Here is a 72,089-nt window from a genome sequence, read left to right on the forward strand (position 1 = left end):
CATTCATGATTGTTGAGGCCTTCTCGCAAGAGCTGCTTATCATTTCATTCTCAATTTTAGAGATAAAACATGAATACTCTCAGTAAAAAAATTTGGAGGCGTAAAATATATATATATTTTTATAAAATATTTTTCATTTTAAGGTAAAAAATATATATTTTTATTTCTCTGTGTTTGCCAAATGTTTAGGTTGAAGTTGAGGTTGAGTCCATCATGTGGGGGCGTGTATAACAATTTGTCAAAAATTAATAGGTAAATTATTTTTGGTAGGTATTAATAAAATATTTTACTTAAATTTTTAACAACCAACCACCAAACAATAAAAAATATACTTTACATTCAAGCCAACGGATTAATTTTAAATTTTATTACTTTCGATTTCCCCATTTTGAATTCAATAAGTTAAATAGTGAATTCCATCACAGAATTTCAACATCATAAGCTTCATCACTTTAAAATTTCAAAAATTTAGATGATGAATTTTACTATTTTTATTGTCGAGTACACATTGATGAAATTTCACTATTATAGTGGTAAAATTTTACATGGAGAACCGGGGAGAAAAGTTACAAGAGAAAATTTTGATTCATAAGAGACCACATACATGAACAAGTTGTGTGTTGTATTAAAAATATATATATATACAAGTCGTGTGTTGTATTAAATATATATATATATATATATAACCAAGGCATCTGACTTAGTGGTATCTTTTAGCATTATAGGAGTTCTTTGCCTCAACAAAAATATATATAAATGAATAATAAAAAGATAGAATAAAAATCATAAAAAGTCGCAAATTCATCATAAATCAATGGAGAAATTATTGCATAGGCCTGAGCCAATCACTAATTGACATAAAAGGAAAAAAAACGCTGAATAAAGCTGATAAATTTGCTAGCATATTAACTAGTAATTGACCCGAAACCAATAATCACGAGATCTATGCAAGGTGAAATATACACTCCATAAAATGAAATGGTTCAAGATTGGAGTAATTTACAATTTATTGGCAAGTTTCTATGCATACAACTCCAATGGGCCAAACTTAGAAACTGGTCATGTTTGTAAATTAATTTTCAAAATCCTCAGCAAAATTTGCTGGCCAAACTTAGAAACTGGTCCTTTGTTGGTCCCATTTGTTTTCAGATTCAAACATTTGGACTAAACATGATTTGGCTCCTAATGAAATTTGGGTAACATCATAGTTGAATTTTCAATGAGGTGTGATTGTTAGAAGCTTCCAAGCCCACTGATTTGTATTCCTTATTCCTTTTGACATTTCTGACTCCAAATCAATGGACTTTATCTTTCTGCGCATCCAAACAGAAACCTCGTCAACAGGTGTCAGATCTTATGGGAGCACCAAGAAAAAGAACTAAATGGAATAATTTAAAAGAAAATTAAATAACAATAGGTTCTAGAAAAAGCTTATATTAAAACATTAGATATTTAAATGTACTTAATGTCAAGGTTCATGAAAAATTAATCAAACAAATTCATGTGAAAAGCTGACCTAAAAAGAGTGGAATTAAAAAGAAATAAATAACATAAGTTCTAGAAAAAAGTTTATATTCAAACGTTGAACATTTAAATGCACTTCATGTCATCTTCAAGTGCACTTAATATCACGGCTCTATGAGTGAGACTAATTCTAAAATATGTGTACTACTATTTAACACAGATGCATAATCAATTAAATAAATTCTTATGAAGAGCTCACCTATAAAAAGTGGAATTAGAAAAGAAATAAATAAGTTGTAGGAAAAGCTTTATATTAAGACATTAGATACTTAAACTTGCTTCATGTCATTGTCAATGCACTTAATGTCACCGCCCTATCTGTGAGGCTAATCCTTAAAAGTATGTTGCGTACAAGAAAAAATTGATCAAACAAATTCCCATCAAGAGCTCACCCATAAAAAGTGGATTTTATACAATGGCTTCTCTGCATGTGGCTAGGTGTTAGGAGTGGACCTGTTTCACGTCGAATTTGTATAGTGGTTAAAATATATATAAATAGGTGGATATATAATACTATTCAACGGTTTAAGTTTTTGGATAAATGGGTAAGCATTCACTTTTTACAATTGGTATCAGAGTCAGAGTCAGACTCAATTCTTAATTTGGTGTCACGTTAAGCGTCCAGCCCGAAGGGCGTCAGGGTCTGATTCCGGATAGGTCGGCTAGCCCGACCCCAACGAGGGCGTTGCGTGGATTCAGGTGAGGGAGAATGTTACAAGTGAGACACATTAGATTTGTATAGGGGTTAAAGTGTGTATAAATTGATGGTGGGTATGGAGTACTACCCAACAATTTGAGTTTTTGGTAAATGGACAAGGGTCCACCAATTACACTAGGGATGGCAAAAATTCCCATCTAGTAGGGCCCACTTTGCCCCACCCTGTTTGGAGTGATTTCGAAGAACCGATTATGTAAATGGGGACGGGAATGGGAGTTTCTTTCGGAGGAGGGTTGTTCTGCCCCAAATATACTATAAATTTATTAAATTACCTTTACATACTAATATTATGATATATTACTAAAATAGGTTAAATATATATACACACACAGCAGGAGGGAAACTCTATCCCTCATTTTGTTTCATCTCTTAAGTTTAGCTACAAAAAGAGAGCCGCGAGTAGGGATGGCAAAAATCCTCACCAAGGCGGGGCCCTTCCCGTTTAGGACAGTTTTGGGGAACCAATTATTTAAATGGGGATGAGGGTTGCTTTGAAAAATCGAATTTTGGGACAGAAAAAATTTAAACGGGGATGGGGAATGATCCTCGCCCCATTGCCATAGCTCATTCTATCTTGATAGTTTAAATTCATAAATAAAGATACAAATAAAAATGGAGTTTCTGAAATGGACAATGTATCACGATTCAATCCATGAATATTAAAAATACAATATATTGTCATTCATTCTATCCTTAAGATTGATTTGTATTACGACTCAAATCAATCAACGTTACAAATATAATTTACGGTAAAAAAAACTATGCTATAAAATATCCCTACTATTTAGTTTGTGCATATAAATTCTCAACATTTGAAAATATGTGCGAATTGTCCCTTAATATCAGTTGATCGTTAATTTTGACTAATTTCATTTTTAAAAAAAAAACTCAAAATAGCCTTAAAAATTGAAATCAATTTATTATTATCTTAAGAACATTTTATGTATTTCCGCCTTCAAATTAACAAAATGTCTTCACTTACTCCTACAAATTTTTTTGAGCACCTAAAGTTTGTGTGAGTGTGTGTGTTCTTTTTTTTTTTTTTTTTTTTTTTTTTTGGTGCACATTACCCTATTTTATATTATAATATATTATCATGATCACCTGCAAAGTACAAACCACCTATACACAAATTTCCTTGTAAAGTAATCTAAAAAAAGGACTAGTATTTTGACCCACAAAACCAATCAAGGCAAGCATGTGCAGTGAATAGTGTAGAAAGCACATGGAAAAAGGTGAGTGATCAACAACCCAAAATAACATCATCATCCAACTAACATTTGAAAGCTCAACAAACTCATTCCCATCAATGAAATCCAGGGTGTAATGAAGCCCTAACACAAGCATTGAGTAGTTATTACCCAAGAACAAACATGTGGAAGAGAGAGACATTGTGTGTGACACCTAAAAAAGCAATAATCAAAAAGCATATTTGTTAAGACCCCAAATGCAAACATTAATGTTCTTGAGGTGTGACCTAAAAATCCTAGATTTCAAATGGTTTCAAGTTGTTTTCAAACTACATGTGCCCACTAAATCATCACATTGAGAAAGTAATCGAGTGTTTAATATTCACTCAAAAGGAAATCATTAACTACACCAAAGTAGAGAATTATGCAATTAGTTGAACCTACTACCCAAAATTTAAATTCTTAGGTTGTCATATTCAAGTAAGTTATGAGGGATAGGAATTGGTAGGGATGTTTAATTAAACCAGTTCGTCTGAAAAAGAAAGTTTAAGACTCGTCAAGTACCAAACCCTCCCGATTAATAACTATATAACTATATATATATATATATAAATTCATATTCTTTTATTAACTATAGTCATTTCATTTTCCTTCATTCTTTATGATAATTTTTAATTTGACCATACTTCAATTTTTTTACAAAATTTACCTTGAAATTTTCAAACTTAAATTGGTTTTCTTCAAAAAAATATGTAAGTCCCAACTCCGATTGGAAAGGGTTTGGAAAAAAAAAATTATTTATGGGATGAGTTTCATTGACATTCCTATGAATTGAAATTAGAAGAAAGTTTAATTCGGAGCTCCCAAAATATTGATTTATTGTATATACTGCTGGCGCTCTCTCTTTCTAACATTTAATTTGTTAAAGAGAATAGAAAAAAAAAAAAAAAAAAATTCATGTGGTCCATCCACATGGAATTAAGGAAGAATGATGATGCAATGGAAACAAAATGCTAATCTAACGCAAAGACTTGTATCAAAGTACTTGATAGCTTACACACACACACACAAACACACATATATATACACACACAATACTTCTACACCGAGCACAAAACAAGTGAAATCAAATCATAGAACTAAAGTCGCAAATAGTGAAAAATTAAGATAATAGGTTCAACAGACAGAATCAGTATTTTTCTGCACTTGTTTGGCAGAAAAACACTCATTAAAAAGAGGGATGATGTGTAAAGTAAAAGCATTAATAGGCAAACAAGGTTGTCTGAGGAAAGCCGGGTTGGTTCCTTGGCAAGGTTACTTGTCCTCGCTGCCTCATGAAATATCATATTATGAAATTCGACTCCTAGTAAGTGTAAACAATTTTTTTGAATTCAAACCTCTGCGACTTACCTAATCCGGTATAATGAAACGTCCTTCCTAAATCCTTGGGTATATATCCTCCCAAGGACAATCGGGAAAAAAAAAAAAAAGTTACAGTCTCAAAGCCAGACTATTTACTATGCAACACTTGACCTTGGGGGGTGACGAGACATCCTTCCTAGGTCCTTGGGGATATATCCATTGCAAGTTCACTTGACCTTAGTGTCTCGTTAAATATCAGGTCAGAAGTTTAACTCTTATTAGGTGTAAACAATTTCCTTGGATCAACGCCTCCGCAACTACCTGACCCAGGTGGGTGACGAGACGTTCTTCCTACATCCTTGGGGATATATCCTCCCAAAGGAGGACCGGGGCAAAAAAATTTAGTCTCTCAAAAATTTAGGGTCTCAAAACAGACTATTCATCATGCAGTGAATATCATCCAGTCTAAAAAACAGACTATTTGTTATGCACTGAATATCATCCATGGAGTTGAGAAACCAGTATTCATTGACAGAACACATAAATGTAAAACAATTGTTTGGAGAAGCGTGTCCTGGTTAGCACAAAAACTGGTAGTTTAGCACCTAAAATCGGAAAACGAAATATAAATGTCCTGAACCTGAGAGCACAAATGCACTATAAGTAGTAGTTTCAGAAACTCTAAAGATGGCTCTAAGATATGATGCCTATTGATTGCATACATGCATGATGAATAAAATTGTAACCTGAGTCAGATTCAATTGATTATCAACTACCCAATGGACCTACAAATAAATACACACACATATACTATATCAGAGACCTATCATGGTGTGTGCCAGATGCATATAAGTACTGACAAATGTTGTGGTGATGCAAATCATGTTGAATCATCTCACAATAGCAAACCATGTTGAGCCATCTCACACTCGAATGGCCAACATAGAGGCCGGATATGGGGGAAATCAAGATGGGGGAGATCATGGAGTTCGGAAATGGGTCGAGCAATGATGTCGAACCTTTTGTGCACGTATTGAATTCCCGCTAGTGTAAATTATACATGGTGCAGCATGAACTACGTAACAAAATTCTTCAATGTCTATAAAAAAAGATGGCCTTCAAATGTAGCTACTAGATAGAAGTTAACTACCTTAATTAAATAAAAATTGACAACAAAATACCAAAAATTAATCTTTCAATCAAACTGAAGCGGATAGAGATCACAATATGATTCAGAACATGCTCAATACCAAATTATTACATTCATCTTAAGCAAAAAATATATGCCAAATTGAAGGTTAAGACTTGTATGGTCTAATAGGGCATATATATGCATAACAAAACAACTAGTATACAATCATTATAATACAATGTGTGTTAGTTCCAATAAATAGACATACAACAACAGGAAATATACAAAATAGAAAACCAAATGCAGAAGCGAACACAAGTTTTACAGGCACATTTTTCTTAACATATGTATGGCTTGCCCTCAAAATTCATCCATAGTTAGCCCGCATGATTCACATTTCTTCCAAGTCTCACAAACTATCGAATTGAAAATCATGTACTAAAACCACCACGAGCCTCACTGTCATCTAAATGAGCACAAAGGATGACCCAAGAACTAGGGAGTAAAATACATAGGATCCCCCAAATAAAGAAAAAGACCACGATCAAAGGGATGTGAAACACCCACCTACTAACCGAAAAAAAAGAACTTCAACCATAATGATAATGATGAGTAAATCGCATCATGTCAAATCCAAAGTAACTCAGATAATTTGGGATCTTCAATCACACAAGGGTTTCACATTGAACCTGTAGATGAGCTTCTTCTTTTTCGAGGTAGGGTTGTCAATAGTGAGTATTATTTTACCAACTTGGGCTATTTTGAAGCTGTGATGCAGCACTGGTTCATCAGTGGGAGCCATCTTAGTTGCTTTCTGAATAACCACGGTATACGCACCTTCAGCAACAGGCACGTATTCAGCACTGTAGCTCACTTCCCACCCCACTACCCTCAGCTCCCAGACAATAGTACATATCTGCAGTTATTTTATCACCAATTACTGAAAGCAACAATAATTCTTCCGATCATAAAAGATAAAAGTATTATAAGATATATGCGTGTATCAATTAAAAGTACAACACTGAAGACTACAAATCAATTATGAGAGAGATTAACAGCAATTGCACCTCATTTACTAGGATTTCCACAGTTTGCTTGGTTGCAGGTTTTACAGTAATCTCCGTGGCTGGATCATCAATGCTGAATTCAGGGTTGCAGTCACAGAAATCGACACTCAAACCACCATACTGAATCGGCACTTGCTCTGGAGGTATGTATCTGGTTCACCAATTGAATATAAGACAATTTAGTTCCGCCCCAAAACAGCTGACAGAAATAGAGAACCACTTAAAAACGAATAGCTCTTTCAGAGACTGAAATTAAGAACTTCACATACTTGAAAAGGGTTTCTGCAGTTTTCGCAGGGCCGGCAAATACAAACTTGCTTTTGGTCCTCTGGGTCAAGAACGGACTGATCATAGTATAGAAAGCCAGGTACCACCAAGGAACATTTATGAACACCTTAAAAAACGAAAAACGAATAAAAAAACAATAATACATATTGTATTAAAACAAAAATGTAATTAGATTTGATCCAATGAACATAATACGAAAATAAGATTATTTTTTTTGGGCACCAAAATAAGATGAAAGTGGGCTCATCAAACATTCAATCATTCACAGTTACAACAACAATATTAAAATATACCCATCCATCAGCAAGAAGTGAACTATATTCCATTATTACCACCAAGGAACATTTTTGAACACCTTAAGAAACTAAAAAACAATAATAAATCTTGTATCAAAACAAGCAATTAGATTTGATCCAATGAATTTAATATCATAATAAGATGAAATTGGAGTCACCAAACATTCAATTCACATTTCAACATCAATATTAAAATATACCCATCCATCAGCAAGAAGTGAACTATATTCCATTATTACCTGTTTGACAACAAACTCCGGATAGTTGTCCTGAAGCAATTGCAGAGCCTGCCTAGTGGCTTGCCGGAGCTCGCGCTTTCCCGGACCCGGAGAATTCTTCAGATCACTGACCTGAAAGATAGTACACACACCACCAGAACTGAAATCAAGCTTCCTTATACTCCTCTCCAAGAACTGAATCCGCCAACGCAAGAACTTGGTTCTCTTCTCTTCATCAGCAAACGTTTTCTGATACAACTCCTTGTTCTGAAACTCTCCATACACATTGTAACACACAGGGTGTCCGTCCTTGTCCAAACCATGCATGAACACAACCTTTTCGAGATCATCTCCGAGGTCTTCGTCGATGAGGGTGTCAATTCCAAACTGTTTCCTCCAAAAAAATGTGTTCTTAAGCATTACAAATGCGTCCTTGACTTTGAAGTCTCTGGCTCTCAGAAACTTCAGAAGAATCACATCACTCCGATCGTCCTTGAGAAGTGGCACACCCCAGATTGAAACTTCCACAGGAGAAGAAGTAATTTCAGTATTGGCACTATTATCATTTTTGGTGACTGCTTCAGATGGTTTGTGCTCGTCTTTTGGTTCATGGGTTGGTGCTGATTCTGTGATGGGGGTTTCAGTTTCTGGAGGCGGTGGTGGAGAATCTGAAGTGGGTACAGTGGAAACAGGTTGTGGCGGCGGCGGCGGCGGCGGCGGTGTTCTCTCTTCAACCGCAGCTGATTTTGGTTCCTCTACTTTCTCCGCCGCCACTGGCGGTGTCGGCGGCGGCGGCGGGTAGTTGAATTCATGGTTGTTGAGGGCTTCTCGTACCCGCTGCTTCAAATCTTCAAGAGCCCTTTTCTCAAAATTCGAGAGATCGGCCACTCTATTGCTCTCTTCTTTGAAAGAAATCAGCGATTCAGGGACCTTCGATGAATCTAACGGCTTCCGTTTCTCCGATTCAACCAGCTCTCCCACCGTAGTCACAGCTTTCACAGGTGGGTCAGATTCCAACTCCGCCGCCACGGGTGGGGGTGGCGGTGGCGGAAGCGCTTCTTGGGATGTCTCGGCCGCCTCTGTCGGAACTGACTTGGGACTTTCATCAGACATCTTGTGGGCGAATTTGATTCAAAGCAAACTGGATGACAACTGGATGACAGTGTTGGATTCAAGAGAAGTTGAATTGATGAAACAATGAAAAGATTCAGAAAAAAAGGCGTAATTTTTGAGAGAGAGAATGGGGGTTTGTTTTTAGTGAGAGAGAGATACTGAGGAGATAAAACTATAAAGAAACGGTGTTTTTTCTTTGTAGAGAGAGAGAGAGAGGGTTTGTTTTTAGTAAGAGAGAGATACTGAGGAGATAAAGTATGAAGAAACGGGGATTTTTTTGTCGAAGTATCCGTTGGATTTGTCGGTACGAAAAATGGTGGGGTCCTTTTGGTGTAGATGTTGAAACTTGTAGAATTCTGTGGAATCCTATGAAGTATGAACCCAATGTGTAAAGGCCGTTACTGGTTGATCTAACGGGTTGGGCTTGTCTTGGGCTTTTCTGTTTTATAAGTCCAAATAATATGGATCCAATTTGGCCTAAAGTTGAATTTTAGCCTGACCCAGCAAAGAATTTGGTTATTTGATTGTTCAAATAAATTTGGTTATTTGAATTTTACTTTGCTATGTTTTGGTACCACCCAATTGATAATTTGAATTTAAAATTTGAATAAATTAATTTATACTATGTTCGGTAGAAAATAAGTATGAGGTGTGAAGAAAAAATGGGAAGGAAATAACAAATTTTGTTTAGTAAAGAGGAGTGATAATAGGAGGGATGAGTCATTATTTTTCTTTTCTCCAAATATGGGCAGAGAGGAGGGAAGACAATTGAAGCTATCATAAAAGTTTAAACTACTATTATCTTAAATTAAACAAGTTTTAAATTTCAATATTATAGATAGTGATGAATATTATAGTAAAAATAATTTAAAAATTCTCCTCTTTTTTTTTTCCTCTTAACAAACACATTAAATTGTGACTTAACTCTCTTCTCTTCCATCTAACCTTAACAAAAAGAGGGAATGACAAAATTAATCTTTTTTCTAGAGATGTCTTATTCATCCCTTCTCTCCCTTCCATTTATTTCCTATCAAACCAAAGATTGGTTAAAATTTTGAACTAAATTTCTTTTAATCCCAAATCCAAAATATCAATTCATTGACACCCAATTGCAACATTAATCATATTCGAGTCGCATTGAATCTAACTTTTGTTATGAAATTTGGTAACCCACATTAATCATATTCCAGTAGCATTGAATCTAACTTTTGTTATGAAATTTGCTAACCCTAAATCCCAACAATTCCCAAACCTTAATATGAATGTCAATTCCACCAAAATCAAATCAGTTGTGTTCTGGTTGTATTGAATCTAATTTTTTTTTTTTTTTTTTTATGAAATTTGCTACCTAACAACCCTAAAACCTTAACATGAATGTTATTTGGACGAAAATCTTACCATAATTTAGTCCTTTCTAGTACTCACATGAGGAGTTGAAACCTCTGCCACTTTAGAATGTGGGTGAGAAGAAAAGGACCCCTCATGCCAATTTCACCATATTAGTTATATACAGGGAGACAATATTCGCACTTTATTTTTTTTTAATTATATTTTATTTATTTTTTATTTTTAAAAAAATGACAAAAAGGTCCTTAAATTCATTAATTCATCATCTCTTAATTTTTAATGTCATAACCAACCTTTATACAACTTTAACTTTTTTGTGCCTTATTTACTTTCTTTATTATTATTTTTCCTTTCTTTTTGTTTTTTCCGGAAATTCTCTCAAAGAAAATAATTTATTCCTTATATATAATTTTATTCAACAAAGTTTAACTTTTTTCAATCCTGTCAAAAAGCTAACTTTTTTTTTGGTAATTTTTTATGGGTCCTGTCAATATATATATATATATATATATGTGTGTGTGTGTGTGTGTGTGTGTGTGTTGAGTCTTATTAAAAGAAATAATTTATTCAATAGAGATAAAAAAAATTTAATCTTCTCCTTTTCATATCCAATTTTTTTTTTTTTTTGGGATATTGACAAAAGAAATAATTTATTCATTAAATATATTTTTGGGGAAGGGGACGTTTTCATGTCAAAAGAGATAATTTTTAATGGTTACTTTTTATTTTTTTGGTTCGGTCAAAAGAGACAATTTATAACATAATAATAATTATTAAAGATTAGAGATAAAAACAGTAAATCGAAAAGGATCAGTTGTGTCATTTAAAAAGTAATAAATATTTACACGTTAGAATTGCCATTTCATTTAAAATTGTAGTGCAAATGTTGAATGCGAATATCGCTTATATATATATATATATAGGGTGCGAATATCCCTTATATATATATATAGGGGAGCCACTGTATGTCCCTAGTCTGGCCTCACTTACTATAATATATTATAAATTTATACATTTTTAATATGAAAAAAATTCATATAATGCCCCTCTAAAATTTTTATTTTCTAAAATTATCTCCTCTTTTTTACTCTTTAAATTCGTTTAATTTCCTTTAAAAAAAAGTCAAAATTTTCTTTTTGAATCAAACTCCAATTTTTTTTCTAGAATAGACAATTAAGATATTTCCTAAAGCCCCCAACAGGAGAAGAGACCCGTTATCTAATTATACTAATTAATTTTTTTTTTAATGAATTAGAAATACAACTGCTCTCTTAAAATTACCAAATGAATATTACTGTTTACAATTTTCTCCTTCTACATTAATTATAAAGTAATGATATTGAGAGGGCACATATCATATGGGCTTGACAGTCACAAGCCCAGACAAAAAGGTTGAGGCCCAAATTGCCCCAAACTGGAATCGGGTCAGTCCACTCTTCAATCCACCGAATCGGGAAAGAGACAACAACGAAACCCTCGCTGCTTCACCAGCAAGTCAGAGAGAGAGAGAGTAAAAAGAAAACCGGAGGAGGAGGAGGAAGAAGAAGACCAGAGAAAGAGAGAGGCACAAAAACAAAGAAAGGGTTTGTGTTTTTTTCAATCTGAGAAAAAATGTCTGAGAACAAACCAATCCCTCCAGAGTTCGATCTCAATGCCAAGTGGGACGCATGCCTCGATCTGAGCATCCGTAAAATCGCTTACTCCTCCTTGGCCGGAGCTTTTGGCGGTCTCCTTCTCTTGAGTGAGTTCTCTTTCCTCTTCGTTTACATTCCCCGTATTCATTGTCTTATCCCCTGTTTGGTTACCGAGAAAGTTGCGAAAAAAGGGGTATGGGGAAAGTTGTAGGTATTATAAGAAATGGGTTATTATTATATCTTCTTGGGTGTTTCTTATTTTGATATATTATAGTGGTTTAAGAATTGGGTATTGGTTTAATTTTTGTGGGTTGAATTGTTTGAGAGTGAAAGAACCCTAGATTTACGACAATAGCCAATTATTGGAGCATCACATGCTTGAAAACCCCTCGTTCTATGGTGTTGGTCAGTGAATATTGCAGTCCTTTTAGCTTATCATTTTACAAGATGAAATACCTCCTCCTTCCATTGTGATTGTCTGAGTTTGGTTTTGGCCCTGGGAAATAAACCATGTTAGCGTGTTCTCTCTACAGTCCGTTGATGGAAATTTTGAACAGAAAATAAACACCATATAGTGTTTACAACGTAGAAGAAGAATATGACCATATGGTGTTATCAACCTTAAATTAGCACATAATAGAATAAGTTGTCCAGAACATTATTCAAGTTATTTCAAGGTGATAATGGGCGAGGCCAAGCAATAACTAGTGTCAGAATACTTGGATGAGGGCAAATAAGTTTTCAAGTATTATAAGGTTGCTTTACTTAACAAAATATGTGTGTGTATTTATTTATTAAAATAGTGCTTTAGGTTTAAATATGCTCTTATATGTTTGCATTTTTAATAAATAAAATTACTTGATATGTTGTGTTGAATTATAATTTTAGTTATTGAAGCTAGAGTACTTTGTATTTGTAATCATGGAGAGATACTAGAGAATTATAGCCTGCTTGGTTCGTAACTTTGAGAACACTTTTCTGTTTTCAAAAAATGAAAACAGAAAGCTGTAAAAAAATTCTGCTTTGTTCAATTTTCTGAAAACGATTTTCTGAAAACTCAGTTATAAAAAGGTCTGTTTTTAGAGAACTACTTTTATTGTTCTCTGTTTTTTGTTATCTGAATTGTTAAGAACTGTTTTCAGAGTTACAAACCAAGCATGCCCTATAATTTTTAGACGAAACAGAAATGAGATATATTTTTTATCTATTTATGTTTAATGGGTAACAGTAATATAATAGAACAGTAAGCGCCAGAGGGAATGCAACCCATGTATGTCAATCCTGTGTTAGATAGAATGTTAACACAAAGTTGATTGACAAATTCATTTCAGAATTTGTTATGAGATGTGTTGCTTGGATAGATTGCTTGAAGCTAATTGTTTCCTCTTAGCTTATGAAGCCTGACATTTCTAAAGAGGACAGCCTATAAGGTATCAACATTTCTCGGTTATTCACAGACACATTTCTATTACCTGCATTGTTGCCTAGATCATAAGATGCCAATTCAATGTTAACTAGAAAGTATTATTAATGAATTCTGTATAGAATGGAATATAGCAATGCTGTTTCGGCCTTTCTGATGCTTTCTAATGGTAAATTCCCAGTTGGGCATGTCATTTAGTTTTCTTCTTTTTTTCATACTGCCATATATTTGCCAGTTTCATGGTTCATCTTATCTTTGGCAAAGATATTCTCTGAGTGCCAAAATCATTTAGGTTTTCTACTTGAGATTTGGTAGAGGAATGAAGCTGTGACTGTTCCTTGACACCTTAAAAGAGGCGTTAATTTATGTGTTTTTTAGGCTGTGTTCTGTTTTACTTGCCTTATTAATCTGCATATATGGAAAACAAATTTGCTAATCCCGTGGCTCAGGTAAACGGTACATATCATAAGATCACCTCTGCATTATAAAGTCACTCGGACTCTTTAACACTTGCTGTCCCGGACAGGTTACTGTTTTTATAATAATCAATCTATTCTGATTTGTCATGGCAGGGAGTCCTGTGACACGCTGGGCGGCAGTAGCTTTTGGTGCTGGAGTGGGAGTTGGAGCTGCATACACGGAGTGTAATTACAAATATTATGGTGTTCCTGTGCATTCATCACCTACTAACGTTTCTGAGTCTTCTCCTTCTCCGGTAGGTTTCATGATTATTGTTAGCATGACATGTTATATCATTATTTTTTTAACAAGTGAAAGGAAAACTTTTGTTTGTTCAGCCTCTTTGTAGTATATCATTGTTGTTGTTAATATTTATGGAAACGAGTAAGACATGTTATGGAAGTGTGGGCATGATTTTTTTTTTTTTTAAAAAAAAAGAAGAAGAAAGAATTGGAACAGTTAGCATATGATGATAAAATATATATTTTTTAATATATAGAATCACGTTGTATATGATAAGTATATTACATGACTAAATTGAATTTCTTACTTTTAAAAAATATAATCATAATCATTCGTGTCTGCAAAGAAAATCTAATATTTCTGTATGTTTAGTCAAACACAAAAACACAAAAACACGAAAATCTAATCATTCGTGTTTTTGTGTTTGGCTAATTCAATGTCTTCTTTGTTGTCTCCCACTCTTATGCTCACTTCTTTGATAAAGTCTTTATACGTCTTTGTTTTTTATATTTGGTCAATTTTTAAATTTTTTTTTTTTATATAAACCTTTAATTTGATATATATATATATATATATATATATATATATATATATTTATATTTACATATATTCATTTTTTTTTTGTTTTCCAAACTAAAGCAAAGTCTTATCTAATTTACAAGGTTCATTAGTCATATTCTGGTTGTGAAGAAGTGTTGGCCATGTATCTGAATTTAAAAAAATCATTTTAAATATAGACATATCCAGAATGTGTTGTACATGTGTCGGAAAGTGTCTAAGTGTCAGTGTCCAACACGTGTTAAAAAAAAACAGGTACAATTCCACTTTAGAAAGTGTTGTCTTATTTTCTTGCATAAGAGCATCCCCAGTGCAACATCCACACTTAATTCTACACCTTTAAGAGAGTGTTGTGCCACATCATCAATTGTGTTGACATGGCTTACACTTGTTTTAGAGACTCCAACTTCTTTTTGTGCACTCTTTTTTTGACTCTCCTCTTTATTATTTTATTATTTTTTAAAATTTATTTATTAAAAAATGAAATGAATTTTTTACAATTGTTTGTTTTTTTATTTTTCCAACAGCTTTATTCCAAACAACTATATTGCTAACGGCTATAATTGTTTGCTTCGATTATTTGTTTTGAGAAATTAAAAAAAAAAAATGATATTTACATAAATAAAGAAAAAATACATTACATAGCTTCCTACAAATAAAATAAAACAATACACTATAGAAAAACATATACAATAAAGCTTAAATAAATACATACAATAATTATTTTATACCGCCACCACACTATCAATTTTCTTTTATATTATTCATTGGACACAAGGCCCACATTTTCAATTCTGTCAGGCGCCATTTGATTCTACAAATGTGTAGCATCAATTGTAAATTTTTTGGTGGGGGCCACAAGTGTGGAATCCCCACACCAAAGCCATTCCATCGCCACAGTGTCAGATAATATACAAATAGGAGACGCGCTGGAGATGCTCTAATGGATGCTATTTTTAAATTTATGGTGTCTGTGCTACTATACTATGTTCATTTCAAAATGGATGTTATTTAAAATTATAATGTACTTATGGTGGAAAACCAACTCGGTTAAAGGTGGCAACCAACTTTCAGCTCTGCTTTAGAAGTATCCGCTCCTTGATAACTGTTAACATGTGGGCAGTACCCGAGGACACTCACTTGCAACTTTTGAGGAGACCACCCTCCAATTTTAGCAGTCAACTGCCTAAATCACTTATTTGGGTTACAGACGATAGCCAAGAGCTATCGTTGTTGTGCTGTTGCAACATGATTTATTTGGGTGACCCTTTTCCATGCTGTACAGAAGAGGACATAAGAGTGCTGAGCACGTGATGAATTTCTTGCCCATCTTGAGATTGTCTATAGGGAGGTTGTATCAAGGTTCTTTAGGTGCAGATCAAGAATGAGGTGCAGAAGTTACATAGTGCTGGGTTTATTAAGTAAATAAAATAACGATCTAAGGTATGCAAAGCTGCTCAGGCTGTTTACTTTTGTTGGTGTGAGTGAGTGGGAGGGGGAAGAAGATGAGCGGCTCAAACTAGCTTGTATTCTCCCTTCGTGAGCCTAAGATTTGCAAAGGGATATATAATTTGGTTAAATGGTGGCCTTCACAATGGCCCACTAGGAGAGGACATCAAAGAAAATATATGTTGTTCCTTTAGCATAGGCTGTGCATTTGAGTGCTTGGATCAAATGTAAGAAAGTGAACTTAGCAATATAATCCGATGTAATTGAAAGTTTGTCAACTCCAAACTGCTCTAGATTTGCTTTGGATTCTAAATGAGGTACATGATACTCTCTCATTAAAAGCCAAATTGGTGAGTCTGTGGGGATTGTGTACCATGGAGCACATGCCATGCTTGTTTTAATGGTGGCAAGTTGGCCTCGACCATGCAGACTAGGGATTCAATTCATCAAAAATCTTAATGGAATTAATAGAATGGCAGAATAGTGATTTTGATAATCTTCGGCTCCAATTTTAGAAGGAAAGCATCTTGAGGAGGCTGGCTGTATAAGAAAAATCCTTGAACCTTATTCCAAAAGTGGTTCTGATAACCGCTGATCTCAATTCTAATTTTCTGTGATCTCAAGAAAAACTCCATTGTTTTGAGCTAGGAATTTATAGATATGATTGGGAAATAGGAGGTGGTAAAGAAATGTAAAAGAAGAAGATCAGAAAAATACAAAATGAAGTGAAACAACAGCAAAGAAAGATGAAAAACTGAAAATTTGAGGAGTGCTCTCTCTCATAGGATTGTGTAAATCATTGCTTATAAATCTTTTTTATACATATATCCTTTAACTAAATCAAATACCATTACAAATGTGCAACAATTTATGTAGATTTTAAACATATGTTATATTATCATAAGACACAATTAATGTAAGTAGTCAACGACTAGCGCACGAGTTCCTTTAAATATATGATAAGATTAAACAATGTGATCCATCGAATATAACAATGATGTGATGTGTATGCAAATTAATGGCCATTTTAGAAATGGAACTATATAAATGGGTAATACAAACTAGGAGGCGTGTTTTTTTTCCCTGGAACCTGGATTCATTAAAAGTTGGCTGGTAATTTTATAGTTTAGCTTTTGAGTATGTAAATGAATGTTCTAGTACTAGTAATCACATAGATGTCTTTTTATATACTATCAATTAGCATATTGAGATTCTTGTATGTTTTCATTCATAGTTTTTAAAATATTATTCATTAGTATTGTTATTATTTTAGGTGACAAGTAAGAGTTCCTTTTGTATATTTAAAGAGTATTACTCATAAATTTGGAACTAAGTTGTTTCCTTGAAATATTTTATGTATTAGAGATTCTTTGTTTGTTACATCACATTTACTCTATCTTGTGATATTGGCAATATCTTTTAATTGTTATTTGGACCACCACGTGAATACGGGAAGAAAAAAAAAAAGAAAAAAGGCAAACCCCGCTCCAAGAACGACAATTACGTTTGGCTCTGATATAGCAATTGGCCATGCTTTAATTCTTGCCACCATATCACGGGCTTTTGGAAGCTTATCCGGAAGGGGTGGGATGAGTTTTCTAAACGTATCCGATTCAGGTTCGTAGCGGGAGTCACGTCAGGTTTTGGGAGGATTGGTGGTTTGGGAATTACTTTCTGGCTCGTAGGTTCCCTCGGCTGTTCAGGATCTCTTCGACTAGATATACCCTGGTTGGCCACCGTTATCGCCTTGATGACGGGAGATTAACATGGGCTGTGCAGTTTCGTAGAGGGTTTCATGATTGGAGCTTGCAGAGGTTGCTGAGTTCTTGGCCTTGCTCTACAGTCAGGTGGTTGAGGGCATGGGGATGGACGAGATGGTGTGGGTGGGCTCACCCAGAGGGGTGTTTGAGGTTAGGGCGTTCTACGGTTCTACCATAGTCTGTTGGTGATCCTGGGTCCTTTCCCTTGGAAGGTTGGTTTGGAGGTCGAAAGCCCCATTGAAAGTGGCTTTCTTTGCTTAGTGTGTTTGATAAGTTGATAGGAATCTCCAAGATTCTGGTACTTGTCTTTGAAAAGACAATAGAAAAGCCCTTATATATAGAAGCTTTAATTTTTGTGCTTATCTTAATTGTTGGTTCAATTTATGCGTGGCCATGATATTCCATCCTTCACTTCATGAGATAGCATTTTGACCAATCTACCACATGCTGAGAGTGTGCTCACAGAGGCCCATTTTGACTCCTGAGATCTTGGATTCGGCAATGACTGTCGGTCATGTGATTGATGTTTCACTTGGTCCAGAAGAAGACCTGAAAGCTATGGAAGTACAGCCCTTGACCAATGTACATAGTTTTTCCAAATGCCAAGATGAAGGAATAGGTTACAGATTGTGGCCAACTGGTGTTGTATGTGCAAGGAGATGGAGGAAAAAGTTAATCACCTCCTTCTCCACTGCCCTGTGGTGAGGGATGTTTAGTCTAAGATTTTGGACACTTTTGGCATGACTTGGGTGTTCCCAAGAACCACTTTGGATTTGATTGAGGCTTGGAAAGGGTGTCTTGTGGAGAGCCGAGCCAGGGTTGTTTGGAGGGCCACTCCCGTTTGTTTATGGTGGAGTTTGTGGTGTGAGAGAGATAGGAGATCGTTTGAGGGAGAGGAGACTCCTATCTGGTCTCCCAAATATAGCATACTGCATACGTTATTTTTTGGGGGGTTAACGAGCGTAATTGTAAATCTAAGGGGGATCTTTTGGATTTTGTGGATAGCTTAAAGCTTTAGTTGTTGCCTTTGGTGTTTTGTGTGTTCTTCTGGAGCGCTCCACTTTTGAGCGCTTTTATGAAATCTTACTTATCAAAAAAATATACACACACGTGCGTATTTCCAATGCATATGTATTTATTCCTTTTTTGAAAAATCAAAGCCACGATATTGACTGTTTCATCTAGGTGACCCCCTTCGTAAATTTGATGTCAGCATGATGTATCTCAGCATGCGTTCAGGAAATTTGCTTTCCATACTTAGGTAAACTTCTTAGAGAATTCGGGAAAAACACGTTAGTAGTGTCCCATATTTTAAAAAATGCTGCAGTATGTTTTAAGGAATTTATATTTTTTCGATAAGTGTTTGAATGGAAATGTTAAAATTTAGATCTTAATTTCTTATGTTCCTTCAATTTATCGAGCCTTCAGTTGAATCATGGTCTTTATGCTATTTATTTGATATTTTTAGTTGTTGCAAACTTGCAACACATTGATGTGGTGTTGATAACACAGGACACTTCAAATTCAAAATTTTGTTATAAAAAATTCTCAATTCATAATTAGCACTCAAAATTTTAGCACTTAAAATAATAAAATTCAGTTCTGAAAATTTTCAGTACTTTAATTTTTCAGTTTTATCAAGCAACACCTAGTTTAGGTTTCTGTTTGGTCTTTCGGTCAGGTCCAAACTATTCGATGGGAGTTCTCTTTTTCTTTTTTACTTTTCTCTCAATTGAGTCATGATTTCCACTGTTGTTTTCCATGTCATCTCTCCATTGTGCTTCCTGTACTGGTATGTTTTGGTTAATAAAGTGGTGCAATTTACAGTGTTGTTTTTGTTGCCGTCAGATATAATTAAGCTGATTGCTGCACGATGATTAAAATCTGTTGAAATTCCTTTTTTTCTTTTTACTTTGCATTTCTCTTACATATATTTTTTATTTGTTATTTTCATGTGTGTACACTGTTGTTTTCAGGATGCACAGGACTGAGATCAAAGATTATTGAAGTAACCCTGAAGTTGTTTGCCTTTTTTGTTCCCTGTTGGCTTTTTACCATTTAGTATCAAGATTGTTGGGATGTTTAATCCTTAAGCTCAAAAATATACTGCAAGGTTCTGATGAACCCTTTTGCCATTTGCTCTGTGTCTCTATTTTACAAGAGAAGGAAAGAGAAATAATTTCTTTTTATTGCAGCATTACTCTAAATGCTTGCTTGTTATGAGAACTTAGTAGGGTGTGTGTGCAGATTTTGAATTTTGTTGGCTTTTCTAGTATGAACCCTTCTCCTGAGACCGTGTGTGTCTGAAAGATCATTGTATGGTTCGAATTAATTATTGTTGCATCATGTGTGGTTCAAGTTTGATGGGGTTTCAGGTGGATGGTGAGATCAAGTTCTGTAAAAGCAATTTGGTCCACAAAGAGTACTTGAGCAACAGTGATCTTTGTCCAATTGACAAAGGCTTATGCTGTGGTTCTCCTGCAAAGAGTGTTCAAACAGTAGGCTATGATGGTAGCAACAAGCATCATCTTCTTCATGCAAAAGCAGATGGCTTCATATTGGAATCATGGTTTGCTATATCGGCCGATACCGGATCCTTTTTTAAGGGTTCCATTCCAGCCGGTTCGGCCAGTTTATATCTAAAACAAAAAATAACTTTGTTCACAAAGTAATCCACCATCTGTTTCACTATAATGAACAGAAGGGAGCTAACCTTGGATCTATAATGAATAGACGGGAGCTAACCTTGGATCTATTTTGGCTAAACTTCGATATCTTTTTGCTGTTGGCACGAGATTCACAACCCCATTTGTCATTCAGGGACTTGAATCCTTACTTTCTACGTTAGGAGGCAGATAAGATACTACTAGATTACTGTCTGTTTTCTGAATTCAAATTTAAATGAAGGAGATTAAGCTTATGTGCAGTTGAAGATAGAAGTGGTGTGGCAAGTTGAGCTTAATGACACTAGGTTGAATATTTAACCACTGGAACAATAGGCATCAATCTGTGGATTAAAACTTTATAACAAAAAGAAATATAAGCCGCATAAACTTCATCTATTCATATGCTATAGCTTAAAAGAAAACATGGAAAGCCATCATTTCTGGAAATAATACATAGATGGGAGAATATAAACAAATAAACAGCCATTTAGGTGTCTGCAACCAAGCTATTGTACAGCCAATTTCTCAAGATATTGAAAGCTTGCTCAGCATCTGCATCTTCCTCGGGAGACTCAGGCCGGTGAGCGAATCCATGACCTCTTCCATTGTAAATCACCACCCTAGACCCCTTGCCAATGCTCTTCTCAATATCTTTCAAGCCACTGACTGGACAAAGTGGATCATCGTCGCCTGCTATAAACAACACAGGTACGTTTACATTAGCAGCAATGGATCGATCAAACCTTGTGCCGTAGAATGAGACACCAGTGCCAAAACAGGCATCCTCGTCTTGGGCTAACACGTCTATTAGTCGTCCGCCTCCATAGCAAAAGCCAATTATACCAAGCTTCTTTGAAATTCCTGCGGCTACAAATTCATCAGTCATCCATTTTGCACAGGTGTCAATGTCTTCTAAAACCCTTTGCAGGTTGTGTCCAGCAATCCATTGTTCAAGTAAATCCCTGGACCTGTCCTTAGTCCATGGATTCCCGCGAAACAAGTCCGGCACTAGAACACTGCAAGATTGTTTAACAAACACCAGAAAGATTAAGGTAGCGTTTGGGGGAGCTTTTTAAAACCGAAAGGCCTTTGCACGACTGAGGTAGTAGGAAGGCTTTTTAACATAGAAAATAATGATGTTAACCCATCTTGATGCTTCAAATGAACAACAATAATAATAAGAGCAAACAATGCTCAAAACTGTACGTCGGAGGAAAGTGCTGCAAAATACAAGTGTATATGCAGTAGAGTTACTCTTAAGATCAAGAAACATACTTGTATCCATTGCAGGCAACGCGATAAGCAAAATCTCTAGTAGACGAGTCTTCAAACCCGAATATGTCAGACAAGAGCAGTATGCCAGTTCCATTGTTGTTCTTCACTGCCTTGAGAAGGTAACCACGGACGCTATCAGCTCCCTCTCCTATGAAAAGCTCCATTCCATTGACCAACTCACAGGCCTCGTCATTTGTACTATCTTCAACTTCTGCTTGGCCGTATGAAACTTTAGATGCTGAATCTTTTACAAATGATAAGGAGGATCTCCGACGATATAAAGTGCAGAATCTCTGGACAACTTTAGTTACACAGTCAATTGTAGTTCCGTTTTCTCGTGTTTACACAAGCTGAGAAATGATTTCAATTTTATATGGCTACATTGTAGTACATTAATATATGAAAGATGACACAAAGCCTTCTGATTGTTTGGAAGTTAAAACTCCAAGTACTTAACTAAAAAATGTACCAAACCCTATCTCTAATTAATCTAGATATGCATATTAAATTGCGCAATTAAAAACCAGACCAACAAGCACTTTCCCCTTTAAAACTGACCTTAATCTTAGATTACTTGCATATGGAATGACATAGAGAGTGGTGGGCACAAAGAAAGGAGCCCCTCTAGAGTCCAGATTATATTTCAGCAAAATTGTGTAAATTTGGTTCTTCATTAGATTAGTAGGTACAAAATTGCATTGCAAAATCAAGAACATTGAATAAATTGGCGAACCTAGAAATATAATCTGGGGGGCTAATATATTCTGGGGTGAACTAGTACTACTAATTTTTTTATGGGGGGCTAACTGCTTGCCACTTCCCGCCAATTTGCAGGGAGGTTTTGCCAACACAGGCTTTGAGTAGGACTCTGCATGGCTTATGTGGAGTGATGGGTTCTAGAGTTTCACATTTGTATAGAGAAATGTGGAATGTTGTAGATAGGGATGGATAGTAGAAATTTGTAGATTGGAGATAATCTAGAAGTGTAGAGAGTTTTAGAGAATAGATATTAGCAATACATCCTAGCCATCCATCAGGAGGATCTCTCTATATATAGAATAGATATTAGCAATACATCCTAGCCATCCATCAGGAGGATCTCTTTATATATAGAATGAGTGTTACATGCGAGTAACAAGTTAGAAGACTGAGGATCAGATGCATGGCTGAGGGGTGTAAAGGAAATTATAAAAGGGCATTGTTCATTTGCCAACAAAGTGGTTAAGCGTGTTTACCTTAGTGTGCAATCCTCAAAAGTTACAATGGCGTCACATATGTGTGTAAAAGTAGAGGCGTGTGTACGTTAGTTTGCAAGACACAAAAGTTACCATTGCGCCAAATAGCAGAAGCAGAGTTATCTACAATTCCCGCAGAAGCATAGTTATCTACAATTCCTATTGGGAGGGTAATAAAAATATATAAATTGATTTGGTGTTACAGTTATAATGTATATTTTCCAACCAAAACAGTTTTTTTTTTTTAATGCAATTTCCTTTAATGTTATGGTAATAAAGTCTCTTTGAAAGGAATTTTAGAAGGTGTATCCAAATTAATTTAATCCTGATTCACAACTTGAGAAAACAATAATAGTCAAATCAGAACCAGCATGTTATAATCAACCATCCAATTCTTCAGAACTCTTATCCACTAGAACCATAGGAACCAAAATTGCATATTGGGCAAGAATATTTAATTAAAAAAAAAAAAAATTTTAAACAGACGGAACTAACATACAGAGATGGGAAGCTGAGGAGAAGCAAATGTTGACTGCAAGTGGTGGTGGTGGTGGAGGTGGTGGAGCTGCCTTCTGAGGAAGAGGCTGCTGCTTATAGTTGTTGAAGCAGAAAACAAGGGAGCTGACACTAACACCATCTCTCTCTCTAAAAAAACCTTACTGTAATAGGCAAATTAACAAGCACACTTTGTCATCACCAAAAAGAAAAAAAATAAATGCAAATATTCGCATCCATGAAAAATATCCGTAGGAAATCTGGTTTTGAAGTTGAAAACAAACTTGGGCCTCAAATCCCAATTCAGAGTTTTAGAGTCATTGTGGGCCCCAACATAGGGTCCACTGCATTTGGACTTGATCTGACCACACCCTTTTTCACTATATATATATATATAGATATTGGTTAAGTAATTATACCATGGTCCACATACGGGGTTGTTTTCTGGTGGGCCCAAAAGAAGCTTGTCAAGTTAGGGGTGAGACAGATTGGGCCTGCCAAGACATCATCCCGACCTAAATTTAAGGTTTGAACAAATCATTGCATCTCAAAGCATGGGTTTCACAAAATTTTCGAATTGTTAAAAAATTTTCATAGTCGATACTCGCACAAACCCTTTATTAAAGAATTACTTGTATGATGTTCGAACCTAAAATTTGATGCAATTACAACAACTTTGTCATTAATAGCTGCTCTCAATGATATTATGTCATTTGAGAATAAATCATTCAACCTTAACTTTATTTTTAGGGTAAAGTACACTGACACCCCCTGAGGTTTGGGATAAGGACAGCCAGATGAAACTTAGCCTATTTTGGGACAAAGATACCCCCTCAAGTTTGATATAATAACCAAAGACACCCCAATGGTAATGAGTTGACATTTCTGTCCTTTGACTTTTATATTGACCATGAAATGACAATTCTATCCTCAGATACCCGTTCCAATTTCTCTCTCTCTCCTCTGTTCTCTCTTCCGCCGCCCCAACACCAACGCACACACATACATATATACACAGACACATACACATATATATATGTATATACAAATACATATATATATATACACACACATATATGTATGTATAGACAGGTGGCGATGGTGAATGGATGCGGGCCTTTATCCTTCGATTCCATCGGTGAGCTTACCCAACGCCGGAGTACGCAAGTCATGAGTTGGGCTTAATGGCAGCGGTGGCAATAGTTGTTCGACGAGGGCGACGGTGAGTGCTCTCGCTTGGTTGATTCTCTCTGTCAGGTCTTGATATATCCCACGGCAGCGCACAAAATTGGAGCCATCAGTCTGACGAAGCTTCAAACTACAAGACCCGATTCTGTCCAGCGAGCCCCAAATCCGGTGAAGCCTAGTTCAGATCGACGAACCCAAGCACGAACAGTTCCCGCGACCCAGAAGAAGAGAATGAGGTTTCAACAGATTGAGAGGGATCGCAGAGAATTGGGTGGTTGCGCCGCCTTGCGTAATCGGAGGGTATGCTGAGAAGGGTACGCAGATCTGACTCTACTTTCTGGATGATTGAGACGAACTCTTTCCCTCTGTGGCTCATTTCCATCACGCTCATTCTGGTTCCACGCCAATTTTAGAGCTCAGATTTGGCCATCTTGGGCACGTTTTCAGGTAGAGTGGCTGGACTGGCGGCGAAATTGAAGACCTGATCTTGGGATTGGGAGGTGGAGGTTGGGCGATCTTGGACTTGGGTTGTTGAATAGGTGATCGATATGGGTTTGTTGAGGCACGAAGATAGGTTGAGGGGGAAGCCATTGAAGTGGGTGGTGGTGATTGTGTTGGGGCTTTTGAGAAGGTGAAGGTTAGGGTTTTTCAGGAAGAGAGGATGAGGTGAAGTTGTTGACGTTGCTATGGTGTTTTTGAAGTTGTTCACATTGCCATGGTGATAGACCAAAAGCTTGATCCTTCCCTTCCATTGGAGAGCTTGAACGCACGGTGGTTTGGGGGTGGGTGTTGGTGGTTGTGGAGTTTTGGTGTGGTTGCTGCAGAATCCGGTTGTAGGATTGATGGGGTGTTGAGGGTAATTTGGTCATTTAATTATTTTAATATTTTATAATTAAAATTAATAAAATAGTGAAGGGTAATGTTGACTTTTCATATGTTTTAAGGCTCTGTTTGGCTTGTAAATATTATGAGGGGGTGTCATTGTCCCAAAACAGAGCAAGTTTCATCTGGCTGTCCTTTTGACAAACCTCAGGGGGTGTTAGTGTACTTTACCCTTATTTTTATATAGATAACATATAGTTATAAAAATATAAAAATTATAAACTTTTTTTGTATTCTAGGTTACTCGAGTTGCTCAAATTAGTAAAATTTTGCTCAAAATAAATTCAAACTTTAAGATTTAAACTCAATCTCAGTCTCATGATCTTAAATACTTTGCTCACAATAGTAAAATTTTCGAACGTAACTCGAATTGCTCTTATAAGTTTGAGTGCACAAGTTGTGAACGTTGTGGAAACATTAAACTAACTATCACGTATTCTCATCCCGACACCAAACTCAAATCAATATTGAGTATTTTATTTATATTTATTTATTATTGAAAATGAAATAAAGAACTATTCAGATTTATACTTAAATACTAGCTATTTTTTTATTTATTTTTATTTTTTTATTTTTATTTTTATAGAAATGAAATAAAGAAATAGTCAGATTTAAATGGCGAATGGTTTCTTTTATTGAAAATGAAACAAAGACGTTAGATTTATACTCAACTAGCCCTAAAAATTGTGAATGCATATATGTATAGGTGCTCAAACAATCAATTTCTTATTTTTACCAACTTTGTAACTAATAGTACTTTAACAAACCCTTTATCAAAAAATTATTTTGAATAAGGATTTAATCATCGAATTGGATAGTTATTGAATTCAATTTATATGAATACAATGGTACATTCATAATATGATGTCATCATTACATGTGATCTACCACCCTCATTTAAATTGAATTGGTAGATTCCTAAATCAACGTTTATAATTTAATTTAATTTCATTAATTAATTAATTAATTAATTTATTTTTGGGGAAAAGTCAAATTGTCAGTTTCTGTTACTTTCTTGGTAAAATTGGTAAAATCAACTTTGGTAGTATTTAAAAGGGTGAGAGAAGGTGGTGTGATGCCTTCATTCAAGGCATATTCACAAAATCTTTTATCCTTTTGTGGCTTCAGTTACATTATTATTATAATCTTGACTAAAATTATGGTAATTTGGACCATGCCAAAGTTTGTAGCACTATTCAATGAACACACACACACACACACATATTTGTTGATAAAGGCATAGATATTGACAAAATCTTCAATAGCTTCAGTATTGTTATAATCTTGACTAATGGAAAGGAAGGATTATGGTAATTTGGACCATAAAGTTTTGGCACCATTCAATGAACTTTTTGTTTCGAGTTTTGAGTGAAGGCAAAAACATGTGTGGGAGTGGATTTCTTGTTAATAAAATAAAATAATAAATAAATAAATTACTCAAAAGTGTTGGTGAAAATATAATTAGTGCGGGAAAGTAAAGATTCGCATTCGATCATATAAAGTGGAATATAATATCATTATAACGAGTCATTTTTCTTCACTCAATACTGACAAAGTGACTATGGCTGATTTTTGGGTTTGGGACCAAAGCCAAATGCAGTTGGAAGGAGGCCACAAAAAACACAAACATATGCATACTTAGGGTTTGTTTGGCGTGCGATATGTTTTAGGCATAATGTTTTTGGTCAATATCAAAACAATCGTTTTGCTGTATTTGATAGAAATAGAAACTATGTTTGGGAAAGAAATTTTATTTTGGGAAATTCGAAAATTTGTTTTAGTTCTTCCGTTATAATATCAAAACACACAATATCAACAATTTTGTGATATTGATTTTGACCAAAAAATGTGATATGTTATGAACTATTCCAAATCAATATCAATCATTCCCAACATGACATGAACCTAAATTTAGATACTATCAGAAAAACAATATCATAACACTTCCCAAACAGACCCTTATATATTTTTTTGAAGGTTCAAGATAATGTGGGCTCACACATAATATTACCCCTAATGAGACTTGAACACTCAGAGAGGAGATATCATACCCTTCTTGTAGCTAATTTTTTATTTGCCTTTCTTATTGGGTGACATATAATGTGCTTCTGTTGTGATGAATTAGTAATAATATAATCAATTCTACCTGTCTCTTCTTCATACTTCATAGAGAAAATGATTCATTTAAGGTACAAACTGGACTGCAGAATTTATCAAAGCACTTATACCACATGATCACACAAAAGAACTCAAATAATTTTGATTTGTTACACTTGTTTATCCATGTGAAAATGGAATTCTAACCATTCCTACAGAATACTAGAGGACATGGTTGAGCATGAATTTGAATGATGCTATGATCTTCTCTATTAGGGTTTTCGACACCAGAAGGCCGGCTTCAGAATTTCACTGCTCATTGTGTCCCTAACGATTGAATAGCGAGCTTGGCTGCAACCATGGAAATATTCTTCTTTACAAATTATGTCAAAATATCTAGCTGTTCTAACGTGTTTTTGACATCCATTGCTCTTAACTTCTCTTTTCACAACGTGAGCAATTCTGATTGAGTTGATCCTGTCAAGAGTAGCAAATTTAATTAATATTTCACAGACAAGTCAATTTTCTTCAAACAGAAAGCTTCATAAGATGTGGAGCAATGTATGAACACGAGTTAATACTAGAAGTTCCCAAACACTTGCAACTATGGAAACAATTATTTGCTTCACATCCAGGGTAGATCTAGCGGAAAGTGCACTTGCAAAAATGGTTCTTTTGACTATATATATATATATATATATATATATATATATATATATATATATATATAACTCAAGGACATGCAAGTGCTCCAACCATAATTAACACAAGACATGATTGGAATAGATACCATTTCACAAGGAGTTGTCATCATGATGCCTCAACTTCTGGCAGGGCCAACAGCAACCAATGGTTCATTGACTGTGGGAACTCCACACTTCAACCAATGATTGTAAAATGACAATCAGTGTCGTAAGCATGACAGAGGAACTGCATTCTCCAAGAATTAACACCCGTATGTAAAATAAACATAAACGTGATCTACCAGTACCGTGAAAGATTCATCAGCTTTCTTTATCACCGTATAAAAAATTGAAGTGATTGACACCATTTGAAATGTTTTCTAACTCATCTTTATAGTTGTGTATTTAATATTTTGTTGGTATAAATATTGTTTTGGGGTTTTCCAGCACTAATGTCTTCTCCCTTGTTTATTAGGCGAGTCGGGGCACTTTGTCCATCTATTTTGATTGTTGAAGTTTGTATCTTGGAGTAGACACCTAAGAGACAAGGCTTGTATACACTCCTTATCTCACTGTATGCTAAGTTATATCTTCTCCTCCAGGAGACTCGAGTCCTAATCCTAATCAGAAGTTGAGTTCACCCTGAGAGAGTGGGACTTGCTGCTGAACTGAACTTCATTACCTTACTTCTCTTTCATCTCCATTTCTTTCATCCTCTTATCTCTCTATCTATTTATATTCCCTTTACATTTTATCTGCTCGAATTAGAGATGGAAACTATGCATCCTGTACGCCTTCGTGTTCATGATTCGTGGAAGTCTGTGTTTCATCCTTCCCCTAGGTAAGATCACCCTCCTACTTCTTTCCTCTAAATTTTCCAAAAATATTTATAACCACCATCCCATTCGTAATCTCACCTAATCGCTAGCTTACAGCCACTAACCTGGGTTGTCCTTCCCAATTTCTCCAATATATTGCAAAATCTCCATCCAACATTTTGCTAACTCAAAGATCATCAGATTAATGGAGTGGCCCTAAATGTATATTTGAAGTCTAATTTATCTTCAGAACAATTATATATTGATTTTTGTGCTCGCTACTAGGATTTTCATGTATTTAGTAGGTTTTCTTGCTACCTGAAACTTTCAGCATTGTATCCTTGCTTGTGTTGCAGACTTGCAGTATATTCATTTATCTATTGTGTGTAAAACAATCTCATACTAGGATGTTAAGAAACTGATTTGCAGACCAGAAAAGCTTCTAAAATCCTCAATGAAGTCTACATTGCAGCAATTTGGTATCACAGCCATCGTTCTGTGCCCGTCCACACATATGCTTTACTTGCTACGGAAATAATTCATTTAGCAACAAAGACTAATTTAATCAGAAATAACAAAAACAAAGAAAATATGAGGGATAAGAGTTGCTTACCCTTAAACCGGTCGAAATGCTGCATACAAGTTAGTTATAAGTAGTCATAGAATTAAGCCTGAATTATTCACTCAAAGCAATAAGAGAACCTAAAAGTTAAAAACTGGAACCCAAGGCTCTTAGAAAATAGCACAAGGCCCGTGATCTAGACCTAGTGGAGGGGTGAATAAGTCTTATAGATTGGATTACCGAATTTTAACTGCTTTTTGAATTTAACTAACTTAACATAAAAATAAATTCAATTTATAATAGAAAATAAAAAATCATCCATGCATGCAATCAACAGAAAGTAAGAAAATGATGGACACAGATTGTTTATGTGAACAACCCGACCGAAAAAAATCATGGAACCAGGCAAACTGAATCCACTATGAGAAAGGACTGCAACCTAGGTTAATAGTTTTACAAAACCCTGAACACACTTAGTTATCACCTTGATAGAGATCGATCCACCAAACTCTTCTCGAGTTTCCATGCACACGATCCGTTCGTCAACAAACTTCGCTCTTCAAGAATTTGCTTCTCCACCAGCGATCCAGTCTCAGCCACTAGTCCTCTTGTTCAATCTCTGATGATGGATTGATTATTGTGTTGAAATCTTTAGCTCTAATCCGCAGCAATAGATGACAATACACAGTGAAGTACACTCACTAGTACTAATTATAATGAATGCAAAACGAAAATATTAAGCAGTCTAGAACTCACAATAATGCTCTCTCTCTATATATACTACACATATATGAGTTGTATGTATTCAGCTAGAAATTATTGGGTACCCTGAAGGTGTTGACAATGTACTGCCCCCGACCAATGGCAAGTTATTACTTGTATTTCCTATCATCAAGGAAAATAATGAGTCTTTATTGGCTGGGGGTACTACATAGTCTGTACCCCCGGGGTACCCAACAACTTTTCGTATTCTGCTGTAGCATGGTATATTATAGGCAATATAAATTACACTTATATTTAGAGTTCGATTTTTTGCTTTTTTTTTTTTAAAAAAAAAAATTTGAATTTCTGCAGGGGGTCGACCAACCAGAGAGTTTCTCAATCAATTCACACAACTCCAGTGGCCCTTGATCAATCGAAGTCTACTACAATATTTATAGTTGGAAAATTTAGAACACGAAGTTTCCAAAAACACTTTTATGCATATTTAAGAAGGTTCATGGAATCAAATCAAAACAAAACATTAAAAACCCTAATCATGTATGCATGAACCCTAATTTTGGTAAGTCCATCAATGTGTCAATTTACCTTTCTACCCATGTGGAAGAAGATTACTCATATACCCTTGAGGGTAGCTTCAATTTAATTCTTCACCCATGACACTAGTTTTGTTTGACGAAATTTTGTCAACCTAAGTCCTATTGACCTAACAGAACCAATGGGCTGGTGCTCTCTTGGTTAGTGGTGTCAAGATGAAGGAAATCCATAATTAAACTTCATGCATGGAATTCTTTTATGTACCAAAGGACCAGACAAGAAATGCAGTTCAGAAAAACAAAAAATGAAAAGGATAAGAGAAATATTACCTGAAACAGGTTGGAGTGCTGCAAAGCATACACGCTCGGCAAAGAATTGGAATGAAAAATACATCACAATCTAGGGAGGGATCCTTCTTAGCCCACATTAGAGCATCTGCAATTTGAGTCTGCAACAATACCTCCTTGGGTGCCTATTAACAAAAGATAAGAAAAAATTTACCATACACCAAGAATATTCAAGTCAAAAAAGCCCGATTCCAATAACAGAGCACCTGTTAGATCTTTTCTCTGTCATGCAGCTCCATCTAAGTAAATCACTCCATCTAAAACTTGGCATTTATGTCTATGAAATGGTAAAATTTATTAAAAAGGGCATAACAAAATACTAAATCCACTAATACTAGAACAAGAACAATTGTGGTATATTTGGATTCAAGAAGATGGATGATGGAACATAGATTTAAAATCTAGACAAAAACAATCCCAAAAAGCCTGTAATGATTATGTTCCGAGGTGGGTGCCATGCTCATCCTCTAATGACCAAGGGGCTTTAAACTCTTTCTTTTTATTTTTATTTTTTTTTATTTTATTATTATTATTATTATTTTTTACGATAGAACTGTCGGTCTTGAGAAAATAATGTCCTATCATTCCGCATTTAGAATCTCAGAATATAATAAACATAGGAAATCCAGGCATCCATATGGTAGATGTGTATGGTCACCTATGCTTTCACAAAAACATAGTTTTAGTCAATGAAACTGCAATTGGAATATATTATACACCAATGGGCCAGTGGCCTAGCGGTATCAGCCTCTTACTTCCCAAAAGGGAGGTCAAGGGTTCATTTCTCCAAAGAGACATGTGTTTGTGAGTACCAACTAGGAAAAAAAAAAAAAAAAAAAAAAACAATTTTACGAAAAATATTGTGATCAAAGATCAAGACAATTGGCAGAAGCCAATTAAACGATTTCACATAAATTCATGCCTTCTTTATAGAACTAATCAACTTTAATTCTTGAATAATCCACATTACAACTGCATTTACTTCCAAAAACGATTCAAGTTACTATGTGGAAAAGCCTGCATCAATAATAGCGATGTTATGGACAATTCCTCAATAAAAAAGGGCTAGGCCGATGCTCAAGGCTCCAGCCATTGCAGGGTATAGGGAGGGTTAGATGTACACAGCCTTATCTCCGCATGTGGAGAGGTTATTTCTTGATTTGAACTCGTGACCTCCAGGTCACAATGGAGCAACCTTATCGTTGTGTTAAGGCCCACCCTCATAGACAATTCCTCAATATCTTGTTCATTTGTAACCAAATATTTTCATTGTGTCCTGGTAAAAAATAAGTAAAAGTGCGTTTTGGGGGAGAGAGATTATTCACCGATGAGTCACGTGTTTCTAATGTATTAATACTTAACAAAATTTCCACAAAAAGTTGCGGTGAAACATATAACTTGAACAAATCTTTCCATTTTCCCACTTGATACGATCCATTTGTTCATAGAGCTATTTACTCAATTGTAGACACCTCTTAGACTCCTAATATAAACAAATTTAAAATAATGTGTCGACATATGAACATAGTGATAATGAATCTAAAAGTAGAAAATGGGGAATCTTTAAAAATTGATGGTCAAAATAATAGGTGCTTCTAAGTGTTGTGTTATCATAATTCACCCGTCAAGTTAAAGGAATAATTGTTGGATATAGGTTGCTATAATAAAAGGAGAACATATGGATGCTCTAGAAATAACATGTATTAAAACAAGGATGTGTAACTAGGAAAAAAAAAACAAGGATGTATAGAGTCTTAAGATCAATTTTGTGAGCAGGTAAAGGTGGCAGCAATTGATGAAAAGATGACAATGATTAATTTGAAGAGGAAGGGTAACAAGCATGTGTACCACAGAGGTGAAACAAAGAATTGATGGCTTATGTGATAAAGCTAAATGGCACGCGAGAGAAAAAGAGAGAGAGAGAGAGAAGTGAAAGTCCAGACCGGAACCAAGGTTCTGATGGAGAAACACGCAAGGCCCGTGATCTAGACCTAAAAGGGAGGGGAGACGAATAGGCCTTACAGATTGGATTACCGAATTTTGATGTCTGTTTGAATTTTAACTAATTTAAGAGAAATTAAATCCACTCAAGCCATTATCCAAGCATGCAATCAAGTAATCAACAGATAAAGCAATAAATATAATGGACACGAACACCTTGCCATGGAAAACACAAGGCAAACCAAATCCACTATGAGAAAGAAGGTTAACAACCTAGGTTACAGTTTCTCAAAACCCTAAGAACCATAGTTACCTCCTTGACATAGATTGGCCCACCAAATCTACTTTAACTCTCCAGACACATGATCCACTTGTCAACAGACTTCGCTTCTCACAAATTTGCTTCTCTACCAATGATTCAGTCTCAACCACAAGTAGTCCCACTTCAATCTTTGAGTTGTGGATTGTTGAACTCTTCAGTAGTAGTCCGCAGCGAAGATGTCAACACACAATTGAAAAAAACTCCCCAAAAGTAAGTATAATGAAAGAAAAACAAAAATATTGATGCAACTCTGGAACTCACAATATAGCTCTGTGTATATGAACTGATATGTATTCTGCCCTAACCTGGTATATAAATGGGCAAAACAGAAGTATAGATAGAATAGAGTGGGAAGTGTTTTAGACCAGAATGGAAATTGATTTTCCGCATGGTTTGATCGATCAAAATACACGCCGATCAATTGACATGACTCTAGTGACCCTTGATAGAAAACTCGATCAATCGAAGTCTACTGACTGTTTTATATATATTTTTTTAAAATAAAAACTGAAAGGAAATTTTCAAAAACACTTTTATCATGTTTTCAATGATTTAGGGAATCAAATAAAAGCAAGTCATGTAAAACTTTGAAACCCTAATTATGTATGCATGAACCATAATTTGGTGAGTACATCAAAGTGTTAAAATAAACTTTTACCCTTGGGAAAGAAGATTATGTTTGTACCCTTGAATGTAGTTTGAAATTCCTTCTTCAACCAAGTGCACCAACTAACTTTTGAAATTTCTAATCCATGCTAGAAATTATAGTCGCAAACTTCAGTTTGTTTCTACGAAATTTGTAAGCCCAAGTCCTATTGACCTAACAAAAAACAAACAAAGAAAGAAAGAACACGAGAGAATCCAAATGTGTAGAATCAAGGATTGTTGAGTTGAATGGCATATTTTACCAGAAAACAGACATACAAACAAAAGAAGAAGCATATGCATACATGGTCAGATAGAGAGAGACAACACCTTTAACTTTATTTCCAAGCTGTTCAAACTGTAAAGAGCTTCCTTTAGTTCCATAGCTTTAGACCTTATTTTGCTTTCATGCTAAGGAACATTGTCCTGCAGTGGTATTAAGAAACCTTTCAGGTAATGATCTGCCTGCAAAACATCTCAAGGAAGCATTTACAGCAAACTATGGATTTAAGAGAGACAATTTAATACATAACTAACAAATTCAGCAATGAAATTTTAAATTTTAACAAACAAATTCATCCAAATGATTGCTTCACAGTTTGGTTTTTACTTCCAACAGGCTATAATATTTTCTTCCATTAGCCTGGAGCAAAAACCCTTTATAAAGAAGAAAAAATAATGAATAATAAATAAACACTTGCAATTTGTTTTCTGATGTTAGAACTTACACTAAATTTTCTTGAGCCGTGCTTAGACCTAAAGTCAAATAGTGGGTCCCAAGGTTGGGAAATGAAGGGGATTGAGTTAAGCAGATGGCTTTCATACGGAAAATTGAGGACAGAGTGTCCCGTGTATACAACTCCAAGTAGTTGGAATTAAAGCTTGATGAAGTAACCTTCCACTCTCTCCCAATATATATAAGGATTTTATCTTCTCCTTTGAAGTGTTCTTCTTCAAGACTACATTTCAGAATGTTTTAAAGTTCGTGCCTTCCTTTTGGAATCTCAATATATCTACTTGCTGTTTATATAAGAGTGTGTTTAAGTTCTTGCAAACTTTAACAGAATAGTCAAGGCGAGTTTCATTAACTAGTAAAAGTCAATTAAAATGGTGTCCTGAGTTCCATTTATGACAAAGAAGATTATAAAACCCAAATAACATGACATCTTCTTCATAAAGCATCTTCAAACTTGGTAAAACAAATAATTTAGATATAAAAGACAAAAGTAAGCCTATGAATAAATTCTGTAGCAGTGTGCACGATATTGCTACAGTACTTTACCATCAAATTTTTTTTTTCTTTTTAAAATAAATAAAAATTTATTTTCTACATGGATTCGCTGTCTTCAGTCTACTCTATATGAATCCATATCACTAATTAAAGTTTCTATTCATAAGAAGGGGCAAGAAGAGCATAACTCTGTGTTGCACCGCTACACCAACTTCAGCAAGAATCCTCACTAGTATATCATGTTTTCCAGTAAATTTCAACTAATGACACAAATTCAGCAGTCTGTTCCGACATTGCCATCAGAATCCAGTCTGAGATGCCAAACATTATGGCAAAGTTCATCAAAATCAGATCACAAGGAAACTTGATGTGTTTGCCACATTGTTCTAGGCCATCAGCGGGACTGGGTGCTACTATCAGTTTGGTGATACTGACTGCGAGACCCCGGTGGCAAGGTGGAAGAGGTAGAGGATATGATAAGAATTTTTTTTTTTTGCAAGTTTATGTCAAGTATTATAAACAAATAAATTTTTTTTTTAGTAACTTCAATTTAAAGTGAAATTGAATTTAATTAAAAAATGTGAAATAAAACTGAAAGTTAATGAAACTACAGGAGTGTTTGATCACGAAATTGAAAGATGTTGCATTATTGACTAACCAACCAATGAGGACCCATCAAATGGTGTGTCCTAACTTTTGTTTATAGAGGAGATAACTTGAAGATTATAAAGTTCAAAAAGAGTAATAATCATCTAAAACTTTGTAAGGTTTAAAAATGGAGAAAGTGTTTGACCAAGGAAATTAAACAGTCACATGAACAAGGCATGCACATCTTTCTTTCTCTTTTTTTTTTGGGTTACAAATGACAGATGGTCTTTGATTGCAGGTTATTAACACCATTTTTTTTTTTTTCATGCCCAATATATTACTTACCACCAAAATGAATAGGAAAAACAAACAGAGAAAAGGCACTAGTGCCTTCGGTTTAACTTAAAGTAAAATTTTGATGAATTCCAAAGTTTGAGGGTGTGAGTTGGAATACAATCACTATTCTTTTGGAATTACTCTTGCACCTTCCATACTACAGTATGGTGGCATTCTACCTGAAATAGCAATGATCTAAAATATGTAAAGTGATCGAATTACCATATATGAGAAATAAAATGCAAAGAAATTAAGAAGATTACTGCAAATGTATAACAACTTAAAATTCTCGAAACGGAAATGCATTTATTCTGGTAACATAAAGAAGGTAACATTCATTCAAGGAACACTAAAATTAGCACACTTAGAATTTCCATGACCAATATGTCCTATATGGATCGATCCTCATTCCTCAATGCCTATCTTTAAAGGAATTTTTTCTCCTTGCTGAACCCAGATCCAGTTTCGATAAAAACTAGGGTAGAATTAGCACGGTTGATGTCTTCAATCCTAGCATCAACCAACTTAATCTTCTCATCCAAGAGACGGTCTAAATCTTTCAGATCCTGCACATTGCTCACATTATGTAAATTCTTTTCAACCAAGCATTTCTTCATAAGTTCCATCTGAAGAATCTTGTTCTTCCTCTTTTCCTTCTCCAAATTTCTATTCAACCTCGACACATTTTGCATAAGAAATGTTTCCTGGTTCAGCATATTGCCTGTTTGCTTCATTGTAGGCAAGCTATTGAACCTTTGAAGCAAATCTTGTGCTTCAACTGGGGAGGGCCAAACATCTGGCTGATCACCATATTTGTTGTAAATAATAGCACAAGCATCAACACTACATAAGGTCTTAAGTTCACTCACCTTCTTCAATAATCCAGCCTTCCTTTTCCGAAATGTCTGCCTCCGTGCACGTTCATCAGCAATCAATTCATACTTAACCTTCGTGCAAACCATGGTCAAGGATACCAAGAAGGAACAATGTGCCCTTTAGGAAAACTGGTGGGTGTATGAGGTTCCCTGACATGGCAATATATAGAGGGAGTTGGTAAGACTAGGAGATATGGAAAGTGAACCACCAGAAAACAACGTGGTCATTAATGACAAAATTTCCAGATAAGGACCAAGAAAAGATAATAAATAGGATATATGTACCAAATGTAACGCTTTTATATTACACTTGCATAATTTCCTGGTCTATATACACGTGTAGTAAAAAACTAAATTTCTGTGACCAAAAATTAAAGAGTTGTTCACAAAATAAATTTTTTATGAGTAAATATTAAATAATATATTTGAGGACATATTTTCTGCCTTTATTACATTAAAAGTTTTATTAACTAGTTAGACAATGCACACTGTATGTTAAATGAGTTAGGATTTGCTATTACACCACAATAAGGAAACTCATTTCATTAGCTGCAACAGCAGCTACCAAGTGCAACTACATACTCACCTCATTACATTGCCATGTGCATCGTCCCAACTATAATCCCCTGATTATGTGAGGAAAGGTAAGCATGGTGATTCTTAATTGAGGAGTACATATACTTGTAGCAATGTTAGATGTTCTGCCCTTTAAATATCACAACCTATTATTACGTAAAGGTAGTTTTCTACATGACAAGTAATTAATGATGACAGATAAGAGGGAGAAAAAGCAGTGGGCTTGCTAATTAACCTAATACCGCGTTGGGAAAATGATCCCAGGTTGAGCCTCCTTAGAGGTGCCCCAGAAAAGTTAAATCAAAACCCTCCAAGTCCAGATGTTATTTTGTATTATGTGGTTTAACATATGGCTATAAGTCTGAAATTAAACTAATTTGTTTTAGTAGAAAATTGAACTCATCATTTTAAATCAAATATAACCAATGTAGTAAATAAATAACCCAAACGAGCAGCTCTCTTAAAATCAATAATACCTCACATCCTGTTATATCAAATGTAAATGCTCCTAGGTGCTCATGAATTTTAATACTAAGAATCCTCTTATGCAAACAATTATATGGCCATGAATCTAAATTTGATTTCTTAGATTTGTCCCTTAAAATGCTACAATAGGGATTATTGCACTTGGCAGCAAGGAAAGTGAAAGACGATCGGAGATGAGAAAGGACAGTATGATGGCTTGGCCATGTAGAATGAGACCAACTGCAACAACGAGAATGAGTGACATGATAAGCATTGATGATAATGTTAGAGAAAAGGAAAGACCAAAATTGACATTGGTTGGGATACAAGAAATTAAAAGTGTGATTTAACTTCAGTTCTGGCGGTAGATAGAGAAGAAAGGCAAACATAATTCACAACATCAGCCCCAGATAGACAAGAAGTTAATTGTCATCCGTTTAGTTACGAATAATGAGTAATGGCAGGTTGATGTGGAGGAAAGCACACGAGAAAGTAGAGATCTAACTTTTGTTGCAAATCAGAGACTGATGAATAGTGAGATGGAAAGGCATCACGCGGAAGGTTATAGATTAATTGATGTTCAAAGAAAAAGGAAGAAAAAGATACCATATGGATTATGGAAAAAACATAGAAGGTCATGGGAAGTAAAGGACCGTAACCCAAGGCTTGGAAGTAGAATTCGCACAAGGACCATGATCTACAACTACAAGAGGGGGAGGGAGATGGGGGATAGGTCTAGAAAGCTAAAATGAGAAACTTTATCTAATTTTTAACCTTTAATCAGATTATCAATAATTTTAAACTTAAATTAATGCAACACATCTGAATCCACTTAATCCTTCATGCAATTCACACATTATCATTAATCAATTAAGTAAACAATATAAAAGCGATAAATAAAAAGAGCACAATGGACACAGATTTTTTGTGTGGAAAAATCAAGGGGAAAAACCATGGGACCTAGTCCAGACTGGTCAAATCCACCATAAGAAAGAGAATTACAATATCTTAACAGTTCATAACTCCAGAACCCCTAGTTACCTCTTGACAAGGCAGACATTTTCCCATTAGTACATTGATCTCTAGGCTAGTAGTCCACTCAATCTCTGTAGAGTGATTCAATTGTGTTGCAGCAGCAAAAGTTGATCCAACGCATGTAAATTCTCACTCACCAATTTAGGATGAATGATAATTGATGAATAAAAACAAAACCTAAATTCATGCACTCTCCATATAAGCCTATCTGTATATTGTTCTCTATATCTCTTAGGTTTTTCAGAACTTCAAAGTAAATATAAAAAAATAGAGAGTTGAAATAATTAGGGTATTAAAGTTCAAACTGAAAAGGAAACTTGATTTCTGCATTGTTTGATGGACCGATACTAGTCCACAAGCCTTTAACTGATACTTCGATCGGTATAAAACCCCTGCAATTTAGCTAATATTGTTTTGCACTTTAGAAATGTGAAGTTTCCAAAAAACTCATCAAGTTTATTAAAAAAGATTTTTAAGAATTAAAAATAGAATTTATAAAATACTAGATGATAAATGAGTGAACTCTAATTTGGCGAGTGCATACAAGAGTGTCAAATTACCTTTATACCACCAGCCTTGAAGATTACGTTTTTGTCCTTGATTGTAGCTTCGACACCATATATGCCCTTGGACAAGAGGTAACTAACTAACTTTCAAAAGATTAAAAAAAAAAAAAAAAATTCTAGTTATGGACACGAAATATGCCAACAGGTCAGATATCTTGATCGTCGGGGGGGGAGATGGGGATATCTGTGATGTTGTGGCCCAAATTGTGTTTCGGACCGAGTCGCTTTGCAACCTGAAAAATAAACTTTTTGACTTTTTTTGCTTGTGGGTCGTGGACCCTGTTTAGTACTCTCTTGTAGCCCGATATATAAGGGCGTATAGGGTTTGGGTGGGACAACATGAGACATTGAAAATCGCAGGAAAGAGTGTGAGAGAGCGAGAACTAGGTTTTGGGGACTGAAACTTGGAATCCCTCGATTTTCGCATAGTGAAAACTTTCACTGGATCTTCACTGTAGATGTAGGCACAACTTGTGTCAAACCACACAAATCTTTGTGTTCTTTGTATGTGGCGTGTTTACTTTGCTGTCGTGATTTGTTCTTGGTAGAGTGATCAATATATTCAGAACAAATAAAAATTGAAGAAAATAGAACACTTGAAAACATTTTGGAGCTGCAAGTGGCAATTGATAGGGGTTTTGACAATTACAGTGGTACATATCGCAATGCCGCACTTCAACCTAACAGCTACGGAGAATCTATAAACAGATCTCAAGGCCACTAGTCTTAGCCTATTAGGATTGACAAATAGTCATCATAAACCACTTATTAACAGGCTTCCCACCAATTCTATCTTCGCTTAGCTTAGATAACTTGGTTATAATCATACAGCTTCAGAGATTCGGAGTTTATAAATTAGACATATAATTGAAGTCCAGTAGCAATCTTCTGTACTATATCAAAGTTAGAGGTTATATTGCTCCTTATAACCAAGACTGTTACACCAACTTCTATCCATGGATTTCCATACAACGTAATGAAATTGTTTTCCTCATTTGTTTTTGACTAAGGGAAAATTAAGTCCCCATTGTTAAGATAATTCATCCAAAAGGAAAAATTAGTCTTCCCATATCACCAAATTCAAACTGACTGCCTCCAGGCTAGGCAATCGATCCTCTATAAATTGTCTCTCGATATAGTTTGGACCATTGGTCACATAATATTTGGTCATTGAGTCTTAGGACAGCTATGTGCCCATGCACCTGGTTGAGTATATTTTTAATCAAACAACTTTATATATTAAAGGTTGACCCCCTATCTTTAACATTGAAGAACAATAAACTCTCCTTGTTAGCAAGGCGACTCTCGATCTTGCTCCAGCATTAACTAAATTGGTAAGTTTTTAACATCCTTTACAAGAACTTGTGAACAGTTAATACTAGAATTAAAGATTTATTTGAAAATATGGTTATTGCAAGTGATAGAGATGCATATACTGTAAATCTTAAGAAGAAAAAGAGGAGTATACGTAAAAAATAAGTATCATGGTAGCAATTTATCGAGTTGATGATCATTTAAAATGTACATCCAACATTTAAATCAATCAACAATGACTTTTTAATAGACATTCATGATTTGTAAAACTTAACAAGAATAAGAGCACAAATGTGAAAGACAAGCAACATAGTTAGATTTATGAAAGAAAAGGAAAAAAAAAAAAAAAAAAAGCAACATGGTTAGCAATTTATCATGCCATGAGCATCGTAAATGTGCATCCAACATTTAAATCAATTGAAAACAGCTTTGAGCATGCTAAATACACAGATAATGGGTGTAGGGGACAACTCTGAAATTGTAAAGAAATAAAATAGTGGCAATTCAAGAATTAAGAGCATCTATGCAGTGTTAAAAATGAAAACTTGCATACCATGCATGTATGGCACAGGTAAAGTCCCTTGGACACACAAGTAACACAGTTGACACACCATTTACGAATATAGGGATAGCCCAAACATATACAGCTAATATAATCTATTTTGAGCTTCGCACATGCTATAATTGCTAGACCTTAATTATTTTTATACACAAGGCTCAGAATTGGATCTGTCAAGTGGTCTCAGCACTCTGCACATCAAAGAAATGTGCACTACAATAATTTACCCAAACTTAAGAATGTGCATGTTTTGAACATGTGCAACCACCTCCAATTTGACTGTTGCCCTTTTTCAATCACCATTTCACCATTGAATTGCCATTAAAGTACTTCAAATATGTATTCCTTTTTTGAAACTTCCTAAACGTATCCATAAAATTGAACTGGTTGGAAAAACTGAAATGGCCGGAAAAGAGGATGAAAAAATGGCTGGGTTGCTTCAGTTGGATTCAGGTCTGGTTAAACTGGTCGGGTTGAGTCTGGTTGAACTACTCATTTCGGATCAGCAGGTAAAGGTTGGGTTGGTCAGAGCTCCTCTCTTTCTTTCTCTACTCTGTTATCTAATGATAACCCTAGCCACTGCAACTCTTCCCAATGATGACAACAATAACAACCAACCTATGGCTCCACAATGACAAACACACAATGAACACTATTCGATCACCACCACCACATGACTGCAACAACACATGCTGCCAACAATGGCAATATAAAATGACGTTCTACAGTGACCACTACACAACGATTATGATCGGCATCAAACCCGCTCCGATACCATGATGAAATTCGGGTTTGAAGAATATAATAAGATTACGACACTGATTTGGGAAATTTTGTGGGAGAGAATATTCACCATTTTTCTTCTATCACATAGATATATATATATATATATATATATATATATATATATATATAACCATTTGGGATTATAGTGAAAAGAATATTTTGCCTTGGAAGAAATACAAATTACACATATACATTCTTAAAGTTCTGAAATTAATCAATTATTACATCCATTTTATAGTCAAGAAATTTATGCAAAATAGGACTAGTTGTATATACTTCTATAACTCGCTAATCGAAAATTCAGTAATTACAATTAACTGATGTGACTTTCTCGTGATAGAAACCAATACTCAAGTCTACAAGCTTCCAACTGAAGATCATGAATTCGGATGCATTACATGATAAATCATGTTATCAACTGCGGCTATTATAAATAAACTATAAGTATACCATAATGAAATCAGAAAACAGAAGTATGAGTATGTACCTGCACAAATTTCACAATTGTGACACGACCTACACCTCTGATAGAGAGTAAGGCTCCGACATCTAATCGCTCAACCTACATCATAGTGAAGGAGAATTGGGGCCATAAAAAATTTTCAGTGTTTATGATATTAATTTGCAGAAGCATAAACAGCTTACTTTTTCTATGACAACCAAACAACAATATCTAGCAGCAAAGGATGATTTTGCCGATGCATTGGTAATAACAATAGGATCCAACACAAAAATACACAAAAAGAGAGGAGAGCACCCAAAGAACAACCACACAGAAGACCAAAAGAGGCCAGCTTGACTCTCAAGCTATCTACAAAATCCACAAAATCCCCCAAAGACTTACAATTTCACCCATTTACCCAAAAGAATAGAGAACCCAATATAGAATGTACGAGAGACCAAACATCACTTGTTTGACAAATTGTCCACAACTTTCCCAATTTGAGACAGAAACCATGCCAAAACTAAACATATTAGCAAAACTGGTTTCTTTCCAATGTATCAATCAAAATAAATAAATACATAAAAAGAAAAATAACAATCTGAATCAAACTATCAGATTGACCCTATAGATGAACTCATTCAAAAATGAAATCTTGGTCAACTTTATTCTTCTTTTTTGTAGATAAAATATTGCTCATTTCCTTCATAGCCTTTAAAGTGTTCACTAAAAACATGCAGAATTTTAACCACACGAAATGTAAGAAATTTTTGCATATGTAATTGAGAATTGGTCTTCTCAATCCATGAATAAAATTTACAAAAACAAGTGGAATCATTCATACTATAATCTCAAAAGTAGAATACCTTCATTAACATATGCAAGACCCTTCAAGAATACATAAAGATGCAGGATAATATCTAGTACCTCCTCCAGCAATGTTAGATATCTTGCTTCATAAAACAACCTGTTCATATACATAGTCAGTAGTTTTTTATTCATTAATTTAGTAAAATTAATATTAAGCACAAGCTGCACAAGAAATAAAATTATGATATAAACAGAAAATGCAGATAAATTGATTGAACCTAAAATGCTGTTGAACTTGTTATATAGGTTGAGTTAACCATAAAGAGGATGTTAAAGGAGACATTGATTCGGAATCTAAAATTTAATGATTGTATATAATTTACATCCTTAAAGCAAAGCCAACTATGCAATGTGCAAAAAAATTCAAAAAAGAGCATTCAAACATGCCCTTGTAACAAAAGATGTGCAAAAAATTGCTTATAGAAGAAGAATTCACCTGGCCCATAGGGAGGGAGCTCCGCCGCTGAAGCGAACACATGTGGGTTGGAACGGCGTCGTTGAAGGGTGCTAAGCTCACGATTGCTAACAAGCTTCAATTGGGTTGGAGAATCGGAAAGTATAAACCCAAAAGGGGGTTTTGATTGGTCTTCTTCTAGTAAGATGAGTGGAGTCTCTCTATGGCCCGGTTTTGATTCTGCGAAATTTTTGTAATTTATTTAATATTATTTATTTATTTATTTCCGATAAAGTGAAAAAAAAAAAAAATATATTCCTTGTCAAATAAATCCCTTAACTAAAAATTGCCCCAATTATTGATTGTTATAATTAAGGACAAATACATTATACAAGATTATTTTTACCCTTTCTCATTAAATTTTTTATTTCATATTAAATTTTTTCTTATCTAAATAGTAATTATACTATTTATCTTAATTTTATTTGAGTATCAATTTATCACAATGAAAAAATAAAAGAGAAATAGATTTGGAACTACAATTTTCTAGACTGATTAGCTTATTTTTAAAATTTATTATAGCCAGTTTAAACTTTTTATCGTAGAAAAATATCTCTTTTTGATGCAATATATTGATGAATTTTTAAAAAATTACTTAAAAAATACTTATTTTCATGTAATATATTCATTAAAAATAAAAAAATAATTATTTTTTTTTCAAATTTTCTACTATTTTTATTTAAATAAATAATTAAAAAATTAAAGGTAAATTTATGCAAATTTTAATGGACAATATGTCATCAATTTAGTATAAATTTTTTCATAATTTATTTAAATAAAAAAATAGTTGAAGTGTAATTTAATAAGAAGGGCCATCATGGTCATTTAATTAAATATAGTATAGGCAGTGAGGTATTTTGTAACAAAATGAGATAATTTAAGAGGTATTATACACAAAATATAGTTCAGGAGGTTATTTGCAAATTTAAACATAGTTGAAGAGATTTTTTTTGCACTTCACCCATTTATTTATTTTTTATTAGTAGCAAATATAAGAACAAGGAAAAAGGAGAAGTGGGGGGCGTGTGTGTGTGTGTGTGGTCTTGACCTTTTTCTTATTTTTTTGGCATTTTTCTTTATTTTTTCGTATTTATATTTTTTGCATGGGGATACATACCACGTGGGGTCCTATGATTCATTTAGAGAATTTTTTCAAGTTTAAGAATTCTTATAAATGTATTTTTTTTGTCTTTTTGCTCATTTTTTGTTTTCTAGGAGGTTCCATGTGGGCCGGGGTCGGGTTTACGTGTTCGAGAATTTTTTTGACTTAATCTTATGGTCTTAGGGTTAAGTGCAAAAAAAACCCCTGAACTATGGAGAAACCTGCAACTAATTACCAAAAATGCAAAAAAAAAAAAAAAAAAAAAAAAAACCCTGAACTATGCAAAAATGTTGCAAATCACCCCATCCACCCAAGGTTTGGTGAGAACTAGCCGTTAAATTTGGTTGAATTTTTTTAAAAGACCATACTGCCCTTAGAAGCATGAAAGGACAAGAGTACTCTTAATTTCCAACCTTTGACTCCAATATCCAAACATGGCTTTAACCAGGGACTACAGTGATGGCGAGAATGTCGGTGAGCTTGTGAAGATGCCTAATAAGGCAGTTGTTGCCTAAGTATAGACTCTAGAACGGGGGGGGAGGGGGGGTGAATAGTGTCTAAGCAAACTAAGGTCAATTTTTCAATATTGATTTACCAACTAGAGTTAAACTCAACTTCTTTGACAAATATTAAATGATGCAATCTGAATTTTAAGCTTTAATTGTCAATATTTATGAAGAGGCATATCAAGACATACATGAAGCAATAAATATGAGAGAAAAAGATAGAAGTTGCAAACATGTACTGAGTGATTTTAGTAAGGTTCAGAAACTCCTACTCCTCGGCTCAAGACCCCTCTTGAGACTTCCCAATTCACTATGGCTTCTCCTTGCGGGTGGAGAGCAAACCTTTTACAAGAAGCTCTCCCTTGCTTCTAAGTACTAAGAGAAACACATTCTCTTAGACTTTCTTGGGCCACACCAGCCCTTACAAGATTTGAACAAGATTGATGAAGTACAAAGTGATCTCTTTTAGATCTAAAGTACAAGATTCAGCTCACTCTAGAGTATGTATGAATAACTTGAAGCTTAACTCTCTTTTATGATATATGATGTGTGTAAATGATGATGAAAAACTTTTTGATTGCTAGAAGATCTTTCTCAATAAATGCAACAAGCTTTTATGAAGACTACCAGTCATTATATAGACTTTCAGAACTGTCTGATAAGAGTTATAGCTGTTAGACACGCACTTCAAGAAAAAATGCCCGTTTGAATTTTGAAAACGCAGCTTCGGTCGACCGAAATGAAACACCCTTGTGTTTCGGTCGTCTGAAATGGTTTGAAGCTTGGACATCATCCTCTCAGTACTCTTGGTTCGGTAGACCGAAGTAAAGCTCTTTTCTGTTTCGGTCGACCGAAATGATTTCATCATTCTCAGTACTTTTATTTCGGTAGACCGAACTGAAACTCAAAGTTGTTTCGGTCGTCCAAAATGATTTTAAAATTTGAGCATCATTCTCAGTACTTTGATTTTGGTAGACCGAAATGAAATGAAGTTCTATTTCAGTAAACCGAAATAGCTAGAGGTTTTGGGATAAACTCTTTGTTCATTTCGGTCGACTGATACAATAAGCCCTTCCATTTCGGTAGACCGAAATGGACTTTCATTTTCAGGAACTTGTTCAGATAAAGATTTACTTAAGTCCTTTGATCCTTAGTCATTGTGAATGAGTTAATGTGCATAATGTTGGAGAGTTTGAGCTTCAAGATGTTCATATATACTTTAACAAGATTTCCTAAGAAACTCACCAACCTAGCTAACCCCATTTTGACATTTGTGATGACTTGTCTTGACTCTTAGTTGCTTAGTCCTTTGCTCATGCCTTGGTGTTGCTTTTTCAGTTTTGCCCTTGTATTGTAGTGACTTGTTTTGATGAAAACTTGATCTATAATTTCACTCAAGAAGACATTAGTGAACATAGAACATTATTAATGAATTATGATCATCAAAAGCCTTAGATTCAAGGTCAACAATCTCCCCCTTTTTTATGATGACAATTCATTGATATGTTCGTCAAATGAGAATAAGAATGTAAATAGTTCTCCCCCTTTCAATGTGCATAGATTTGAGATTTAGGGTATATAAATAAGAGATTACAAATCTTTCCCTTTCCTTGTGCAATCATTTAATCATTATTGGAATTGAAGGCATAACATATTTAAGGCATACATAACATAAAAGAATTGAAAGCATGCAAATTATAAATGCCAAAAACATGTATCTCAATTGATTCAAGAATTCAAGGTCAAGGTACATCATCATTCTTACTAATCCGTCTTGTTTCAATTACAATTACAATCAAAACATTATCATCCACAATTTACATCAGCATCTATACCAATAACAACCAACATCATCAACATCACTACATCAACATCAATTCTCCCCCTTTGTCATGTATCAAAAAGGTAGGGGGGTATGAGAGCATTAAAAGTGAAGAAGTCCCGTAGCCCGGAGTTCAGAAAGATCACGCTTGACAAGATCAACTTCGTTTGCTACCTCTTCAACTCTTTCGCGCAAAGCGAGAATGTGATCCCGATTGTCCTTCTCAAGAGATATTTGCTCTTTCGATAGAGTAATACTTTCAAATAGAAGCTCCCGTAGCGATCTTTCTTCAGAAGGAGGAATATGTGCTTCTTCTTCCTCTACCTCTGTTTCATCTTCTCTATCACCACCACCACCACCACCACCTTCAACATCTCCCACTTGTTGCTCATCCATGGCTATATCTTGGCCTTCATTTTGAGGATTACCAAACTTAGGATCATACCAAATGTTGGCTTAAGATTTTTTTAGACCCATTCGACCTAGCAAATCTCGATCAAACCTGTAGAGATTAGTTAGCTCCTTTTTATCCTCGACCTCTATTCGGACTTTGTATGCTCTGAAGATTAAGGTAAGCGGCATGGCATAGAAGACGTGAGTTTTTTTTCTTTCTTAGCGTAATCTATCATGTGATGAAAAATGACGAAGGCTAGATCAAATTTCTTCCCATTCAGGACGCACCAAATAAGAAAGGCTTCCATGAATGAGACATCCGAGCGACTGCCAAATTTTGGAAGGATGTTATGAATAATGACATGGTAAATGAGACGAGCTTGTACTGTCAATTGACTTGCATAGATTTTGTCAATATTGTTGGTGGGGAATTAACTCATTTATTGAACGGCTTGGTAAGGGTTAAACCCTTCCTCATCATACCAGTCATAGGTAGTGTAATAGGTGATATCGCCGTTGGGAATGTTGAGAATACGACGAATACTTGACAGAGAGAGAGTAATCTGCATGCCTATAACGAAGGAAAGGAAGGTGTTCTGCCCTACTATCATTTCAAGATGAGAGTAGAATAACCTAACTACTTTGGGATAGATAGGAACCTTAATGGATAAGAATTCACCCAAGCCTATTGCTTCAAAGAGAGAGAAAATGTGTGTGATGAGTTCCTCAGTTTCAGCTCTATCAAAGAACTTGCCTTTTTCAACAATTTTGTGAAGGAATTTTGTTTCATAAATCTCTTTGTACTCAGGTGATCGAAATAGGCGCATAGCTGGGGCAGGATATGGGTTGGAAGTGTCAGGATTTGGGAGATTTGACCCTCCTGCTTCAGTAGTTCATTTTTCTAGATCCCTTTTAGATCTAGAAGGATTCTTGCGGGATGCCATGGGTTCTTTTCAAGAGATGAAGGTTTCAGTATGACAAGATGTAATGTAACAAAATCTAACCTAGGTATATGACAGATTATATGGCACTAAAGATGAACAAGATCCAACTTAGAATGATGCAACAAAGTTAGATAATAGCAAGGGATGAACCTGATGAAGAGATAATGAATTCAAAGTGTAACTTACCTTGAGGAGAAATGAGAGAGAGAGATTGAGTGGGAGATTCGCAAGGGTTTCGCGCACACACAGTCGCCTCAAGAGAACGAGAGAGATAAGGTTTTGAGATTTGAAGTTTAAAATGTGATTTGTGGTTCTTAAAAGCCAGATATGGGCTTTACATGATGGGGCCTCGAAGATTTGGTCGACCGAAGTAGCTTCATCGGTCGACCAAAATAGCTTCATCGGTCGACCGAAATGGCTTTTAAAGAGAATCATCAATCCTTATATCAGTCGACCAAACCATTGTTTCGGTCTATCGAAATGCTGATCCTGAGGGGTTGATTCTTATGATTCTGAAGCTTCAGCAGATGTAATGAATTTCTCTCTCTATTGCCATTCCTATTTCTCGACGGAGTGAACAAAACCTATCTTCTTGAAGTGGCTTCGTGAGAATATCAGCCAATTAATTCTTGGTGTTAATGAACATTAATTCAATATCGCCTTTAGATACATGATCCCTTAAGAAATGATATCGAATTTCTATGTACTTTGTTTTAGAGTGCTGAATGGGATTCTTTGATATGCAAATGGCACTGGTGTTATTACATTTGATAGGGATTTTGTCGAATAATAAACCAAAGTCTTCTAGCTGTTGTTTGATATAAAGAATTTGTGCACAACAACTACCAGCAGCAACATATTCAGCTTCAGCGGTGGATAATGTGATTGAATTTTGTTTCTTGCATGACCAAGAAACAAGTGATTGACCTATAAAGTGACACGCGCCGCTTGTACTTTTTCTTTCAACTTTACAGCCAGCAAAATCAGCATCCGTAAATCCTACAAGTTCAAATGATGTGTGCCTAGGATACCATAAACCTAAGTCAATAGTACCATTCAAGTATTTAAAGATGCGTTTGACAACATTCAAGTGAGATTCCTTGGGACAAGATTAAAACCTAGCATATAAGCACACATTAAACATTATGTCCGGCTTACTAGCCGTGAAATATAGAAGACTTCCGATCATTCCTCTATATTTCTTAATATCAACTTCCTTGCCTTTCTCATCCTTATCAAGTTTTAAGAAAGGACTCGTTTTAGCATATTTGGCGTCTTCCGAGCCAAATTTATTTAGCAAATCTTTAGTATACTTTGATTGGGAAATGAAAATTCCATCAAGAGTTTATTTGATTTGCAGCCCTAAGAAGAAGTTGAGTTCACCCATCATGCTCATTTCAAACTCGTTTTGCATGGAAATGGCAAACTCTTTACTTAGAGTATCATTTGTTGATCCAAAAATAATATCATCAACATAAATTTGAATGATCAACAAATTGCCATTAATGATTTTAGTAAAGAGTGTGTTATCAATCTTACCTTTACAAAACCCATTTGAAAGTAGGAACCCACTAAGTCTTTCCTACCAAGCTCTAGGAGCTTACTTCAAACTATATAAAGCTTTAGTTAATTTAAAAACATGGTTTGGATAATCATAACTTTCAAAGCCCGGTGGTTGTTCTACGTATACTTCTTCATCAATAAAACCACTTAAGAAAGCACTCTTTACATCCATTTGAAATAATTTAAAATTTTTGTGAGATGCAAATGCAAATAACATTCTTATGGCCTCAAGCTTAGCAATGGGAGCAAAAGTCTCTTCATAATCTATACCTTCTTCTTGGTTATATCCTTTTGCAACAAGTCTAGCCTTGTTCCTAATAATAGTTCCCGACTCATCCTTTTTGTTTCTAAAAACCCATTTTGTGCCGATAATTGTTTTATTTTGAGGTCTAGGGACAAGATTCCAAACTTTGTTCCTTCTGAATTGAATGAGTTTTTCTTGCATTACCAAAAGCCAAGATTCATCATTTTTAGCCTCATGTATATTTTTAGGTTCGAATTAAGAAACGAATGCCACAAAATTACATACATTTCTTAATTGTGACCTTGTGCTAACACCTTTGGATGGATCACCAATAACTTGGTCAATGGGATGATTATGAAGTAACTTCCATTCATTTGGAGTAGTTTTATTTTGAGAGGTATCATTACTTGAATTAGAACTTTGATAGATATCAATAGGAGACTCATTTATATTGAGATCATTGATACTCTTCTCAAGCTCTATAGGGGACCTATTTGTATCAAGTTCATTGGTACCCTTTTCAAGTTCAACTTCTTCATCATTATCCATCACACTTTTTGTGGGAGAGGTTGAGGATTCATCGAACACAACATGTATGGATTCAACCACAATTAGGGTCCTCTTGTTATAAACTCTATATGCTTTACTTCTAGAGGAATATCCAAGAAAAATGCCTTCATCGGATTTGGCATCAAACTTTCCTAGATTATCCATGTCATTGAGGACAAAGCATTTACACCTAAAAACTTTGAAATAGCCTATATTAGGTTTTCTTTTGTTCCATAACTCATAGGGTGTTTTGTTGAGAATTTTTCTAATAACAACTCTATTTATAACATAGCATGAAGTATTTACAGCTTCGGCCCATAGAGATCTAGGTGATTTGTGCTCATTTAGCATGGTTCTAGCCATTTCTTGAAGAGATCTATTTTTCCTTTCAATCACACCGTTTTGTTGGGGAGTCCTAGGTGCCGAAAGATTATGATTGTAGCCATTTTCATCGCAAAATCTTTCAACGTCTTGATTGTCAAACTCTCTACCCCTATCATTTCTAATGGTTTTAATTTTACATTTCTTTTCGTTTTCGACCCTTTTGCAAAATTTTGAAAGAATTGAATGAGCCTCATTTTTACGTGCAAGAAAGAATACCCAAGTGAATCTAGAGTAGTCATCTACGATCACAAAGACATAGAGTTTACCACCAAGACTAACAATTTCTCCGGTGCAAAAAGAACCATGTGGATCAATTCAAGTGGTTTTGAAGTGGTTATATCCTTTTTCCTTTTGAAGGAGGACTTGATTTATTTACCGATTTGGCAAGCACTACATGGTTTGTCTTTTGAAAAATTTATCTTGGGGAGACCTTTGACTAGTTCATTTTTAGACAACCTTGAGATTAAATCCATGCTAGCATGACCTAACCTCCGATGCCACAACCAACTATGTTCATTGGATGACATGAAACATTTAACATCTTGTTCTTGAAGTTCACCTAAGAGCAAGGTATATACATTACCACATCTAGGAGCACAAAATATTTGAGATTCATTTCTTTTAAGAATGCATTTATCAAATTTAAAAGTCACATCAAATCCATTATCACAAAGTTGACTAACACTAAATAGATTATGCTTTAAACCCTCAACAAGTAAGACATGTTCAATTGATAAAGAAGGAGAAATACCTATGATCCCAATGCCAATTACCTTGCCTTTAGAATTATCTCCAAATGTTACGCTTCCTCCGTTGTATGCTTCTAGAGAGGAGAATTTTGCGCGGTCACCCGTCATATGTCTTGAACATCAGCTATCAAGAAACCATTTGTCTTTTGAAGATGTGGAGACTTTGAAACCATCCTCATCCCTACTTGCCATGAGACAAAGAATGGCTTTTTCCTCATCACTTTCGGATCCATTTGAGTCGTCATCTTCCCAAGTAGCTTGCATTGCTTTTTTCTTTTTCTTTTCCTCCTTGTAGGTATGGCAATAAGCTTTAAAGTGTCCCGGTTTTCCACAATGAAAACAGGTAGGGGAGTCACGTTTGCCTTGTGCAGTAGATGATTCTCCCTTTTTGAACCTTCCCTTGTTGAATTTCTTCCTATGAAGAAATATTTTGAAGGATTGAGTGATAAGAGCTAGATTATCATTTTCACTTTCGTTGCTGGAAACTTCCTTTTCCATTTGAGAGACTTTTAGAGTAATTTATTTCTTTCGCTGATGATCTCCTTCTCTATCTTTTAGACTGATCTCCCATGTGAGAAGAGAACCGAGAAGTTCATCTAACTAAGTGTATTGAGGTTATGAGCTTACTTGATTGCAGTTGCCTTGGCATCCCATTTTTCAGGTAAGCTTCTAAGAATTTTCCTTGCAAGATCAGAATTAGTTATAATTTTGCCAAGGTGCTTTAAGTCATTAATAATGTCAATAAATTTCACAAACATTGTACTAATAGACTCATTTTCATTCATGCAAAACAGTTCATATTGATGCATAAGGATGTCAATTTTGGATTCCTTAACTTGTGATGTCCCTTCATAAGTAATCTGGAGTTTATCCCAGATTTCTTTAGCTATGGTACAGATAGAGACTTTATTATATTCACTAGGACTTATAACACAATTAAGATTGACTTTGGCTTTGGCATTCAAGGAGATAAGTTTATAATCTTCGGTGTTCCATTCAGCTTCAGTCTTAGGGACACTTTCAGCACCAAATCCTTTCATTGGAACAAAAGGTCCATTAACAATAACTAACCAGATTTGGTAGTCTACGAATTGGAGGAAATCTATCATTCTATTTTTCCAATAACCATAATTTGTTCCATCGAACCAAGGAGGTCTAGTATTGAACTGACCCTCTTGAAGAAGGTGACCATTTAAGTTTGTCATGATCAATCTCTAAAACACTTAAGCTTTTTCAATAGAGACCTTGCTCTGATACCAATTGTTGCCCAAGTATAGACTCTAGAGGGGGGGGGGGTGAATAGAGTCTAAGCAAACTAAGGTCAATTTTTCAATATTGATTTACCAACTAGAGTTAAACTCAACTTCTTTGACAAATATTGAATGATGCAATCTGAATTTTAAGCTTTAATTGTCAATATTTATGAAGAGGCATATCAAGACATACATGAAGCAATAAATATAAGAGATAAAGATAGAAGTTGCAAACATGTACTCAACGATTTTAGCGAGGTTCGGAAACTCCTACTCCTTGGCTCAAGACCCCTCTTGAGACTTCCCAATTCACTATGGCTTCTCCTTGTGGGTGGAGAGCAAACCTTTTACAAGAAGCTCTTCCTTGCTTCTAAGTGCTAAGAGAAACACCTTCTCTTAGACTTTCTTGGGCCACACCAGCCCTTACAAGATTTGAACAAGATTGATGAAGTACAAAGTGATCTCTTTTAGATCTAAAGTACAAGATTTAGCTTACTCTAGAGTATGTATGAATAACTTGAAGCTCAACTCTCTTTTATGATATATGATATGTGTAAATGATGATGAAAAGCTTTTTGATTGCTAGAAGATCTTTCTCAATAAATGCAACAAGTTTTTATAAAGACTACCAGTCATTATATAGACTTTCAGAATTGTCTGATAAGAGTTAGAGCTGTTGGACACGCACTTTAAGAAAAAAATGCCCGTTTGAATTTTGAAAACGCAGCTTCGGTCGATCGAACTGAAACATCCTTGTGTTTCGGTCATCCGAAATGGTTTGAAGCTTGGACATTATCCTCTCAGTACTCTTGGTTCGGTAGACCGAAGTAAAATTCTTTTCTGTTTCGGTCGACCGAAATAATTTCATCATTCTCAGTACTTTTATTTCGGTAGACCGAACTGAAACTCTCAGTTGTTTCGGTCGTCTGAAATGATTTTAAAATTTGAGCATCATTCTCAGTACTTTGATTTCGGTAGACCGAAATGAAATGAAGTTCTATTTCGGTAGACCGAAATAGCTAGAGGTTTTGGGACAAACTCTTTGTTCATTTTGGTCGACTGATACAATAAGCCCTTCCATTTCGGTAGACCAAAATGGACTTTTATTTTCAGGAACTTGTTCAGATGAAGATTTACTTAAGTCCTTTGATCCTTAGTCATTGTGAATGAGTTGATGTGCATAATGTTGGAAAGTTTGAGCTTTAAGATGTTCATATATACTTTAACAAGATTTCCTAAGAAACTCACCAACCTAGCTAACCCCATTTTGATGAATTGTGATGACTTGTCTTGACTCTTGGTTGCTTAGTCCTTTGTTTATGCCTTGGTGTTGCTTCTTCAGTTTTGCCCTTGTATTGTAGTGACTTGTTTTGATAAAAACTTTGATCTATAATTTCACTCAAGAAGACATTAGTGAACATAGAACATCATTAATGAATTATGATCATCAAAAGCCTTAGATTCAAGGTCAACAACAGCAAAGAGGGTTTATAGCGAGCTCAAAACGGCGGGGAAGTAAGGATTCAACGGTGAGCACACGTGACTCGGAATGAACTTCACCGACGGTTCAGTGATTGGGTTGCAATACTTGGTGGGATGGAACGGCGGTGCTTACAGCAGTTCTAAAATCAGCAGGTTTGAGCGTAGAGAGAGGGAACGAGCGATCATCAGACGACCGTAATTGCCCTTCGCCTCAGCCACGAACACCAATGACGGTGAAGAGGATGTCGGTGCTTGACGGGCAGCAACAATAGAAGACATGATCAAGAACGGTGGCGGAGCAAAGGAAGATTAGTACGAAATTGGGTTTGCCATTTTTCGGTTCGGCGAGCGGTGAGGATTGGTGGTGAGCACGGATTCTTGATTCAAAGTTGTTGATGCGAAGGTCTCGGTAGAAGGAAAATTCTCCACGTTGATGGTGGTGATGAGCTGGCCGCCGGGAGATTCCGGTCATCCTCTCCGTCTCCGGCGACTCCATTCCGATCACTCCAACTCCGATCATATCAAAGACGAGTCATTCTTTCCTCTAAACATTCTAGAATCGAGTGAAGAACGGTACCATGCTACCCTAGGACAGCTATTAGATCCGTTTTCTAGTAAATATCATGATATGTGTGTGTGTGTGTGTGTGTGTGTGTGTGTGTGTGTGTGTGTGTGTGTGTGTTTATATAAATAGATAGATAGAGAATAGGAGAGAGAAATCAAGTTCTGTTATAAATTGGGGCATTTTTCGTTATGTATTTTCATACAGAATCTAAACCATCTTGACTTCAGTTCACAGTCACAATCTTGATTACTGATGTTGTTCCGACACGGTGCAAGGCCACAACGGAATCTCCCACCTTGCAGAGTCCTTTGGTTTTGGCATGTTGCAAAATAAACTCGAGCGCTTCCTCTGTGGACTCAGCATGGGAAGCCCTGGCAAATCCTGCAGACAGAACTGGAACCAACCCTCTAAAAATAACGTTGCTGCATCTCCGGCTACCCAGAATTGGGCTTTATATATATATATATATATAAATATTAATTTATTTATTTTGATAATATTTATTTTATTTTATTTTATTAAGGGCTCTTTTGTAATTTCATCACACTTTATTAGGTGGGTTGTTGCTCTCTTATTGGTTGGTGAGATTCTATTTGCAACGTCAGCAATTTAAGTCAACATTATTTTAAATTGCGTCGTTTTTTAATAAGGGCAAAATTGTCTTTTTCTCTTTTCCGGTGGCCTGAGTGGGCAAATTGCAAAAAAATGAAAATTCAGGGGGGTTTCTTGTAGTTCCGGGGGGTTAGCTGCAAAACCCCACATAATTTAGGGTTTTTTTTTTTTTTTTTGCACTTAACCCTATTATCTTTTTTTATGTTATTTAAGTGTGGTTAAATGTATGTGGTTAAGTGTTGGTGTGGGCAATTTGTGATTTTGGTGCACATGGAGGGACCCACCAAGCACTGAGTGATACATATATAGATTAATGAAGTCTCAAAGGAATTCTAGTCCCTTCCTTATTCATACAACACCTCTCTCTCTCTCCTATTCCATTATTTTCTATTCTTTCATATTTTCTTAAACTTTTTGCAAGATAAAACATATGGTTTGATCCATTTAGAAAGGGAATTGATCTAAGAGTTAGTTGAAGAAATTGACAAGCATCTTAAGGGCTTTGTTTTGGTATGATTTTTTGTGAGGGTTGGAGCAATCTCACCTTGAAGAAAGATATGGTTTGCTCTTCATTTAAGTTAGGGTTTGTCTAATTAGTGAATTCTTAAGTTTTTGTAAGTAATTTATATGATTTTCCATGTTAAGTACGTATAGATAGAATATTATCTTGTTACTTGAATTTAGATGATTTCTTATTTGATCAATTCTTGTTGAATTGTTGTTAGTCGTGAAATTCCATGTTCTCTTTATGGTTAATTTGTAGTAGCCATGCTTCCTTACATGCTACTTGAAGAATTTCATGCCCTATGTGATTAGTTTGTGCTATATTTCCTTGAAATTGAGTTATATCATAATTAACATGCTATTTGTTTGATGAAATGCCTATGTGAGCTTATCCTTGTTAAGTTGTATTCAATAATGTGCTCATATTCTTAGAGCATTCACGAAATGACATTATCCATTTTCATGATGTCATCCATTTCATAATATGGGTGCATGGTGGTGTGTGAGGGTGAGAAATTGAATTTCTTTCAAGTTTAATGAAAAGAGTTTTCAAAATCGGATATTGGGGAGCGTATTTTGTATCCGGTGGAATTAAAAAACTTATCAGTAACCATGTCGTGCCCCCAATTATTTATTTTCCTTAATTGAATTTCATTCGGAAAATACAAATCCCAAAGGAAGAAAACCCCCGCAGACAATAACATTCTGGAAAAATGTGATTTCCAGATTACAACAAAATAGAGGAGCCAAAAGAAAAAAGAAGCAAAATGAAGGCAACAAGTGTATCATCAAAATTCATTAGTTAAAGTCCCAAAAGTGAGATCTTACATGCTGTTAACAGCTTTTTCCATTTAGGTTTCATGCTGAAAAGTCTAAATCATATAAATACACAAAATCTACCTCAAAGTAAAACACCCTACCCTCAGTCAACCAGTATTGACCTATTTTCACTTTGCAATATGATATACAAAATCATTTCTAAGTTTATGACAAATAGACTTAAAACTATCCTCAAGTATATCATTAGTGAAACTCAGAGTGCATTCATAGCTAATAGACAAATTACTGGCAACACCCTTATCACTCACGAGCTTTTGCATTTTTATAAGGAAGAAATAAAAGAGTGAAAAAAACAAATATGACTTTTTGAAAAAGGACATGAGCAAGGCATACGACATGGTAGAATGAAGTTTTTTTGGAAGCAATTTTAGAAAAGTTAAATCAGCACCGGATTCATCTCATTCACTTTTGCATAACCACTGGTTCAGTTGAGTTTGGCTTCTTTTGTTTGCTGGATTTTTGGAATTCTAGAAATGCTTTATGCTTTGAATCAGTTGCAAAATGAACTTAGTTCGATTTTTATTAAACACCCAAAATGGACTTAATTTATCACCAATCTACAAAGGTATTAGAAGAACATACCCTTAAATGAATTGCATGGCTTTCTGGAAGGATCTTTTGCCACTTCTATGTCAAGTTCATTGTAGCAAATTGTTTTCCAAGTGTAATCCTGATAAGCAAGATGCTTACACTTTGCGTTCAATTGACTGATACACAACACTTCTTTGGGGCAAAGCTTAGGAAACAAGAATTCAACAATGTCCGCAAACTTTTTAATCACTGAAATGAAAGAAAGGACAAATCAAATGATTGTTTTAACAGTTAATTTTTATAGATAAACAAGATTTTATAAAAGAAGTAAATACAACTGTTAGAGCTTACTTTGATTATTAAGGACATTATTGTAATTTTGCTTACTTAATAAAAATAAAAAAGGCATACATGGTAATTATAGAGGAATTAAATTAATAAGTCGTACAATGAAAATATGGGAAAGGGTTGTAGAAAAAAAAAATTTAGGAGTCCATGTGGTATCCATTAATTGTTATACTTTTAGGTATCACTAAACAAACTGGAATCCCATTCAATAACGTATGATAGGGAAAAATGTAAACCTACCCTACCCTCGACAAGATTGATTAGATTTCATTATCAAGGATAATGAAATCTGACGTGGTTCAACAGGTAAGAATAATCCTATTATAACTGGAGGAGGTCAAAAGGATTAAATTATATCCCCGACAAATCTGGCAACAAATCTCCTGTGATTTCGTACAAGCGGAAGATAAGATCAACCATCGACGTCGGCGTAACGATTTTGATTCCAATCGACAGCCATAAATAGGGCACCAATGATCGGTTGAGAATTCGATCTATAATAAATCAACCTTCGCAATAACACGAATCATTGTAAAATAGGGCTATTGGTCGGGTAAGTCGAACCAGTGGGACTGCACTAATCTATGGCAACCTAAGTGTCTAGAGTTTTTTTAGAATGATATGGGTGTTCATAGAGGATTTGTTGGTTGTCACTTAAGCTATGCAATTAAGGTGCATAAATTAAAAGCTTGCAAGAATTTAAAGGAGATGAAATACAAGTAAAGAGGACTAGGGAAGTGAATCCGCCTCCATCCCTATACACATGTTAGATTAGAGCTAAATTGGGGGAAAAACAATATATGATGGTCAAGAAATATATAGCAACACATAGTTGCCATATAATCAACAAGATGCACATTAAATCTCAAGCAAGCATGATCCTTCAAAGGTGAACATGTTTAGACTACCTAACTAAGGTGTAGCTTAACCACATTTACTTGAATGAAAGATTATCAAGCCCTAGATAAAATGATAAAGCACATGAAGGTAAGAAATAAGCATAAACCATCAAAGGCATCACCTAAGCAATGATCTATCAAAGTTCTCCAACTCCATGCCATTAAAACTATTCCATGATCTTACTACCATTGTCACCATGAGAGTGCAAACAATATGATTAAAGGAATAAACCATCTAAGATAGATAATTGACTCAACATTAATCATTTAAATACATGAAGATCCATTACAAGAGGCAAAATGCTCTAGACCATGAAAAGACCAAAGATTATACATTGCAATCCCCAAAATAGAACTATACTAGGACATGCTTTCAAGGGAGGGGCTTCATCACCTCCTTAGATGGAGGTTTAGTTACCCATGGGAGCCTTAGAAGAAGGAAGAAGCTTGGTCTCCATCCCCATTTTTGAGCTCCTTTGTTGTGGCTTCCAGAACTCCATCTTTTCCTCCTCCTTCCCTCTCTAGAAATCTTGCAAGATGAGATATATGTCATCTATCATGAGATATCCTCCTATATACACTTAAAACCTACTCTCCATGCTGAAAATCTCGACCTTCCCCCTCTGGTTCATTCTCCACCACATAAAATGAAGATAAGGGAACAAAAGTGCTGAAAAAGAGGGGCAGGTGAACTGCCTGCAGAGGGTCGGTGGGCGCCCGCAGAAGCTGCGGCTCATGAGGATGTCTCTGGAGTGTTTGGTGGGCGCTCGCGGTGGCACGGTGGGCACCCACGGGAGGGCGCGGGGGCTCCTGTGGTTGCTGTGCAAGGTGTCGCGAAAGAGGCTAGAGAGTTTGGGGTTGGTGAGCGCATCGCGGGAGCTCCGCGGGCTCCCGCGGAGGCTGCAGCTGCACTTCAACTCTAAATTTTCTGCAGTCTTCTTCGGGCTGGAGCGAAAACACACGCCCCTTATGAAACACTAAGCCATGTTGCCACAAAAACGGTAATAGAAGAGGCTTAATCAAAAAGGTGATTCCCCGACACGACGCTTGCAATTCAACACAAATGATGTCAAAACCGTTTCTTTGATCACTCTCGGGTACAAAACCTGAAATCCGAAAGAAAATACACAATTGAATTAAAACTTCACATTATCCTCTAATAATGGACTTAATTAATGCAAGAAGGGGCGCTTGAATATGCAATATTTGGCGCTTATCAACCAAGCCATTAAAGAAGGTACGACGTAAAAACTATTATTGATCCCTGCCTTCTTTTTAGACCTCCGTGACTAATTTGATCATCGGAGAGCTCTTGGCAGGCACCACACCGGTGCCATCAAGGTTCATCGATCTTCTCCTCTCTTCCTTGCAGGAAAACAGTATCATATTGGACTGTGTGAATTTCAGCCTCAACAGTTGGCGCCGTCTGTGGGAACGACGATTCCCTTGAATCAATTAATTACTCGTTGGGTATATATGTTTGCAATTCGGTATGGTTACCGAAGGAACACCGTCGCAGGGATCTGGTCAAAGGGTAGAGTCGGGTAAAAACCTGGACGTCCCAAACGACCAGGCACGGCTTGAAGCATTGGAACTACAGGTTCAAACTCTGAGTCAGTGTATGAACCAGTTGATCCAGCAAAATGCAACGCTCTTGCAACACCTTGTTCCACCGGTTCAACAAAACTTTATAGGATAAGATTTCTCAAGTCCAAACGGAGGTAATGGGAATCTTGAAGAGAAGGATAATCATCCCCCCCAAAATAAGACTGAAGTGGAACAAAGCCAGGTGGGAACCCGATATAGAGAGGTGGTTCACCCATCTCTCCCATGGAGTTCCCGACCTCCTGAAAGCATAGCCTTCTATCTTAAGGAAAAGACAAAGAAAGTTACCCATCTCGACTTGCAGATCAAGGATCTCAAGGGGAAAATGGAAGATGTAATGCAGGCTATGAAAGTGAAAGGTCCTGCAGCAGTAGATGACCTAGTACAAAGGACCAACCTGCCTTTCAGCCCCGCCGTTATGAAATGTCCATTACCTAGCAAGTTCAGGATGCCCTCGTTCGAAAGCTTTGATGGGACCAAAGATCCCCTCGATCATCTGAAAACTTTTCAAGCTCTTATGCATTTACACGCTGTGCCAGATGAAATCATGTGCCGAGCTTTTCCCACTACACTTAAGGGATCAGCGAGAGTTTGGTTCAACAAGTTGAAGCTAGGAACTATCAACACCTTCGAAGAATTGAGTAAGCAGTTTGTGAGCCACTTCATTGCAGGTCAGAGGCATAGGAGGCCGGCTACCTAGCTGTTTACCGTGGAGCAACAAAAGGAAAAGTCGATTCGGGAATACATCACCCGATTCAACGCAGAGATGTTGCAGGTAGAAGAGGTGGACGACAAGGTAGCTTTGACCGCTTTTATAGGAGGACTCCAAACCTCCAGATTCTTGTTCTCCTTATCAGAAGAACCTCCCACCAGCATGATAGAGTTACTGGTCAGAGCGCAAAAATACATCAATGCTGAAGACACCATGAGTGCACGGAAGGAAGGAGAGGACAAGAAGAGGCCAGCCCCTCTCGCCAGGGATGAAATAATACCAAATATAAGAAATCATTCTTCAGCCAGAGCAACAACACATATCATGAGAATGACTCAGATGAGTATACCGACTAGAAATTGTCTCACGGCTGGAATTAGCTTGATCAAGTCATTCACAATAAAGACTGGGAGCATCTTAATTAATCATTTTAAATGGAGGGTAGCTCCATCACTTGTTATTTTGTTTTTAATAAGCCTTGAGGCAATGATGGTCTTTAATAAAATTCTTTTTAGTTTATACGTGCAGTATCCCCGTACTATAAGGGATAGTAAATGAGTGTCTTGTATTACAAGGACCCAGGCTGAGTGAATCCCGTAATCCGTATCCCCGTACTATAAAGGATAGTAAATGAGTGTCCTGTATTACAAGGACCTGGGCTGAGTGAATCTCGTAATCCGTATCCCCGTACTATAAGGGAATAGTAAATAAGTGTCCTGTATTACAAGGACCCGGGCTGAATAAATCCCGTCATCCATATCCCCGGACTATAGGGGATAAGTATCCTGTATTATCAAGACTCGGGCTGAGTGAATCCCGTAATTCGTAACCTCGTACTATAAGGGAATAGTAAATGAGTGTCCTGTATTACAAGGACCCGGGCTGAATGAATCCTGTCCCCGGACTATAGGGGATAAGTATCCTGTATTATTAGGACCCAGGCTGAATGAATCCCGTAATCCATATCCCCGTAATATAAGGGATAATAAATGAATGTCCTGTACTCCAAGGACCCGGGTTAGATGAATCCCGTAATTAATATCCCCTTACAATAAGGTATAGTAAATAAAAATCCTTTATTAAAGAGGTGAGCTGAGTAAAACTCGTAAAATTCAATTCCCTTACTAAAGGAGTGAAACTCATACAATTTATTCCCTTATCAAAGGAAGAGTATTGTTCCCTCGGGTGCAAAAAAAAAAAAAAAAAAAACTGTTCATGAATAGTACCCGCTCCCTCGGGTAAAAAAAAAAAAAAAAAAAATTTCTGAGTTACTATTCACGTGAATAGTACCCAAGGGTACTGTTCACAGGGGTATTAAAAAAAAATCCTGAGTTACTATTCACGTGAATAGTACCCGCTGGAATAGTACCCGCAGGTACTGTTCACAGGGGTTAAAAAAAAAAAAAAAAAAAAAAATATTTATTACATTCCCAAAGCTAGACGTGCAAGCTTGGGAATTGGGGGCAACTGATAGGAAAAAATGTAAACCTACCATACCCTCAATAAGATTGATTAGATTTCATTATCAAGGATAATAAAATCTGACGTGGTTCAACAGGTAAGAATAATCCTATTATAACTGGAGGAGGTCAAAAGGATTAAATCATATCCCCGACAAATCTGGCGACAAATCTCCTATGATTTCGCATAAGCAGAAGATAAGATCAACCATCGACGTCGGCGGAACGATTTTGATTCCAATCGACAGCCATAAATAGGGCACCAAGCCATTAACGAAGGTACGACGTAAAAACTATTATTGATCCCTGCCTTCTTTTTAGACTTCCGTGACTAATTTGATCGTTGGAGAGCTCTTAGCAGGCACCACACCGGTGCCGTCAAGGTTCATCGATCTTCTCCTCTCTTCCTTGCAGGAAACCGGTATCGTATCAGACTGTGTGAATTTCAGCCTCAACAACGTACATAGTGAAAAAACAGAAAATATACATATACATACACATATATGATTAAACTCTAGAAAATAGAAAGAAAGAAAAAACCCAAATAGATGTGAGGATGGGAGGAAAATAGAACTTGCTGTGGGTTTGCCGTCTCCAATTTGTGGTCTCTGGTGACAAAATATTTTAAAGAAAGAAAGACCCATCAAGGATTCATCTTACAAATGTTTTAGAAAAAATGCCAAAAATAGATATGAGGATTAGACAGTAGGAAACATACAGAAATCGCCGATGAACAGTGGATAGTGGTTTGCCGTCTCTGGCGTCGGTTATCGGTGGTACAGATTTAGTGCGTGTGAAGAGACAGTTTAACGATGAAACCAAGAACCTTCAATTGAATCAAGAATCAAAATCCTAAGTAATTGTCAAAAAAAGAGCGAGAGAGTGAAAGAGAGATAAAAGTATACAGAAAATCTTTGAGGAATGGTGGGTTAGCCGTGGACTGACGCCGATCGCTGCTAATCAGAAAATAGTTTTGGAGAGAGAGAGTAAGAGAGAGAATTTTAATATGTTTTTCTTACTACGGTGTCGATTTAAAATTAATTTTTATTTTATTTTTAATTTTAAAGGAATTATGAGTATATATAATAAAAGAAACAAAATTTCTCTTTTAATTTCTTTTTGATCTTTCGTGATTTCGATCATATGAGTTCAGTTCACGTGCTTTTGCTTTTTATTAGTGTAATGATCTAAAAATTCTAATAAAATTCCTCAATCTCATTAAATTTCAAAATACTTCAATATACACCCTGGGTCATAAAAAAATCCTTTATTGATACAAAAATCAAATTCCTCAAATAAAAATATCTCTAAATAAATAAAATAAATCCCGTAACACCAACTCTTCCACCTAAGCCCGAAACTAGCAATCCACATTCCTTATCGGTACCTAAAACTGGAAGGGGGTGAGACGGTGTAATACCCTTAATTTTAAAAGGATAGTCTCGGTATTTATTTAATTATTTTAATTTCATTTTTAATTATTTAATTGATTATGTGATTATTTGTTTATGTGTTTAATTGAATTAATTGTTTAAATATAATTCGTGTGCTTAAATAATTTATTTGGTTAAATGATGTGTTTAATTATTTGTAATTAATTGTACAATTAAGTGACGATGTGTAATTCTTTATTTACATGTCATATGTTTATTTGTATTTAAATTATTTACTTTATTTTATTTTATTTTAATTTAAAAGGAATGGTTTTGGATAGTAGTAATGGACTAACCAAATGGGTCGCATGGACTACTTGGATAAGAGCCTAAATGGGTAGGATTATGATCCATGGGCATTGATTATATATATATATATATATATATATATATATATATATATATATATAATCATTGGTTCCTCTTCCCAGTCATTGGTTACTCTGAAATAGAAAGAGGTGTTCCTCGCCTAGTCTTCAATTACAAACCTCTAAATAAGGTCTTAGAATGGATTAGGTATCCTATTCCCAAAAAGAAAGATCTTATTAGTCCCTTAGTCAAGCAGTAATTTTCTCCAAATTTGACATGAAGTCAGGTTTTTGGCAAATTCGTCTTCACAAGAAAGACCATTACAAAACTGCCTTCACTACTCCATTTGGTCATTATGAATAGAAAGTAATGCCCTTTGGATTAAAAAATGCTCATAGTGAATTCCAAAAAATGAGTAATTCACTTATTCCTGGTTTCTCAATTTTGATAACTAATTCAATTACAAAGCCCAAATTCCTACCTTGTTTGTTAAATGGTGGTCTCAGTATGGCTCCATTCTAGAGATCTTGCCCCTAGATCTTGCAAATTAAATCAAGTACTTCCACACAATTTACAAAGTTAACAAACACAACTCTCAGTTCCCTATTCTCCTCATGTTCTCCTGCAAATATAAAGTTCCATGGATATTCAAATGGCAATATGATGTCCAAGGAAACTCGGTTATTTGTCGTCACTATGTTAAATGGTGGGACGCCTTTCAAATTGACAGAATCATTGGTTACATTGAGGGAGATTTTCCCAAACAGTCACCCACACCAGTTACAGTACAACAAGTAACTCAGCCCAAACAACCCTCTTTTGCAACCACTTCCAAGTCCAAGAAATCTCCCAAGTCTGAGATTGAAGAGCTCAAGAAAATGGCTGCTTCTTTAACTAATCGCCTCCAAGAGTTATCATAAGAAGAAGAAGATGCTGATGATGCATCTTCTACAGCTGAATCTAGTCACCCAGTTAATTTATATGATGAAACTGTATTCCAGGATAGTCAAGACCCATACCAAGATGATCCATTCTGTTAAAAACTTGGTTTGGCCCGAAATCACTATTTCTACAGTAACAGGTCAACATTACTACAGTAACAGGTCAAAGTCAATATTTCTACAGTAACTGTCGGCAGAATCACTATTTCAACAGTGCTCCCGACAAAGAACTATTCATCTACAATAACCATCGGAACCAACGACAGGAACAGTAACTTACTATTCATGAACAGTCACAGATGCCTCAAAAGTCAAAAGTTACTTTTTGAAAGCTGGAAATTGCGCCTTAAATGTCTCGAGCCCCACTTATAAATTCAGTGGTCAGTCCCATTGTTCAGCAGGCTTCATTCAGACTTCTCTTACAGACTTTGAGAGAGAGAATATCAGCTTTCAATATTCAGTTCCATTTGTAATAATCAGTTTTTGTTTTTCTTTCTGAGAGTAATACATCACCAATATGCTGTATTCTTCAGACCTCTATCGGTTACATTAATTTGTAAGTTATTTTCAGTAATCTGTTGTAATTACTTTCTGACTTTAATATCAGTTTAATATTCAGTCATTTATTTTGTTATATATATGTATACTTGGTCGGTTATACACCGCCTTATTTATTTTAATGCTTTATATTTATTTTAATGCTTTACTTGTTTTAAGTTAAAGTGCGTTTCCCTTTTAGTGATCCAGAAGTTGGTTCTTCTTCCCAGTCATCTGATGATTCTCCTAGTTCTCCTAATATTACACTAGGATGTTAAGATAGTTGCTGCAATCATAATAAGTCACTTAATGTTCTCACAAAAAATGATGAACAAGAACATCTACTTATTGATTTAATCAGTAAAGTAGATGACCTTGAGTTAAAAACCTTATATCTTAAAAAACTTAAGGTATTATTAGGTAACTCAGAACCTGAAGCCCCAACAATTAGTAAGCCCAATTTTAGTCTATATAAAACTTTAGAAAGATTTAATAACAAACCAAAAGAAGTCACTATTCAAGACCTGCAAACAGAAATTAACGTAATAAAAACTGAGATTAAAAATCTCAAAACAGATCACCAAGTCACCAAGAATGATATTCAGGAATTAAAACAAAACCTTGCTTTTTCTTTTATAGGTAACGAATCTTCTGACTCCTCTGATGAGGAAACTTTTACTCATTCAGCAGAATCAAAACATTCAAATCCCTTTGGTTCTGAATCTTCTAACAAACTCCAGACTTTAAATCACATTTCATTTCAGAAATGGTATACTAAAGTTACCCTTATCATCAACAAAGATTTCAAACTTGAAGTCGTTGCTTTGGTTGATACAGGAGCTGATCTAAATTGCATTCAGGAAGGTCTTATACCAACTAAATACTATGAGAAAACCTCTGAAAGGCGTCCCACCATTTAACATAGTGACGACGGATAACCGAGTTTCTTTGGACATCATATTGCCATTTGAATATCCATAGAACTTTGTATTTGCAGGAGAACAGGAGGAGAATAGGGAACTGAGAGTTGTGTTTGTTAACTTTGTAAACTGATAAACCAGGCATTCATGTAATCATGGTAATTAAACACATAATCATTATCAAGTAATGGTTTGCATAAAGCAGGGTGACTACCCCATTCTTCTAAGGACATGATTTTTTGTATATAGAGAGAATGGTAAAGTACTTTTTTCTTATCAGTTTTATCAAAAATTTGGTTAATACGGATGGACTTTGTGGAATACAGAATATTTTTGTAAAATTGAAGTGACTTGAAGGGTTGACTGGAGCAATAATGGAGATTAGGAGGAAAATAGGACTGGGCTAATTCAATGGGGTCCTGTATGTGACTAAGAGAAGGTTCAATGTAAAATAAGGGAGAAATAGGTTTTTCAAGGTAGTTACTGGGTGATTTGGTAGTGGGTCATGGCGCATGTGACTGGGGGGAGTTTCTAGTAGTAACTTGGAAAGGATCAGGTGTAGGATCAACTAGGGCAGACTTGAAGGATGGTAACTGAGAAGTAAGTGGTTGAAATCGGTTAGTGACAACTAAAGCAGAGGATTGTTGTGACTGGGTTTGTGATCTGGTGACTGGGGCTTTGCTGGAGCAAATATCAAATGGTTTAACTAATTGGGGCCTCTGGGGAGGCTGTCGGTCTGCCATCAGATTTCTGTAAGAATTCCCTTGTAAGAAAATCTTGAATAGAATTGTTACTTCCTTTGATATATTCTATATCAAAATCAAATATACTTAATATAGCTTGCCACCAGGCAAAAATCTGTTTAGAAGCAATATTTTCAACATCTTTTTCTAAAACATATTTTGCACTTTGACAATCAACTCTTACTAAAAACTTTTGATTTAAAATATCATCTTGAAATTTACTAATGCATAAAACAATAGATAAAATTTCTTTTTTAATAGTACTATAGTTACTTTGTGCTTGTGTCCAAATACCAGAATGGAATCGAACTAATTGTTTAGGTGCATTTGGACTGACTCGTTGTTTGAGGATGCCACCATAACCAATGTCAGAGGCATCAGTTTCAATTATTTTGAATGAATCAGTAGTAGGAATGCCAAGACAAGGCAAAGACTTGACATAATGCTTAATAGATTTGACTATATCAGTATAGACAGAGGTCCACGGAGGAGGGTTACTGTGAAGTCGATCGAATAGGGGTTTACATTGCTTGCGAAGATCTTTGTAAAAATCAGCAATGTAATTTAGAGACCCCAAGAATCGTTGTAATTGTGATTTCTCTAAAATTTGATTTGGGAATTTATCAGCAAATTGAAGAGACCTATCAATAGGGCGAATCTGGCCTTGATAGATATGGTAACCAAGAAACCTGATGTTGGTTTAGAATAACTTGATTTTTGTAGCAGAAACAACAAGACCATTTTTTTGAATTGTTGCTAGAAACGATTTCAAATGTTTCCAGTGTTCATCAATGGACTTAGAATAAATTAGAACATCATCAATATAAACAATGGACAAATGACTGTAAGGATTGAAAATATCATTCATGATATTTTGGAATTCACTAGGAGCATTTTTTAATCCAAAGGGCATTACTTTCCATTCATAATGACCAAATGGAGTAGTGAATGCAGTTTTGTATCGGTCTTTCTTGTGAAGACAAATTTTCCAAAAACCTGACTTCATGTCAAATTTGGAGGAAATTACTGCTTGACTAAAGCGACTAATAAGATCTTTCTTATTGAGAATAGGATACCTAATCCATTCTAAGACCTTATTTAGAGGTTTGTAATTGATGATGAGGCAAGGAACACCTCTTTCTATTCCAGAATTTTGCTGAACATAGAAAACTGGACACGACCGAGGTAACTTACTCTTTTTAATAATCTTCTTATGTAGAAGATCATTGATCTCTTTTTTACAGAATTCCATGACTTCAGGGCTCATTTGGATAGGCCTTGCTTTAGTAGGAATGTGCCTTCTCTTAAACCCTTTAATGTAAGGTAACTTCACAGAATGTCTCTTTCTGTGCCAAAAAGCAGTTGGTAGGTCAGAACAAACTGTATTTTTAATTTGTTGTTCAAAATCTTGAATTTTTGTTTGAAGAATTGGATCAGTTAACTGAACATCAATTCTTTTGTAATTGACGTCTTCTTTTAAAAAACTCAACTGTTGAGTTTTATTATGTAACAAGTTTAATGTTTTCGAAACAGAAGAATCGATGACTGATTTTAACTCTTTTTTGGAAGGAGGACTAAGAACTTTAAACTGGACTTCATGTCCAAAAGGTCGAGTAACTAATCCTTCATTATTAGTAGTGAATGGATAGAGGAGGTAGATGAATTGAACACCTAATATTAGCTTATCAGTCATATTTTTGACCAAGACAAATGATGTCTTAAAACACACATTATTTTAGCAAATATGAGCTTTAGAAAGCTTGTCTTTTATGTCCATTTTACTACCATTAGCTGAGCTTAGCCTTTCAGAGGTTTTCTCATAGTAGTTAGTTGGTATGAGACCTTCTTGAATGCAATTTAGATCAGCTCCTGTATCAACCAAAGCAATGACTTCAAGTTTGAAATCTTTGTTGATGATAAGGGTAACTTTAGCATACCATTTCTGAAATGAAATGTGATTTAAAGTCTGGAGTTTGTTAGAAGATTCAGAACCAAAGGGATTTGAATGTTTTGATTCTACTGAATGAGTAGAAGTTTCCTCATCAGAGGAGTCAGAAGATTCTTTACCTATAAAAGAAAAAGTAGGGTTTTGTTTTAATTCCTGAATATCATTCTTTGTGACTTGGTGATCTGTTTTGAGATTTTTAATCTCAGTTTTTATTATGTTAATTTCTGTTTGCAGGTTTTGAATAGTGACTTCTTTTGGTTTGTTATTAAATCTTTCTAAAGTTTTATATAGACTGAAATTGGGCTTACTACTTGTTGGGGCTTCAGGTTCTGAGTTACCTAATAATACCTTAAGTTTTTTAAGATATAAGGTTTTTAACTCAGGGTCATCTACTTTACTGATTAAATCAATAAGTAGATGTTCTTGTTCATCATTTTTTGTGAGAACATTAAGTGACTTATTATGATTGCAGCAACTATCTTTACATCCTAGTGTAATATTGGGAGAACTAGGAGAATCATCAAATGACTGGGAAGAGGAACCAACTTCTGGATCACTACTGCTATCATCAGTGTCTTTTAACTGGAGAATTTGGTAGATGGATTCTTTAATTTCACTAGGGATTTGTAACTGATTGATCTTTGTCTTTGCATAGCAATCTTTTGCAAAGTGACCTAGACGACCACATTTGTGACATTTAACCTTGCTAACATCAGTGGTAGTAGGGTTATTCTTTTTCTTAAAGCTCTTTTTCCCAAATTTCTTTTTAGGTTTAGACTTTTGAGAATAATATTCATTTTTTGGAAAGACTGGTTTCCTGTTTTTGTAATTCCTACGGTAACCTTTGTAACTTTCTTTTGTGACTTGGGGTGTTGTCTAGAAGGAGCTATTGGTGGAAGACCATATTGTTCACAAAAGGTTCCCATTTCATATTTAGCTCTTTTTCTATCATCTTGTAACTGGTTACTAATTTTTATGTCAATACACATCCTTAATCCTTCCTTTTGGATTAAGCTGATGATATTACCATATGTAAGATTATCATAATCAATGTTACCTGTGGCTTTACTAAGAGTATCTCTAATCTTGTGAGTAAAGAGGTTAGGTAATCCATTAATGAATTTTTCTTTCCAGAATGGTTTGTTACTATCATCTCTCATCATAACTCTGGATAAGAATACATCTTTATACCACCTAAAATCACTCTTGGTTAGACAAGAGAGATTAGTAAGTTGGTCATGTATTCTGGAGGTGATGTTACTTGGAGTACCTATGAAATAGTCAACTATGGTGTAAACAAGGGTATTAACACCATCAGGAATAACACGGCCTATGGCTTCATCAAAGATGGGAAGACCATCATTATCTTTTTGAATAGCATTTTTGATCTATGTTCGAGAATCTTCAGTGTGGTGTTTTTCCCACCAAGATGTTAACATCCCTGAAAATCCTGAAGCAAGAAGATCAACTATTTCGGGTTGACTAAGATTATGTGTAGTTACGTAGTTATTAGCCACCATGGAAATATGACTGAGTTTATTAAGAATTTCCTGTTCTGATAAACCATCTATATTCCCATTCATAGAGTTTATCGGAGGATACAAAAAATTGATTTTGGATATTTCTTTCTTCATATTGAAGATCAAGGGGTGTAGGTCTAGGATACCAATTTTTGGTAAGACTAGTTGGGTTGACACGTTTATTGACTAATCGATTAATCTCTAGATTAGAAAAAACATGTTCAATTTGGTGAATATCAGAGGAGTAACTAGAGGTAGAAGAAGGACTATCAGAATCATCAGTATTATTGATAACAGTGATTATTTTATCTTCTTTAATGGCTTTGCCTTCTCCATGGTTTTGAGAAGAGTCTCAATCTGGAGAATGACAGAAGGATCAG

The 72,089-nt window shown here is 35.4% G+C and overlaps 4 protein-coding genes across 19 annotated transcripts; 1 reads left to right on the forward strand and 3 right to left on the reverse strand.

Annotated features, from left to right (window-relative positions):
* Positions 1-6,123: 6,123 nt before the first annotated feature.
* Positions 6,124-9,160, reverse strand: LOC132273874 (patellin-3). 2 transcript variants are annotated; one of them, XM_059774972.1, is made up of 4 exons: positions 7,817-9,158; positions 7,263-7,387; positions 6,994-7,144; positions 6,124-6,842 (listed from the first exon to the last, which is right to left on the reverse strand). In XM_059774972.1, the coding sequence occupies exons 1-4, from the start codon at positions 8,906-8,908 to the stop codon at positions 6,588-6,590; spliced, it is 1,623 nt and encodes a 540-aa protein (XP_059630955.1). In that variant the 5' UTR covers positions 8,909-9,158; the 3' UTR covers positions 6,124-6,587. The 2 variants fall into 2 exon arrangements, with proteins under 2 accessions (XP_059630955.1, XP_059630956.1); XM_059774973.1 differs by lacking the exon at positions 6,124-6,842 and adding an exon at positions 6,848-6,866 and having other exon boundaries at positions 7,817-9,160.
* Positions 9,161-11,718: 2,558 nt separating this feature from the next.
* Positions 11,719-19,975, forward strand: LOC132273876 (MICOS complex subunit MIC10). Its single transcript, XM_059774976.1, has 3 exons — positions 11,719-11,996; positions 13,885-14,027; positions 19,758-19,975. The coding sequence occupies exons 1-3, from the start codon at positions 11,867-11,869 to the stop codon at positions 19,770-19,772; spliced, it is 288 nt and encodes a 95-aa protein (XP_059630959.1). The 5' UTR covers positions 11,719-11,866; the 3' UTR covers positions 19,773-19,975.
* Positions 19,976-20,821: 846 nt separating this feature from the next.
* Positions 20,822-23,721, reverse strand: LOC132273875 (uncharacterized). 2 transcript variants are annotated; one of them, XM_059774974.1, is made up of 3 exons: positions 23,453-23,721; positions 21,723-22,023; positions 20,822-21,463 (listed from the first exon to the last, which is right to left on the reverse strand). In XM_059774974.1, the coding sequence occupies exons 1-3, from the start codon at positions 23,592-23,594 to the stop codon at positions 20,935-20,937; spliced, it is 972 nt and encodes a 323-aa protein (XP_059630957.1). In that variant the 5' UTR covers positions 23,595-23,721; the 3' UTR covers positions 20,822-20,934. The 2 variants fall into 2 exon arrangements, with proteins under 2 accessions (XP_059630957.1, XP_059630958.1); XM_059774975.1 differs by having other exon boundaries at positions 21,723-22,015; positions 23,457-23,720.
* A 3,922-nt stretch (positions 23,722-27,643) lies between these two features.
* On the reverse strand, positions 27,644-44,464 carry LOC132273877 (agamous-like MADS-box protein AGL80). 14 transcript variants are annotated; one of them, XR_009470289.1, is made up of 10 exons: positions 44,274-44,464; positions 43,834-43,934; positions 43,013-43,087; positions 37,219-37,374; positions 34,525-34,620; positions 33,541-33,701; positions 31,269-31,411; positions 30,167-30,339; positions 28,410-28,549; positions 27,644-28,096 (listed from the first exon to the last, which is right to left on the reverse strand). XR_009470289.1 is itself a non-coding variant. In XM_059774979.1 (5 exons), the coding sequence occupies exons 4-5, from the start codon at positions 37,309-37,311 to the stop codon at positions 36,775-36,777; spliced, it is 468 nt and encodes a 155-aa protein (XP_059630962.1). In that variant the 5' UTR covers positions 37,312-37,374; positions 43,013-43,087; positions 43,834-43,934; positions 44,274-44,464; the 3' UTR covers positions 36,621-36,774. The 14 variants fall into 14 exon arrangements, 4 of the variants coding, with proteins under 4 accessions (XP_059630963.1, XP_059630962.1, XP_059630961.1 ...); XR_009470287.1 differs by having other exon boundaries at positions 33,541-34,369; XR_009470288.1 differs by having other exon boundaries at positions 34,235-34,620.
* Positions 44,465-72,089: the final 27,625 nt, after the last annotated feature.

Source organism: Cornus florida, unplaced genomic scaffold (genome assembly GCF_030987335.1).
Source record: "Cornus florida cultivar Cherokee Brave unplaced genomic scaffold, ASM3098733v1 CherokeeBrave_3.0.0_Hap2_Chr09, whole genome shotgun sequence".
Lineage (NCBI taxonomy): Eukaryota > Viridiplantae > Streptophyta > Magnoliopsida > Cornales > Cornaceae > Cornus > Cornus florida.

What these genes read in the sequence shown, in the direction of transcription:
- LOC132273874 (XM_059774972.1), bottom strand. Translation starts at nt 8,908, where the DNA reads ATGTCTGATGAAAGTCCCAAGTCAGTTCCGACAGAGGCGGCCGAGACA. An exon ending in ACTGCAGAAACCCTTTTCAA is followed by an intron (nt 7,145 to 7,262) that starts GTATGTGAAGTT and finishes TTGGTGAACCAG; the next exon opens with ATACATACCTCCAGAGCAAG. An exon ending in TGGAAATCCTAGTAAATGAG is followed by an intron (nt 6,843 to 6,993) that starts GTGCAATTGCTG and finishes AAATAACTGCAG; the next exon opens with ATATGTACTATTGTCTGGGA.
- LOC132273876 (XM_059774976.1), top strand. Translation starts at nt 11,867, where the DNA reads ATGTCTGAGAACAAACCAATCCCTCCAGAGTTCGATCTCAATGCCAAG. An exon ending in TGGCGGTCTCCTTCTCTTGA is followed by an intron (nt 11,997 to 13,884) that starts GTGAGTTCTCTT and finishes TTGTCATGGCAG; the next exon opens with GGAGTCCTGTGACACGCTGG.
- LOC132273875 (XM_059774974.1), bottom strand. Translation starts at nt 23,594, where the DNA reads ATGGTGTTAGTGTCAGCTCCCTTGTTTTCTGCTTCAACAACTATAAGC. An exon ending in TCAGCTTCCCATCTCTGTAT is followed by an intron (nt 22,024 to 23,452) that starts GTTAGTTCCGTC and finishes GTGTAACTAAAG; the next exon opens with TTGTCCAGAGATTCTGCACT. An exon ending in GTTGCCTGCAATGGATACAA is followed by an intron (nt 21,464 to 21,722) that starts GTATGTTTCTTG and finishes ACAATCTTGCAG; the next exon opens with TGTTCTAGTGCCGGACTTGT.
- LOC132273877 (XM_059774978.1), bottom strand. Translation starts at nt 37,311, where the DNA reads ATGGTTTGCACGAAGGTTAAGTATGAATTGATTGCTGATGAACGTGCA.